The 60,948-nt window shown below is 41.6% G+C and overlaps 1 protein-coding gene across 5 annotated transcripts; it reads right to left on the bottom strand.

Annotated features, from left to right (window-relative positions):
- Positions 1–24,216: 24,216 nt before the first annotated feature.
- map7d1a (MAP7 domain containing 1a) lies at positions 24,217–55,181 on the bottom strand. 5 transcript variants are annotated; one of them, XM_028426181.1, is made up of 19 exons: positions 54,816–55,181; positions 43,099–43,299; positions 40,367–40,435; positions 39,764–39,784; positions 36,682–36,845; positions 36,302–36,413; positions 34,840–34,944; positions 33,703–33,825; positions 33,472–33,617; positions 33,051–33,181; positions 32,152–32,390; positions 31,397–31,679; positions 30,640–30,820; positions 29,795–29,899; positions 28,417–28,467; positions 28,257–28,317; positions 27,235–27,307; positions 26,665–26,900; positions 24,217–25,141 (listed from the first exon to the last, which is right to left on the bottom strand). In XM_028426181.1, the coding sequence occupies exons 1-19, from the start codon at positions 54,883–54,885 to the stop codon at positions 25,131–25,133; spliced, it is 2,382 nt and encodes a 793-aa protein (XP_028281982.1). In that variant the 5' UTR covers positions 54,886–55,181; the 3' UTR covers positions 24,217–25,130. The 5 variants fall into 5 exon arrangements, with proteins under 5 accessions (XP_028281982.1, XP_028281981.1, XP_028281983.1 ...); XM_028426180.1 differs by having other exon boundaries at positions 26,665–26,903; XM_028426182.1 differs by lacking the exon at positions 39,764–39,784 and having other exon boundaries at positions 26,665–26,903.
- Positions 55,182–60,948: the final 5,767 nt, after the last annotated feature.

Consider the following 60,948-nt stretch of genomic DNA (forward strand, 5'->3'; position numbering starts at 1 on the left):
ATCAAGTTAGCAGTAAGGAATCTGCTTTGTTTTCCTCAGTCCTGACCAGGCTCCTAGATGTCAAATACCAGGATGTGAAAAATATGTTTTGAACAAAGAGAACATTGTGTTTCAAAGAAACATTTAGCATTGAAAACACATGTTAGGCTCGGAATCTAAATCCAGCTACTCCCACTGGAATTTCTTTTCTATCTATTTTTTTTATAAGTAAAAAAAAATAAAGACAGCATCGTCATCACTGGCGTTACTATGAATCAGTAGAGGTGTGCCACCAGAATATTAACCACTGAGGAGTTGGACCTGTCAGGACCTGTTCAACTTTTTTGTTGAGTCACTCATGGACTTTTTTCCAACACAAAAAGTATTTTGAAATATTTCAAAATATCCTTTCTTTGATTTCTGTAACTATAACTAACTTTTGGTCTATAAGGGACACGTGTGCTGTCCACCTTACTGATAGCTTTCCCCATCAGGGTTGCTTCTTCTGCTAAGTTTGGTACTTAAGCCCCTACTAAGAGCCCTTGCCAGTATCCCGGACCTAAATAGACTACCCATATGATGCAGGACAGCAGTCTCATAAAAGAAGAACGCTCTCTGTGCATATTGCTCGAACACGCAATCCACCGGGGCAGCTGGCTCAGTTGGAGTTACAGCTAGGAGCAGTCTGCGTCAAGTGGGGGAGATTATTGGTGGGGTGGGGGGGTACTCAAGGTTTCCATGTATGAGGTTTTGATGAATCAGTTCCTAGGGGATTTGGAAAACTTGTGCTAAAAATGTAAGCCGAATACATGACCGTTACGAACTGCCAAGCTGCATGAGCAAATGGACCGAGTGGTGGTGCAGTTTTTCTCTCTAACTTGGTTCCATTTATGATGAAATTATTTGAGACTCCGCTCAGCAGGATGGGACAGCAGGTGGTAGGGCCATACAAATGGCAAGCGACGGCTAATAAATGCCTAGAAAGTGAACTAAGTAGGGGTCTAAGTTCACATGACACCTCCCGTGGCATCTCTTCTAAATCTTTACAGACTGTGGAACTGGATCCTGTTAGCCAGTCGCCGTGTGTTGCCTGTCTGGGTTCAAAGTGCTTATTATGTTGTAGGTGGGTGTAGTAGGTGACTATGGCAACACGTAGGCAAGTCTGAGATCATTTTGCCACAGAGATACCATAAAGCAGATGTTTGGGTGTGACTCAGCCCTTATAACAGCTGACACATGATATTTCCAACCAGGCTATGCTGAGAAAAAGCATCTTTTCTTTCAAACTTTTTTTCAGTTTCAAATTCAAAGAAGACACAAATGATCGGGTGACCTCCTCAAGTTGGACTGTATCTTTTCTGCCGTATCATTTAGCTTCTATCTTTACTTCTAGGAAGACCAGAATATACAGCTTATTAAGATATAACTGCACAAGGACAAATGTGTGCATGCGAGCCTTCTACACCTCCTGCATTTTGTTTGTGATTGTGAAATGCACATGGGGGTTCAAGAGGAAAAACACTCAAGCTTCCGTCACAGCTGCCCTTTCTCAAACCCAAAGGAGGAGTCCCCCAGGGCAGCCACATGCCCGGAGGATGGTGGATTAGAGCAGCTGAGGCTGCCACTCTCCACTGAGCCATCCAACTTTATGGCTTAGTCCCACCGAGGGGCAGATTGTGATGTTGTTACCTCAATAAAAAACATTACAAGCTCTCCTCTCCCCTGCTGCAGTCAGCAGGGCTGTTTATGTTTGAGGACTTGACCTGCTTTTACATCCTTGCACTGACACTTCTTTCACAAAGATGCTAGCGTGCGGTCCCGTGCTGCATATCCTAAATTAGTGCCTGTACTAATCCACCCATCCTTTAGTCCCCCATCTTCCTAAGCTGTCACTCAGTATTACTGGCTGTCAACGGTTTCGCTTACAGTTAGCGTTCCAATAGATCACTGGTAACCTGAGACGATAACCAGGAGATGGGCGGCGCAGATGGAGTCTACAGATTCCACTATAAAACCTGCGTATGACCTCCAGACACCTGAGAGGCTTAACAGCTTCTTCCCCACTTTTTTCACCCTGTGCTGGCCTTAATGTTATACAGTATGATTAGCTTCTATTTTTGAAAAAAATGCATGTGTATAGTAAAACCACGCGAAGCAGTGTAATCTTAAACATGGGCTTATGTGACCTCAGAGTTCAAATGCAGTTCAAATCCTATGATTTATTTGGAGTTAGTCTACAACGAGGAAGAGTGAAACATATACAGGGCAGTTGACATCATATAAATTACATCTATTTGTTGATCTTTTCCTGGTGGCATTTATAGTGCTGCATATTCTTTATTTGAAAGGTCATCTGCTTAGATGTAATTTAATCATAGCAATAGCAGGTTTTAGTGCCCTGGACAGAGACCCCCTTTGGGCTTACAGCCAGACCCTTAAGGTCACTGTGGCAATGGTGAGTTAGAACATCAATGCTGAATCACAGCTTACTTTGATTACCTCTCACAGCATGTCCAAGCAAACACGTGTAACTGTTTGTAGTTCTTCAAGACTTTAGATCATATAATTCAAGGCCAGAGAACTTTATCTGCTTTGTTTTGAGCATTGCACAATACACTGTTTGAGAGCCACTAAATGTCACTAAGTAAAGGCAGATGCCTACAGCAGGGTTTCACATCAACTTACTACCAAGACATAGTAAAGCAAGTTGATAGCAAACAGTTTGTTCCCGATGGAAATCAGGAACAAGCAGTGCAATTATAGTAAAACCTATTGCAAACAAAAACAATAAATTCCACCTGATTTAATAAATATAAAAAACCATTCAGATGCTTTTAACTATGTCCAAATAAAGGCATTTGAGAAACAGAGGGCAACAGAGGAATGCTTTGGAAGACCACAATGAGTCACTTTTGGTAAAAACAAAACTCCCTGCCAAAGCTACATAAAAAAATGTGTGTGTGGCACACATCTTCTCCACTGGCAGATGCTTTAAAACATATTTCTGCACCAAAAAGCACACAATATGATACTTTGCTGTGTGGACTAAACAAACTCCCACATGCTGGCTGCTATCGTCCATCCGCGTGGATCCATTTTGGCCTGCGGCCGAAAAGGTCGTAATAGTTGTGGCCAGAACACGATGACTTTTCAAAAGCTTGAGAGGGACACAAGATGCCTCTCGTTGCCCCCGCGGCTACGCTGTTAGGATGGTGAACTGTGAGCTTTCGCAGCCTGCTGACAAGGCCTGCATTTTGCCCACTCATCATGAAATGGGTGGATGAAAGAAGGTCAGAATGAAAGCCTCAGCACGCACTCATTCATGATTGTGCCAGCTCCTGCTAAGCAAAGTCTCACTTTAAGAAGCCTTTAAACTACTCAGCTAGCAGATACCTTGTTTGTGTATGAGACTGAACTGCTTATTCATAAGAAGTGCATGAAAGAGTGCGTGGTAAAATATTTAAGGGGTGATTTCACACATAGAGCAGAACACTCTATTATCTCACTTACCTCAATCCATATTATGCTCTCATTAAAATGACTAAACACAATAGTGACTATTGGGTTGAATTATTTGCCATGGATTCAAGAATAGAATAGAACTAATTTATTCATCCCAAGCTAATAAACAGACACTCAGCATATTAAACATACCTCTAATGGTAAAAATAAACATTATTTACAGGTTGGTGGTTAGATTCGACTCTAACCAGCACAAAAGGGCAGAGAAACATTACAGCAAAGGGGAGGTTTTGTTTTAGTAAACAGCATTTTCTTTCATATTTATTTCAGAAAACTTAAAACTGCTTTTATTGGCCTTTATGTAAGAAGGTATTTAAGTGAAATTAAAAAAATAAAAGTGCTGTTTACGGAGTGGTGTTTAGAGTTACCAGGAAATGACACACTGATGCTATGAGCAACACAAACACAATTCCATCACTAATGTGGCACCCCGTATGTCAGAATCTGGGCAGGTAATACTGCACACTAGTGTGTAAATCCACCTTTCACATTAAACTTGAAGAAAATTGCCAGGGATTTTGCAGAAAGGTGCTTTTTCTGCACAGTGTGAGCATTAGAGGCTTTAGACATTTTCCACTCTCATTAACAGTCTCTGCTGTTGTTGTTCCATTTTCTTTGGCTTTGTGAATGTTGCATGTGGCTTCTCAGCAGGGGCAACGTAGCACAGGCTTCACCGGTGTGAAATCCAAATATTTAAGGCATGAATGCATGTGCCACCTTCAAGATACATAAGTTTAGATGCATATTTAGGCATGTCCTCCTTAAATATACACTAAGATGCAGCCATATTAAAGGAACTGTCCAACCACCACAGCCTGCTTCCTGCAGCCCTGTAAAGCTCCTTTCTTTAAGGCATGTCGAGACATGTCAACAGTAGCTGGTGAAGAAACGGAAAATGTTCACATCTTTTGCAGCCAGTTTGAAGATTAAATCCAGTTACTCACTGGTCACAGGCCCACTTTCTCTAACCCAGAAGCCCTAATGGGATGCTGGGCGATGTGCAGGAATATGCCTGAGCACGGACTTCCAAATGCGGCCGCAGAGACATTAGTTTCAGCTGACTGAATTCATACACTGTCACTCCAAGTAGTACATTTACACAATGCTCCGTAAACACTACGTTAGATCTGCCAGACCTCTGTCACAGACCATAATGCTGTGAGAATAGGTTGTGATTTTCTGCTGTTACTGGAAAAATATGTAACTCTTTCATATATACCTCAGTTTGAGTGACTTGGTGTAAAATTCTGCACTTCCTTTATTGACAATAAAGGATGAAGACTGACACAAAGTAAACAAAAAGTATTATTGCACAAAGAATCCATTCAGTCAGCAAAGGAAATCTGGGATGAATAATCTCTTTGGAAGCAGTGGATACACAAGTGGAGCTCATGCTATGAGAAAATGGCTAGGACTCCTGTGTTGATTTGTACTGAAGCATATGATACACTTCTGTCTACTCTGTTTTTCTTCTTCCTACTGTAATTCCTCTCATCCTTGAATGACCTTGTATTCGCTGTTGATGACAGAAGTTACTAACAAGACACTGACTGTGGTTTGTTAAAACAGAAGGAAAAGCAGTGACTTTAATTATTGTCACATGGCATTGGGTGTAGTGGAGGAGAGGAGCTGGCGGTGTGTATCTGTGCCTGGGTGAATGGGTTTGCCTCCCAGATGATTTGGGATGATAATGTGCCTGCACCAATATGGTCTTTAAGCCAGTTTGAAAACTTTACTTGTACTTGAGTACAATGAGGTCATTTAAGTTGTGTTGTTGCCAACATCTAGCAGCAGACATGTTACCATGATTAGTAATTGTTTTTGCCATGTGTTAAAGCCCCTTGAGGAGATACAATGCTCTGGGCTAACATTCAATTTGTGGACTCTGCAGGGAAATCATTGTACCTTGGAAATACACAATCACACTCACAAACACACCAACAACAGCTACATAGAGAAGTCTTTGTATTGGTGAATTGATGTTATTAACCTGGCTGTAGCCTCTTATGTTGAGCAAGTCTTCTTTTCTTCTGGAAGAACGTCTGCACTCTATAAAGTGGGATTATAGAAGCTGGCATGTCGGACCTGCAGAAAATGGTCCACAGCAGTGATGCCATTATCATCATCAATCAGGTCAAAATGGTAACCACTGACCTGCTTCTTCATCCGTCTCAGGAAATGTCACCCTCTGACAGTATAAATAAAACAATAAAGTTAATCCATCGTCAGCACTTCCTTTGCATCCCAAAAGACGCCATAGTGTGGCTTTTCTTGGCAGCTGCAGACTCTGGATGTTTCCAGAGTCTGTTGACTGTTCTTCATCCCTTGTTGGAATTGGTGAAGCAAAGTTTTCTCCATGATTAGAAATGATTGGAGAAGTCTTCATGGTAATTTGGATTTTATTATGGAAAACTGCACGGACACATTTCTTGGAGACATACAGCTGTGTGCCACTGTGCTGTTGTGTTGCTTCCTGCACCATGTCATGGATCTTGTCAGTTGTCTCAAGTTTTGTCATGTGGACTATGGCTTTTTAGGACAGAGGAAATCTTTCAGGCTCTCTGGACCACATTAGAATGCAGCATTTAATCCTGCTGTATGAAGCAGCATGAAAACTGCAAATGCATGTAACTAATAGGCCACAATCTGGCACATATCTATATTACTGCTCTAGTATTTCCCTGCATAGTAAATATGCAGGAAAAATCCTCTGTGTGTTTGTTAATACATCAAGGAAAAGAAGTAGGCCTATTGTTTATTAGTGAGCCTTCTAAAATAATTGAATACCCAGACATAATATATAAATATCTTAACTGAGTCCAATGGCACAAGATAAAATGGTTTTCAAAAATGTATCTTCAAAAGATGCCCAGATTCTTTAGAGATTATGAAATGGAATAGTTTTTCAAAATGCCAAGAACTGTTGTTCAACTATGAAGTTAAAATTTATCTGAAAAAAAAAAACATTTAAAGCAAAGTAAAGCAGGAGGTATTGACTCACAGCGTCCTCAGTTTAAACATGTTCACATTCTCAATAGTCATAACAACAAAACCAGTTCTTTAACTTGACAGACTGCTCTGATGGAAGCTATTTTTAATTGAGAGCAGCAGGCAGATCATTTTGAGAGATGCACAGAAAGAAGTATTCAGTTTGGGGATCAGTTCTTTTCCTGGATTTGCTCCCGTCCACTATAATGTGCCAGATTCCCATCTGGGGTTGATTCCCTCTCACACTGTTACTTAGCTGAAGATAATTGTTTCTAAGAGACCTTCATGCAAAGTACATACAAATGACAGGGAAAAAAAGTATTTATGACAGGCTGTGAAGTATAAAAAAAGAGTGAAGACTGATTAACACCTAATTTTATTGCTAAAGTTAGAACACAATGATCCCGACCTAATTTCTTGGCATGTTTGGACATTTATATATAGATGGGATAATAAGTCGATAGCCTCTTTCACACACAGAAGGTCTCCTCTTTAGCATCTAGTCTGCCATAAGTTCAACATGAGACAAAAAAAGAAGTAATGCTGCTCACTGAGTTAATTTTCTGTGGTCTATAATTTTAACATCATGTTTTCCAGACTGATAGTCAATGAATGAAACATGACTGGAGAATCTCTTGTTAAAAGAACAATTAAAAAAATAAAAAACAAACAGGGTGAACTAGACAGCCATGCATTTATGGTTTTTAGCCCAATACAGTGATGTCAATGCATCCCCTCCAGTGCTGTTATCCAGCATGTCTGAATATTCCTCATCATTAGTCAACACCTCCATGCAGCTCTGTTCAGCTCTAGGAGAATTAAGTCACTTGACCTTCTGTAAAAATGTCAGTTGTTAACTGTCTTTCCAGAAACTCAAACAAGTCCAGGTGTTTTGTTTTTAAGCTCTTGGTGCAGGTAGGGTGTTGGATGATTTCCATGCTGTAGCAGTGTCTAGTGATGGTGGACAGGAACACACACATACAAGTGTAATGAAAACTTGTAGAAAGACTACTTAATTCAGTTGTTTGTGCCAGTTCTTTTGTTATAACATTTAATGTTGAACAGACGCACACAAGCACGGAAGCTACCACATAGTTTTAGCATCAAATACTATTTGCAAGCTGTGTCTAATTAATTCTCCTTTCTGTTTAAATCTTATAGTTTTTTTTAACTGTTCTAAAAGCTTTTGTTTTTGTTTTTAGTGTTTTTTTTTCCTGTACCCTCTAACCTTAGGGAAATGTACGTCTCTTGCTATGCTGATGACATTATCGTGTATTCCTGTTCCTCACATCATAAAGTTTTCTTTATGTCTTTGAGTCTATGGACCTCCCTCAGCTGCTCCTCTACAGGATGTGGAACGCAGCAGATCTTAGTGGTGGAGAAATGATCCATAAGTTCTATATTTTGGATGATTATATCATCACTTGCATGACAGGCCTAAGCAACAATGCTTTTTATAGCACGATGTGTTGATTGAAAGTTCGACTGCTGAAATGTGTTTAAATAGAGACATTAAATTCTTGACTCCTTGCCATGGATATTGTAGAGAACTTTATTTAGGTTGTTCACTTAACATCGTGTGTCATAACGTGCCACAATCCCGTGTGACTGAATGTGCACTATGTACTGTGGATGTGTTTATAGTTGTAATTATACGTTGTATGTGGTTTCTCCCTCCACCCACTTATCTGTGTTTGTTATTTATTGCAAGCATTTCTGAGCTGTATTTTAACTCTTTGATTTACATTTGATTCTATTTTCTTCAAGCACATTAACATGAGCTTGAACACCTGGAAGGCAGTGTGACTAAGATCAGTGAGTATGTGAAGGCTGTGATGAGCCAGCCCACCTGTTTTCTCTCATGGGGTCAGTTTAATCAGGAAAATGTGTCTGTACCTCCGTGGTTGTTTTTCTTCTGTCCCTGTTTACAAGTTCAAGCTTCTTTTGTTTTTTTTTGTTCTAAACTTTTTAGTGACAGCCATCAAGCTGCAAAGGAATTTAAGAATTTTACTCTTCTGCTCTCAGTTAGGTGAGGAAAACATTACCAGTCCCCTTCACCTCCTAGAAGAACCAACCCCACCAGGAAAATGTGACGCTGCATCACACTCAACCCAAACAATATTTTTCCCCTTTCATAGTTATACGATGAAAATCCTTATTGCATTAACTATATACTATAAGACACAGCAGCTGTTGTGGAAATTGGAAAAAATGCTTTCTCTTCTGTTTTCACATTTTTTTTCCTGACATTTCTGTGATTGCAAAAAAAAAGAGTGATCTCATGTTATACTCATTCAAGCTGGTGCCAGAGGAAAAAATGGTTTGGTTTGAATAGGAGCACTGTTCTGTTGAGCTCTGTTCTGTCCTGCTAGACGTCTCTACAGGGCTGAGGGATGCTGGATTCGGAGCTACTTTTGTGGCTTTTGGTTCCAGTCCAGTGTTCAGCTGAGCGGTATTTCCCCCCTTTTCCCTCTGTCTCTGTCTGATGTGTGCTGCAGACACATGCACAGCCTGTCCTTACACACTCTTTTACACATAATGCAAACGCCAGCCACGTTGTTGCACACGCGTTCCATCACTCTCTCGCACTCATGTTGACACACACGCAGCGTCTTCCATCTCACAAACAGCACAACAGAGGCTTTCACAGTTTCCTTTCTGCTTCAGCTGAGAGGAGTGGCTGCTGAGGGACACAGAGAGAGAGAGCAAGCTGTCTGTCAGCATTATATCCAAGGCTATGGAGCTCAGAAAGTTTATGACTTTCAGGAATAGCAATAGCAACATACTACACCTTTGTAAACTCGCAAGGCACTCTGAAATTGTTCCTCTCATAAACAACTTAAAGCTTTGAATGATGAAATCAACAGGTTCGCTGGAAGGGCACAGACTTTACCTCCTCTTAAATTGTCTCACCCCTGCACCTTTTAAATACTTTTCCCCCTCAGAGGTTCAGTCAACTGTTGCTCAGCTTTTTATAGGAACTATGTCTAATAGTTCTATAGCAATATTTGATTTTTATTGTATTATGTAACAAGTGTTTGTGAAATCACATTTTGATCAAGAGCAGCCAAAACATGCATCTGTCCTGTGCAGCTTTTCTATTCAGTCACTTTGAGACAATGCGAGGAGATCTCAGCTGTAACTGGTTTTCCTCCAGTTATGATCCCTCGGTCCTCTTGATGTTACACACTTTATGCATCTCTTTGTCCATTATGCATTATCATCCTTTTGTGCATTATGCATTAAAATCACTTTTTATGGCCACCGAGTGCAAAGATGTTTGCTCGGCTTTGTAAGGGTAATACTATATAATAAAGAAGTTCCCTGGCTTTGGACCTCCAGATCTCAATTTCCGTCCAACTGTTCTCATCGAGTTTTTTCATCTTCCCACAGCTCCCACAGCCTACTGAGATTGTCCTCTTTTTTTCTTTTTTGATTTAGTGCCTTTTTCACACCAGATGAAGAACATATGTAGAGGACTGTCGGTTCTGGTGATTCCCCTTCTATGTTTTTTTTGGAAAAACAACTCTCTTTTGTGCAAAATAGGGGGGGGGGGGGGGGGATTCGTCATCCATTTTTAACAGAATGCACATAAACATCAATAAAGTTTTTTGGACTAAATCCTAACAAATAAAAGGTCTGAGTCACATAGGCATCATGAATCAAAGGCAGAAGGCCCTGTGTTTCATGATGCCATTCAAGTGTGTCATTTAGTAGTGGTTGGCCTGGCTTAAAATAAGCAATATTCTTCATGCTTCCACACATTATCTCTGCACTGAAAGCAGTATGGTGAAATGCTACAAGCTTGAATAACCTACAGTAAGCATCCTGTAAGTCATTTGGTGAATGACATACACATGGGTACATCTTTGTGACCCACTGTAATGTGCATCATCAACATAAAAAAATTGTTGACATGCATTTTGCACACGTTGCTCCAACACAATCACAAGCAGAAACAGCTTTTCTTGAAGAATGCACCCAGCGTTCAGTGTCACCCCACAGTGACTGTATGTGAAGACATATCTGCATGTGTGCCTGTGTGTTCCAAAGGTTCTCTGCGCTGTCTATCTTGGCTGCACTCTTTGTTTTTTTCAGATTATGCAACTTTGAGAACTTAGGTCCGCAGCCAGTTTAACCAGGACCAGCTTACTCTCCTCCTATGCCAACCCCAAGGCTTTAATGCCGCCAACCTCTGGTAACTGTTTCCTTGTTTGGCAATATCAGAGGGAAGACAAAACCTTCTGCAAGACTCCTTAAACATGTGCAATCCAAAATCACTTGGAGGGATTATGCAATTTGCAACCTGACACTAATTACAATACAAAGTGGCGTCTGATGGCTTGAACATAGAGCAGCAGGAAGGACGGACCTCTGTAGACTCTGGGTCAGCTGCCACATTGCTGAACAAACAGTCCCAAAATGAGAATCTGACAGAGGCAAAAAGAAAATAGATGACTGCAGGTCAAAACCCTGCTGAGGGGATACTTGTGATGTTTATTCAAAATACATACCTGACGGCTCTTTTATCCCCCTTCATCATGCCTGAAGGTGATCTTGTGACCTTGTGGGTGTCTTAAATTTCCCTCGGGAGCAAGAAAGTATCTATGTGTTTACTTTTAATTAGTGCTGTTCTGACAGGATTTAGAAGAAAAAGAACCCACAGTTTAACTCTTTGTCAGCCTAATATTTGATTGACATTGACAGTCCCCAGAGGATGACTCCTGCTGATTTTAGTGATTTTTGCTACATTTTCTTAGTTACCATGGTGATGATTTCCTTCCAGCCACACTAGCATTCATGCAACATTTTATGGGCTATCATACATGCTAGCCCACTTGGCCTATGCGTAGCAATCATGTGTGATGGTGGGGCATATAGCACCAAACCAGGTACTTTGTAACTTATGTTTGAAGTTTTTTTTTTTCTTGCCTGCACTTTTCAGTTTCCAAGAATGACTTTCCAGATGTTTGTGTTTAACAAACCATCTGGCTGGGTCAGGTTAGCCACTCTGGCTGCTCAAATCAGACTACAAATGGTCTTCTGCATCACTCACAGCATGACACAGAGTGGGTGACGTCAAATCGAGAGTGAAGGAAGAGCTTCAGCGGAATCCATGCTGCTGCTAACGCTACCGAGGACCTGAGTCTAGACGCCAAAACAAATTGTCTGCTGGCGCTTTTGGGAAAAGGCTTCTGTGCAGGCAAAGCTGGGAAGAAACTGACAGCATCTAGTTACTGACATCTATGTTGTCACTGCAGGAACTAGTGCAGATCAGATGTCTGCTCACATTTCAATAACAGTCCAGTTTGTCCCAGAGGTCTGATTTGAGAAGTAAATATGATTTGCTTTTTTTAATTCTAGTTGGATTTCCTCTTTTTTAATCTGTTTTAAATCAAATGTAAAGTCCTTTTGTTTATGTAATAATATCTGAGACACATTATCAAGACACACTGTCCCTATAAGTTCAGTGAAAGGACACTGTAGATCCTTGGCAGACACATTACATCCGCCATCCATCGTCTGCACCGAGACTTACGGTATTTGCAAAAAAGTCGCAGCCACGTCACACCCAGCAGTCCAAAACCGAGACTCAGACAGTCGATAGCGCTGGCTATTTCTCATATGTGAGAGAAAAACAGTGAAAAAAAGGGATGAGCACAATGATGCGTAAAGTGGGACTTTCCACTGCTCAGAGTGAGAACCAGCTGGGTCTGATGTCCCCACTGGGGAAATGTGGAGAAAATACTCAGAACACTGATTGTTTCCTCATTGCTCAGATTCATATATTTCTTTTATTTCTTTATTTTTTTTAAAAAAATGTTTTGCTTTTGTTATTGTCAGGTAGAATGCCACAGTACTCTATTATCTCATCTATAAAGATGTATGCATAGAAGCAGGAACAAACATGTGATGCTGTGACTGTGGCTGCAACTGAAATGTACATGTGGGTACACACACTCCTACATATTAGTCACACAGCAACACAGCTGGTAGGGGTTTCCTGTATTTAGCAGAATTGAATGGAAATACCATTGACTTCCTCTATACCTTTGAGGTACCCTCACCCTCTTCACTTCGTCTCTACATCATGGTACAGATCTCAGATCAGAATAACAGTGGATGCTGTGGCTTATGTTTATGACATTTTCTTAATATTTTATTGACCTTTCATAGATAAAGAAGACCAATTTATTAGCCCTCCATATGAGAATGTTTCATTTCATTTTAGGAAGCTTAGCTTATTTAACTTTTTACACAGGGACAAAATTGTTTCTCAAAACATAACAATTTCAAGGTCAAAACTATGAGGCCCTCCCAATGCTGATAGTCAATTGTGAATCCCTTTCATTTAATAATAGCCTGTAGTTGTGTGTATTGTAGTGTATTTCTCAGCAAGTCATTCTTCTTTGGTGAATCTCTCAAGCTCCTCCAGATTTGATGGTCACCTGGCATGGACCCTGTTCTTTAGCACACTTTGCTCTCCTTGAGTAGTAGTAGTTCAGTTCAGTTAAAATCAATTTTGTTTGCATATCACCTTTAATATTCAGAATTGTCTCAAGGCGCTTCACAGAAACCCCCTTAAAAGAAATAGTGGTAAGGAAAAACTCCCTTTTGACAGGAAGAAACATTGAACAGGACCCGGCTGATAAGGGAGAACCTTCCTGCTGACAGTAGACAGACAGACAGACAGAAGAGGTAGACAGGACAGAGAAGATGAAGGAGAGAGAGAAGAACAAACATCATACATTACAGGACAAATATGGCAGGTTTTTGTTGTTGTCCAGCAAGCTGAGACTATTGTGTTTATATTATAGTGGATGTATCATGAGTTAATTATGTTAGTAACAGAGGCTGGTGCAGGCAGTAAGCATTGGTTTGGTAAGGAGTCGGACTGCAGGTCAGCATGCAGGTCTGGAGGCAGAGAGAACCTAATCAATGCGTGGAAATGTTCTTACTCTGCGCACAAAACAAGTGCGTATGCAAAATAAGTGAGGGATTCATGAAACCTGAGCAATTTTTTTCTCACCACCTTGCGTATGTGTGTGAACCTGAAGGCGCAGGGAGGCGACCCTCTCACATACTGGGGAAAACTCCAACACATGGCAGCTAAGCTGTGGGGCTATATGCAAGCCCACACAAGCCCGCCGCCTCTCACCATGGGCAACTCCAGAATAAAAGAGAGTCCAACCCCTCTCAAGGAGTTGGGTTCCAGAGCCCCAGCTGTGCGTGGAGGCAAGCCCAACTATATGTAGTTGGTAACGTTCAGCCTCCCGCACCAGCTCAGCCCCCTGGGAGCCAGCACAGAGGCTAACATCATCAAGACTGGATCCCAACGATAGAACCTCGTCATCTCCTGGCAGCCTCCGGGCTGGGATCTTCGTCGACTTGGCTGGTCTTGTTGACTTGGCTCTTGTTCATGAATTGGCTGTTGTTGTCATGGCCGTTTTTTGTTTTTTTTTTGGAAAATGAAGACTAGATGAAAAAGTCTAATACGATAGACTTTTTCATGGCTCTGTGCTTCATGTCTAGAGCCTCAAACTAGACATGAAGTTGGTCAGCTCTAGTAACACTGAAGTACTGCTGACTTGGCTGTTCTTGTTGTCATGGCCGTTTTTCTTGACTTGGCTGTTGTCTTGTCACTGTGTGAAAAATCCTTTGGACTTCTCATGGACCGGACGATGCCTCTGATGATGGGTTTGCTTTGTGTCATTCGCAGAGAAAAGCTGAAAAAAGAAACATTTCAAATAGAGGATGAGCTCAAAAAGACACCTGAGGAACAAAAACATGTCTGCTAACAATTAGTAACTTTAATATCATAACTGAAGCTGATATTCAAAAATAAAAGTTGTTTTTTCTTGTCAATAATTAGTCTTGCTACTTGCAAAGTAACTGTTAACTTTAAAAAAAAAATACAATTATTAATATAAAACTACTGATTGCTCTATTGTTATAGAATCCCCTTGATGCCAATGGATGTACCTGGGGAATATATTATTTTATTTTTTAATATAATAATAATTTTAATATAATATATCTGGGTGTCCCTGCTTAGACTGCTGCCCCCGTGACCCGGCCCTGGATAAGTGGTAGAAGATGGAGGGATGGATAATGTTAACATAATTTTTTAAATACAATGATTAATTTAAAACTACTTATTGCTATATCTTTATGACATCAACACATGACATCTTATGACATCATCAAAGGCAGAATGCTGTGATGTCATTTTGATGTTATACTAAGGGTATAACTGGAACGACAAAGGAAGTAAACCCATTAAATCGCATTTCTAAGTCGCAGCAAGGATGTCTCATTTACTTCAAAGACACACTTCAGCAATACGCAACAGGCAGGCCTCCAGGTTGTGGGCATGCCGTAAAATTGCCAGGTACAAGGTACTTGCCCACTATAGGAGAATGCCTGATTTCATTCCTGTCTTACAGCAGCGCTGGAATCTGGATATACTTACACAAAAGCTAGATGTATACAGGCAATATGTGTATAAAACAGCCAACCACAGACTGAGGCAGGAGCTGTATTTTGTAAAAGAGAAGTTCAATGCGACAGTCAGTAAACTCAAGTATGAGAACATGTCACTGAAGGAACAACTTTATGCAAAAGAGGGCTCTTGCTATTACCTGGAAGAAGAGGTAAGAATTCTTAGACAGGAGCTTAGCGAGTGCAGTAGGTGAGACCAAGAGGGACTTATCTTTGATTCCTTAAAACCCACACATTGCTATATGTGGGTCTAATTCCTACACCATGTTTACTGTAATACTCTGGGTAATGCGTTTACATGCACAACTACAAAAAAATAATAAAAAATAAAATAAATTGAGTGAGAGGAGTGCATGTCAGTGTAGAACATGGCACTTCCTGTCTCCACCACAAGGGAGCGCCATGAGTGGCACAGATCATGATCACACACATGTTCAGGGCGGGGCTCTGACCACGTGCAGAAAGTTTGAAGTCGTTTGGAGCAAGTATGTAGGAGAGAGAGCTGTTCCTGTATGAAAGTGACGCCGCAGAGGCCACGCCCTTTAACTTAGAGAAAAGCCTTTAATAACTTTTGATCAGCACGATCGTTAGATGACATCCACCTGATATGAAGTCAATTGGGTGAAATCCCTAGGAGGAGTTTGTCTGCGTACCAAAGGTGGAAAACGCTGAAATTTGACCGCTAAAATCAAAATGGCTGACTTCCTGTGTGGTCTAGATCAATGGTGCAAGAGACTTTTATATGCGTCTGGACGTGTTCTGAGTGTGTGCTGATTTTTGTCTTCCTACTTCCTACTACAAAAAAAACCTATGGAGAGGGGTATTTAAACATTTCAAGGGGGTGCCATTGAGCCATTTTGCCCCGCCTACTTACGAGACCCCCATCAGTTGCTAGGACACGCCCCCGGGAACGTGTGTATGAATTTTCAGTAGCAGTCTTCAAACTTTATGAGCACGAGGGCTCCGCCGTGAACGCCTACATATGTTGGAATCCTGCCTTACTCATGACACCCCCTGCTGGTAACAGGAAATGACCTCTTTTTACCGACATGTACTGCTCCTACATAATTCATAGCATCAACTTCATTTCTGCTCTACAACCTTCCCAACTAGTTAATGAAGCTACACTATGAAGGCCGTGAAGCTGCGTGTGGGGAATATATTATTTTATTTTTTAATATAATATAATATACATTTTAATATAGTATATAATGTTAACATAATTTTTTCAATACAATTATTAATTTCTTTATCGTTATGACATCAACATATGACATCTTATGACATCATCATCAAGAATGCTGTGATGCCATTTTGATGTCTTACTAAGAGTATAACTGGAACGACAAGGGAAGTAAACCCATTTAATCACATTTGGAAGTATTCACATTGTTTCCAGTCGCAGCAAGGATGTCTCCTTTTCTTCAAAGACACACTTTAGCGATACGCAACAGGCAGGCCTCCAGGTTGTGGGCATGTCGTAAAATTGCCAGGTACAAGGTACTTGCCCACTACAGGAGAATGCCTGATGTCATTCCTGTCTTACAGCAGCGCAGGGAGCTGGATATACTTACACAAAAGCTAGATGTATATAGGGAATATCTGTATAAAACAGGTAAAGTCAACCACAGACTGAGGCAGGAGCTGTCTTTTGTAAAAGAGAAGTTCAATGAGACTATCGGTAAACTCAAGTATGAGAACATGTCACTGAAGGAACAACTTTATGCAAAAGAGGGCTCTTGCCGGATGCTTAAAATGCAAATACATTACCTGGTAGAAGAGGTAAGAATTCTTAGACAGGAGCTTAAAGAGTGCAATCACAGCTAGGTGAGACCAAGAGGGACTTCTGTAACTACAAGGAGAAGTATGCACCACAGAACTAAGTAGTGCTTAACTCCTCCAAGGTAAAAGAAGAAAAGGAGAAGACAACCATTTTTATATATCTGTCATGGATATGTCAAAGATAAAATATTATAATATAATATATAGCCAAAATATTGAGTTTGGTGCATTATTAGTTTTTGTGTAGCAGCAGTTTTAAATGGTATTTTCCACTTAGGTCCCATTAACTCCTATTATAATACTACATTTTTTAATATAGCTATAGCTATCCCAATCAGAAACCCTGGATGAACTGTGAGGTACGCTCTATGCTACATGCACGCTTCACTGCATTCAACTCTACTGATGCTGAAGCCTACAAAAAGGCCAGATATGACCTACGTAGATCCATCAGGGAAGCAAAGAGGCAGTACTGACTGAAGCTGGAGGGATACTACAACAACTCAGACTCCCGGAGCATGTGGCAGGGCCTACGTCACATCACAGACTTCCAGCAGAGGAGCAGAATGGTCACAGACAGCCACAGAACACTACCAGATGAGCTGAATGAGTTCTACGCTCGCTTCGACACCCTCAACACCAAACAGCACATTCTACCAGCAGAGGCAGCACAGAGCACTTCACTCACTGTGACTTCAACTGAGGTGCGCAGGGCTCTGAGGAGGACAAACCCCCGAAAAGCAGCTGGCCCTGACAACATCCCTGGGCCTGTTCTTCAGAGCTGGCTGAGGTTTTTACAGACTTTTTCAATGTGTCCCTCTCTCATCTGTGCCCACATGCTTCAAGACCACCACCATAGTGCCCCTCCCCAAGAAAAACACTTCTATTGTAATGAAGTGTTTTGAGAGGATAGTCATGTCCCACATCAAAGACACCATCCCAGATTTGGATTATCCTCCAAACTCCTCAGCAACTTCTACAGATGCACAGTGGAGAGCGTCCTGACAAACTCCATCACAGTCTGGTATGGAAACTGCACCGTTCAGGACAGGAAGGCTATCCAGCATGTTATTAAAACGGCACAATTCATCTGTGGAGCAGCCTTCCCACCTCTACAGGACATCTACAATGCCCGGGTCACAAAGAGGGCCCACAACATCATCAAAGACCGCACTCACCCACAGCACACACTGTTCAAACTCCTGCCGTCAGGCAGACGCTTCAGGAGCATGAATGCAAGGACAACCAGACTAAAAAACAGTTCCTATCCACAGGCCATCAGGCTGCTGAACACTGACTGAACATTTATCATGTAACATCATTGCCACAATGCAAAAATTGCACATATTTGTTTTTGCACATAAAATTTGTAAACATATTTGCCCATTCCAAATGTCCTACCTCTGACAATAATGCATAAACAATCCTGCTCTGCACGCATCAGAGAGGTACGTGCATGATGGCCGAAGTCACAGACTGGTTGGGAGGCGTGGCTTCGGGGTGAGCTCAGACAGAAAGGGGCGTGTGTTTACTTTCAAACCCTGACTCTCACTGTTTTCAAAATCTCCTACCTTACCTTTAAGTTATGTGAAGGGAACTCGCAAAGTAAGAATTTCATTGCTCAGTGTAACTGTAAAGTGCTGTGCATATGACAATAAACTTCTTGAATCTTGAATAACAACATATGATTATGCATTTCTTGATGTAAGTGTTTCATTTGTTAAATTTGACATTTTCTACTGTTCACCACTAAAATCAGCCATTAAATTCCTCAAAATGATTTAATGTTTGGTATCCTATCCATGACAGATTTAAAAAATAATGCCTCAGCCACCTAACTTTTGTTTTATGGAAAATAACTCATTTTTTGTGTTTTCTTCATAAGAAATTACTGTGACATCAAGTAATCAAACTGGCATTTAAAGGGTTAACAAAATGATTTAATGTTTGGTAGTTTTGAGCAGGGCTGAAGTTGTTTAACATATTTATGCAGAAAAAAGCAGAATAAATATTAATCTGATAAGTTTTTATAGCAGATTTTTGGAAGTGTACGTTTTTGCCCGCAAATGACACGGGTAGTAAATTTGTTTCACCATGTGCTGGTGATGTATTTGAAAAATTTAAATTCAAATTCTAAAATGTGTCTAGAGAGAGTCTTTGAGTCATGAGTTACAAAAAGTTGTGCCATATGCAACAACACAGATAAAATGGTGGCCAGAAAATAGGAAAATAGGCAAAAATTAAATGGTTAAAATGTGGTCAAATGTATGTGCTCTATTAAATAACAGTTGGGAATTTTTTTTTTTAAATGGCGTTTTCATAGGGCGTCTAATAATTTTGATGTTTGATGTGGGATGTTTGGCTCCTTCTCAGGCAGTGACAGTAGTTACGTGAGCTAAACCAGCGAAGCCCTAAGTGACTCAGTCAGTCTACAGATCCAGTAACTAAGGGTCACTGTTGTAATTCAGTCTTTTGACAGATATATAACACCTGTTTTCTTATGAGTCAGACATCACTAGCTGCTATAACATCATGGCTTCTCTGGAGAGTGCTGAAAGAGGAGAACTCAGACCAAACACCATGTCATTGTGCTGCCTTTGGACAGTTATATAAAAAATGCTTGGCTATCCCTAACACATTATTATTGTGTAGCAGTAGGAATTTCTCATGATGACATGTGGCTAATATTTTCCAAAGCCATCATGTAGCATCTTTTCTTTTTTCTTTTTTTTGTATTTGGATGTTTGGTTACTTTTGGGAATCCTTTATTATAATCCCTATACTTGTACCTGTAACTTAGCACAGCCACAGTAGCTCCTCACTCACAGGCTGCATTATGTTACAATGCCTAATTTCAACAAATCCAGCTTTAACCAGATTTGTGCTGGTCAGATTGAGAACAAATCTAGAGCGAGGATAGCCTACAGCCCGATCCCTGCTCTAGCCGGATTGATTACACAAGTCTGAACGAGGTCATATACTCACCATCAAACAGGTCTTTGTTTAACAGAATGTGCAGGTTCATCTTACAGTTTATGTAAATACTGATACATTTTCAGTCTCTCTTTCACCCCCCCCCCCCCCCCCCCACCTTTGTGTGAGTGATCTTTAGCCCAGTGTGGCGTGAAATAGACATGTCACACCTTTTTTATTTTTTTTTTGTCTTTCTTCACGCCGCCCAAATGCTTTCACCCTGATAGCGCTGACAACTCAGGGCCACAGTTGCTGGGTCGGCCCTACTTTCAGCCCCCACTCCTCTTTACTCACTCACACTGCTCTCTGGGGTCCCGACGGCTGTTCTCATGTATCATGCAAACACACTTGCATACAACCTTTCTATAATTCTCACAGCTGGAGTCCTTCAACATGTACATGTAAATTCACATACTATACAAAGAGAATTGATGAACATACACACACACACACACACACTCCCACAGACAAACACACCTCATCAACTAAACCTCTGTAATCAAAAGAAACAGCCCTCCACCCATATATTCTTTTGCTTTATAAGACATATTGATATTTGCAAAGAATGCTTGATGTTGTTGAGCAGAAAATGTGAAATGTGCAGTTTAATTCTAAATTATGAGAAAACCCTCCAAACAATAATTTAGTGAGAAGACATACATTCCCAGCAGCAACAGGCGGGTCAGTGTGGCTTCCTGTGATGGCTCTCATGGTTGTGATGTTCCACAGTGTCACAGCAACCAAGACACAACATATTAGTGAAGTGAGAATATACCTCACAGAGACACTGGACACTCCTCATGGTGCAACAGTTTGAGAAATGGTCTATAGGGTTCCTACCTTACCGAGCCAATAATAATAATACAGGAGAGAGGCTTCACTTTCTACTTTAGACCCGTTTGGCTCTTTATGTTACTCCCCATGAGTTTTTTCCTTCAAATGGAAGGCAAACAAAGCAAACATGCTGTAAGCTGGCAGCGAGTACGCAACAGGGATTAATTCTCAGTTATCCTGTGAACTGAAAATAACCGAGCCTGCAAGCTGGCAAAATTGAAGCTGTGTGCTGATTGGCAGCGATGCTGTAAAAGTGTCAGCTCCAAGATGAAGAGATAACAGATCTTTGAAATTAAGCCTGTGTCGCTGTCTAAAAGTGAAGCCTCTGGGGTGTAGTTCATGAAATAGCCAAGTGCTTTTTAGCCACATTAGCAGCCCAGCTCCAGAGATGGAAGTGTCGCCTGTGTCTACTACTGCGACAACCGGAGAGATAGCCCTGACATTTCGTGCAGACATTCGGAGGACGAAGCCTGCAGGCGGAGCCTCTGAAAATTGTCACGGTGTATTTGAAAAGATGTTAGTGTGCAGACTTCTCTGCAAGCAGTTTGGAAGTGCTGAGTAAAATGTGTGCTATGGACTCAGCACCCTGACATATTAGTTTTCTCTCTATTTTGTATGTTTTGGTTGGCTATTAAAAGTACCAGTGTGAACACATACAGTGGAGGACTACATTTAAAGTCCCTGCTCTGGTCTGGAGCAATAGGGCACAGACTCAAAGAAACTACTGAATGGGTTGCTTTCACATGTAAGCTTTTATGTCTCCTGCAGACAGAACATGTATCTAACTATGTAACTTGTGCATGGTAATATTATCATTGTGAGCCTTTAGAACAGTAATATCTGAATGTACCTATCACAGTTTAGCTTTTGATCTGCAAGCTAAAACTTTAAGCCTTAACATAGCTGAAACAAGTGAGATATAAAAATAAAAAGAGATCTTTTTTTTGTATCTGACTGTATACATTTCTGCTGCAGGTGATTTTATAGTAGAGGGTGCGTGGGGACTGACTCACTTTTAGAGCCACCCTCAAGTGGCCACTTGAAGACCTGCAGTGTTTGGCGATTCTGTGTTCTCATTTCTGAGCCTTTGAGATTGAAGCTTCAACCATGTCATTATGAAGGATTTTATAAGAGGAGGTGAGCACTTATCAAAGTAGTACACTGACTGTGTATTTGTTCTGACACAGTTCTGGAGCAGCAAAAGCTCCATTAGTTAGCAAGACAGTTATTTAGACCTACGTGTTGTTATTAGCTGTTAACAAAAGAATCCTGGGACAAGCTGACTGCCAGAGCAGATGCACATCATAAAGCGAATGCCTACTTGTCCAGTAAATCTGTTCCCACTTAATCTGAGCATGCTTTTGTACGCATGTAGCCAAAGGAAACATTGCCTGGCCCCCCGCCGCTTGCAATAATGTGGAAGCAAATAAGTGCAGCACAGAGGTCAGACCCCTGTAAATACTTGAGGTTTGATGAAACATCAGATGCCGAGGAAGGACCTCATCAAAGCACATCCATATCTGACCAGTTGTGACAATGATCTAACAGCTGCCCGTTTAGACCCAGCTGGTCTGTCTGTCTGTCCCCAGTGACACCATGTGAAACCTCGGGGAGCAGTTCACTCCTAAATCTTACCATCTCTTGTCAGAATAGCAGAGAGGTTGCCTTGGCGGAGAAACAGGCTATCTGTGAGTGCCGGCCGTTCTGTGGCCTTCCATTAATGCACTGCCATCGGAGAGCAGCTGAGCTGTGAGCCTGTTGCTGAGCAGATAAAGGCAGGGGTGTGCATAAACACTAAACAGAAGTTGGTCTCGTGGGCTTTGATGGTTGTGATGTGGACACATATCTGTAGCGGTGGTGGTCTTATCTGGAGTGGGACATGGCAGTGTGACCCAGTCCTGACCTCTCTCCCCTCCTATCTTGATTTAAAGCGAGAACAGTTGCCATTCTGAAACATTTGCAACATTCATTTCAGTCTCCAGGTGTGGAGATTTATGATGGAAACAACAGCGAGCGTGTGTCTCTGTCTACACAGAGCAGCTTTAACACAAAGGTTTGGCAACATGCCTGGATGCAGTTGATTCCTTTTTTTTAATAATATCATTAAGAAGATTTTATTCAGCCACTTTGGACGAGAGGGTAAGAATAGAATCAGCTGTGGCTCCTACACCTCAGCACCCTTCAGGCTGGGGAGATAATGCAGCAGTTAAAGTGGCACAAACAGAGTAGTCTGGAGAGTCTGACTGACCTCTACCAGGCTAAAGTCACATAAAGCTCCTTTACTCATCCACCATTTGTCGCTATTGTATCATCGTTCACATCCCCGACTTCAGCTCCTTTATTTTTTGTCACTCCTTATTCTGTGAGAATTTATTTTGAAACTTGGCTCTACGACTTTGTAACCGTGCACTGCCTTGCTGACACCTCCCTAAAAATAGTGCCCACTAATCCTCAAGTCCCCTCTGAGAAGTACTACGCATTACCAGGGATTGACAAGCAAGTCGACTAAAAAAAAATAAAAAAAAATAAAAAATAATTAATTTGAAAGAAAAAGAAGAAAAAAAACATTTTATTGCGTTTCTGATTGTTTCCACTTTGCAGTAATAAAACCCTACGGCCAGGATCCAGAGAAATCTAATACGTTCCATCACCTCCAAGCTGCGGTGCTGCACCCTCTTGTGGGGTTGATGAATACAGCCTTTAACAGCAGAGTGGACAACTGCAGCAGTAACATATCGAATCAATGAGATCGTGTTAACCTCATGTGAAACTCCCACTGATGCAGGCAGGGGTTTACATCTTGCTTAAGGAAGCCTGAAAGGCAGAGTTTATATGAGCTATGTGAGGTGTTACCATTGGTCACACTGCTGCCCCTGCAATGTTTTATGTTGCAAAAGAGAGAAGAAAAGTGATGCAACAGGAAAATAAATTAGCCGAGTCAGTTGCCATAATTTGTTGAAGTAACAGTCATTGTAAGAGGAGCTGTGTTTTTAATAAAAACTGCCGTATTTAATATATTTACTGTAAATTTCGTTTTGTTGCTACCTAAATGATGGTTATACCTGAGTGTTCATGCAGAGCTAGGAGATTTCCAAATCAGCCCACTGGAAAGACAGAAGAGTTTTTGCAGGAGACATTTTAGGACACCTAAATCACACGTTGGTGCGTGGCATGTCTTCACGTAGGGTACGAGAGAAGACAAATTGTGTTTGCAACACACTTCAGCTGCCTAAAGCAGCATGCCAGGTCTCCCACTGACCAGCAGAATATAGTGAACGGGGGCGACAGCAGAGAGTGGCATGTACCCCCTGTAGGGATTTTGTAAAGGGAGACCCTGAAATGGACAGCTGAGCCAACTCGCATGCCTTGGACATCAACTGTCTGAAGGGCCACCTCTACGTTTTCCTGTGGATAGCATGCAAGCGGTTTCACTTAGAAAAGTCTAAACACTATTGAGCTTCAAACAAAGGAAGCTAAAGAACAAAACGTTCCCAAACCTTCATATTTATGCCTGTTTCAGATTAATAAACCTGTACGTGAGCCAGATCATCTGTTGTTAACACACATCTCACACATAATCCCTGAAAGCATCAAATCCATATTTAGTGAAGACAAAAAGATGATGACACCACAGGCTGGACTGCTCGTCTTTAATAAGACTGGAGAGACTCCCACTGACCTTACAATGCACATCAAAATATATTTATAGCATATACACGCACCAGCATTTCAAACATCTAATGAGTCCATGGAATCTCAGTGTGAGTGAGAGAAAACCGAGTCATGCTTTCATGTGTGGAGAAAACTGTTAAATAGCAGAGTGATCCCTCTGCTGCTGTCGCTGACCTGACGTGACTTCTGATTTCTTAATTATCAAGGTTGCATTATTACATCCAGTTCTGCATACAATCAATAATTAGGTATGAACAGACAGTTCGGTTTGTTTGCACACAGTAAGAAGCCATTCCTTTTGAACTAAACATTTGAAATCTTCTGATTCTTCACTTTAACTTTACAAAAGCTGTTTCAGGTAGCTTTATACAAACCAGGGTGTATCATACCTGGGCTTTTATTTAAGGTCTACTCATAGCAGAGTAGTATAAAATGACTTCCTTTCATACATCTGTAATCTCACACAGACCCCCCTCACTCCTTTGTCCAACACACATTTACATTATTCACAAAGAAGTACCCAGTATTTTATATTTCTCTTTGACTTAAATAACTAAAGAACAAAGAAATAAACAGTCCTTTCTCAGCATTACAGGATAATTACTCAAATGCACAAAGGATGTTACTGTTGAGTAACAAGGTGCATGGAGTCGATGCCACAAAGATCTTAACTTTTAACACTGTTGCACCCGCGCTGTGTGTAGCAACACCTTTCATCTGGTTTTGCTTGTGTCCTGATGCTTTGTCATCCTCTTCATTTGCAGCTTAGACGGAGGTCTTTGATTGGCACAGGTCACGGGGGCTCGGCATGCGAGCGTTGGCAGGGCTAGGAAAGGTCAGCACCCTAAAGGCGACAAACGCTCTGACACGGGAATATGTCACAGGACCTCTGTGGAGGAGGGAGAGGGCAAAGGGTTAGAGAGACCATCTGAGATTAATCAACACAAGTGTAGAGGCAAAACAGAGTTGCGCAGCAAGAGTCCTTGTTGAACTGAGTAATGTCGTGGCCTGTAAACCTCTGACCTATTGACAACACCAAATGCAGAAAATGTTGAACATGTTGAAGGGCAAGCATGCGTTAACCCTTACTGACCTGTTTACATGTCGTGAATGAAAAGGCTCATGCATGTTACGGTCAAATGAGGCCAACGTGTAAAAGGCTGAGTTATCTGACTGACAACGCCACATGTGAGACCATGGAGAACTGCACTGTTAACAAGTATGACCATTCAAATACCCTTCAGTCTGCCTCAGAATTAGGGTGACCTGTGGAGTTAAATTACATCAATGCTGCCTCGTCAAAGCTGTCTCACATATCCTGATTTAAAAGACTGAAAATGAGAAGAACGACCATTCACTTTTTATGATAAGGAGAATATTAGAGTGAAGGGTTTTGAAGGCTAGCAAAGGTAGTCATCCTGTTTGGTTTCCATAGTATTTATGACCGCTGGCTTATCTTCAGGGTAACAGGTGAAGGTGAAGATCTAGCAGGAAGGGAGACGAGTAGGGTGTTGCTGACGTTGCTGCAGGGTGCTGGGGGAGTGAGAGGATATATGGTGCGTAATTGCTCCGGAGTCCTGTTTCTAACCCCTGGCAGTAAAGCACTTGTGGATAGGGTCTCCTCATCGCCTTTGCCATTCTAGGAATTCCTCGCCGGGTTCTGGCCCAAGTCAGTGAGGCTGCTGAATAAAAGCTGTCAACAGCATGAAGATACCCTGCTTCTCCTCACTCCACCATACACTATTTCGTTCATATCCCATCTCTTTTTTTAACCGTATAAGAATATAATAATTCATGGACAGCTTTTTAACAAGATGACAAAAAGCTTCTTGCTGTAGCCCCCAGAGAAACACTTTTGCTGTTAATTGCCACACCTCTGTGTGCACACTCTGAATCAAAGGCATTTCCCCTAAAATGATTGCTTGAATTCCAAAGACTCTGGCTTCAGGCTACTGAAGCAGCAACAGGGTCAGGAAAAGATAACTGTGCATGCAGCCAACTGTGCAATCTTTCTGAGCAATTGAGAAGCCTTGCTCTTTATCTTATATGAGAGTATTAGAACACACACAGTCATTACTCTGTTTAAATCATATTCATCTAAAATGCTGCTGCTATGGTTTGCTCTGCTTCTGCCTGATAGACAGGACCATTACTGCTTCTTACTGACTTGACGTTAGCTTTAGTGGAGGTGGGAGTTTGTATTATTACTGCCATGGCAATACAATGCAACATCCATGAATTAGGGGGTATAAATCTGAAGAGAGTGGTGTGTGTTTTTGAGCTCAGGCATAGTGTTCTTCATCTTTAAATACAAAGCTATTCACAGCCACTGCTCCATATTGTTTTTCTGCTTATAGTGAATTTCAGCCTAATCATTTGTTGTTTGTTTTGAAGCGGAGTTAAACTCTGTACCTGCTACATGCTGAGGCGTCATGGGGCCTGCTTTTTTCATAAACGACTCCTCGGTTTCAAAGGACAGGATGGGCTCGGTGGTCATGCTGTTCTCAGACTTGTCCCTGGCTCCATTAGTGGTATTGCCGTGATTTGTGAGGTGGATGATATCATCAAAGTGTGCAGCGTCTCCTTTAGTGGACAGGCCATTCTCGTGTCTGGTAGGCTGGACCCCATTAACCACTTGGACTGAGAGGCTGCTTGACAGGGAGACACACAAAGGGGGATGTGGTAAGAATGACTCAGTCATACCGCCTCTGTCTAATTACAGGAGGCCTTTGTAAATCGACCCCAAGAAGCGTGTTCAAATACAAAAAGTAAACATTTTAAGAAACTAAATATTCTCCCACTGTTACAACTGTTTACTATGGGCCTGAACTGTGTGGCTCCTTGTGTTTTCCGCTGAGGTTTACAGTAATGCAATCCTTCTGCAGACTTGATTGGTAGTCCTCTCTTGGTTTTCTGGCACATACAATTTATACTGTTCATGGTGGTCTCACATCAGTGAAAGCACAGTAAAGAAGTTTTTACCTTTCCTTGACATCAGCCTGTCCATTTTCTGTCTTGTTGTTGACTTCCGTCTTTGGCTGATAGTCAGCAGATGCTAAAGGAAAAAAAATAAAGAGTCATTGCATGTCCCACGCACACCAATGTCACCCCATAAGTTCCACATTCTACTTTACCATGCACCCACAGGGTCACATACAGGATCATAAGTAAGCTGTGTCAGGGGAACATTAACAAGAGGGACAACTGCCATATTTTGGATGCATTAGGATGCATAATCCTGATTGCCCTTACTCAGCTTAACTGTGGTTAAAAGAGCTCTGAGCAGTCTTGCCAGGAGCTCTGACCACATCAGTGGCTTGCAGTTAATTTCTTCCTGCACAGAGGAACTTCGAAACAAACAGGAATTCTCTAAGACTACATTAATCCCCCTCCTCTCATACACCTAGCATGTATTGTGTAGAAGAGAGGCTTCATTAGCATACTTATATTAAGGTGGAAATGATTGTTTAAAACCGAGGTGAATACCACATCACGTGTATTCATCATGCTGCAGGCTATTGTCATGAGCTCTCTCTTCCTCCCCAGCCTCTCAGTCCCAGGGACTGGACAACAAGTAAGCACACATGGATCCTATTGTGCAGACAAGAACAACCCCAACTGCAGCTGTACAGGATATGAGGCAGATATATAATCTAATAACCTTTTTTTCCTACAAAATGCTTCATTGTGAATCAGACTCACATGGTAGACTAGAACAGTTATCTGTGCTTCTTTGTTTTATTTAACACATGGAAGAGGTGAACAAATCAGAAGCACATTTATGTGTCATCAGATAAGTGGAAATGATGAATTAAACTAGTTCATCTGCCATAATAGAAGTCTCTGAGTAAAGGCTGCTGTGTAGCTTAGTCTCTAAATGGATGTTGAAACCTAGCTGAACACAAAGCATGCACATCCCCTGTTTTATATCTCATAACATTATCACACATTAATGGAAAGTGCTTCCGTCTGATCAAAGGCATACAGGGAGTAATGATGTCTACCTTTGCTGCTTTCTGCTGGTTTGTCGTTGACATGTGAGAGTGGAGAGGACTTTGTCTCTTTCTGTGAAGATGAGAAATTGGTTTAGTCAGTCTTTTGTTGTGTGGAAAATTAGGTTTTGGCATACTGTTTTATTACAAAAAAAATGGAGAGCACATGTACCTTGTCACCTCCATCTGTCTTGCGTGTCCTCTTCATGATCTCTTCCAGACGCTGAGAAAGAAAGAAAGAAAGAAATAATTAAAACCCTTAAAAAGGCCACAACGAACCAAATTCCATTGGGACTTTTTATTTTTCATAGAATGGACGTTAACGCATCAAAGGATCAGGGTAGTCGCACCCATAATAACTGGGTATGTTGCCTGGGCCCACACACCTTGTTTGAATCTGGGGTTTCTCATTTCACTGGTCATTACTTCTATTCACTGGTGAAAATGGGGTTCCCTGTCTTTGGTGTCTCTTGTTTTAAAAGGACTATTATGCTTAATGTAAACTGAGCCAATGTCAATATGCGCCACTTGTGTATTCAGCTGGAATAACAGCATACAGTGGATGCACAGTGAACAGCAGTGTGCAAACCACTCTGCAGGCCTAATTTGTATGCACAAAAGTTCGATACAAGATGCGACCTTCAGTTGAGGACACAGTGAGACCATTGCTGCAGCTGCCACTCATAAAAGGGAGGAATATTTAAGATCCAAGATCATTCATGGACAGCTCACAAATTAATGTCTTTGGCATCTAGTTTGGCTGCAAAATGTCTGTTTTGAGATGAAAGATTTTTGTTCATCTAACAAGTTTGATATTCAGCTTCTAAGCAGCGACTCTCTGGGGCAGAGGACATGCTGTTCTTGTGGGATAACCCCTGCATAGAAGCAGTGTTCAGCTGGCTGAGCTAGGATTTGGCACCCCCAGATAAGAACCTCCCATGCATGGAGAGAAGACGAGGAGAGGGGAGAAAAAAAGGCTTAACTGGCACACAGACATGTGAGCTTATGTGGGTGGTATATTTGGGCAGACGGTCAGTGAACGCACACATATCAGCGCACATGTACAACGATCTGCACAGATCCACACAGAAATGACTGGCACAGCTAGCTTGCTATCATTAGTGTTTATATATAGCTTCGCACTCACACACATTTTAAGCCCTATTAAATCATGGCATTCAGACAGCCGATCCGGGATAAGCCAAAAACATCATTCATCTTAGTTTCAGGGACTCAACTTTCAAGTCTGCTTTTGTCATGTCAAAAGGCAGACCACAGAATAAATGTAGCAGAATATAATACTGCCACTGAGGGGAAGGAGCTTTAGTAAACTGGCTGCAGAACTGATCTTGTGTTACTCTGAGTTGCATGCTGTGGGATCATAGCTGGCACCTTTCCTTCTTTTCACATCAGCCAGTGTTTTCAAGCTTTTTTCCCCATCACAGTTATCTAAATTTGATTTTTTTAGATTACCGGTCTAGTCCCATTATTCATAAATGTACTACTGTGTGACTGTAAAATCTGGCTGAAAGAACAGATGTATGCCCTACCCTTTTCCTCTCCAGCCTCTCCTGCTCCTCCTTCTGGAAGTGTTTCTCCCTCTCCAGGCGCTGCTTCTCCGCCTCCTCCCGGGCTCTAGCTTCAGATTCTTCTTTCTGAAACACACAGGCGAGATTCCAACCACAGTTTTAATGCTGGCAGAAGGAGGAAAACAAACTCCAGCCAACACAACATGCTTTTACGTAACAAGGGTGTGGTTGGTCTTTGGAATGATTGTTTACAACCACAAAGGGGATATTTTTCCAGTATGTTTGAGCCAAAAAGATCTATTTTCAACATTTACAGCCTCATGAGCTCCATTCAAAGGGAAATACAATACTTAAGCCTTTGCACAATTCTACTGGATCATGTTTAACCACAAATGCCACTTCTGTGAGAGACCACCAGGGGGTGGCAGAGCATAAAGGCTGATAACAATGTGTAATAGGCTGAGCTGCAGGTTATCATGTTACATCATGTTCAGCATAAACAAATACTGTTATGAAGAGCAGCATTTTCCTCAGCAGCATACACAAACACAGGAAGTGTCAATATTGAAACAAGAGGTAGAGGATATATACAAGGGGATGTGGTCAGAGTAATTTATGAAAAGAAAGACTGAAATTTCATACAGTTTGTGCCTGTTTGTGATGGAGCATATTTATACTGATGGACGTTTTAAACCAAAATATAATAGTTTTACTGTTTTCTGAATGTAGAAGACCAGATGTGTGTATGCTGCAGATGTGTAAGCCTTGTTCCCTCAAAAGCCAGTGTGCTTCACTCTTACCTGACTAAAATGCATAATGCAGTTCTTGTCAGGGCAGGAAATTGAAGTTGCCAGTCAGTGTTTTACCTGTTTCTGCTGGCGCAGGTTCTCCTCCTGCTCAGCTTTGGCTCTCTCCTGAGCCTCCTTCTCTTCCTGCAGCCGCTGTGCTTCATCCCTCTTCCGCTGCTCCTCAGCCATGGCTCGGGCCTCTTCCTCCCTGCGTTGTCTCTCTTCTGCCTCCCTCGCTACTCGCTCCTCTCTCAGGATTCTAAAGAGTTTGAGCATTAAAATTTAACCCACAAAGATTTGGGCCAAATACTGAGAACGTGGTCTTTAGTTTATACATTTCTCTGGTGAGTTGAAATGCAGCCACCCAAACAATCAGGTTTAAGGTTGCCAAAAACAGAACACATCAGTTCCCAATTGTTTCATTGTGGTCAGAATAGGCTAAACAGCCTCTAGGGCTTCTGCTCTTACATCACAGTCAGTGATGAGTGAAGGATCGTTAAAACTTGCATGTGCTGGAGCCTTCCCAATTAGTCTTTTTTCAGCTTCGGCAGAATATTCGATGCAGGCCATCTCTCTGTGATGTTACCAAAATAGTTCCTTATGAAAAGCTTCACCCTTTGACACTGCAATTGTGCATTTAAATAATATTCCCTCCTAAAAACCTTCACTACAGTACTTGACATTTGCAGACAGGAAATAGAATGCTATGTGGGAGTGCAGCTTGGGAATTACTGTCATCCACTGATGTGTTAAAATCCCCTGACAGGTCTTTGACGCTGCAAGCTCAGCACTGTGCTGGTGCTCTCTTGTTGAAGCATTTTAAAACTGGACTGACCTCTCTTTCTCCTCCTGTTCACGGCGTTCCTGCTCCTCCCTTTCTCTCTGCTCTCGGGCCTGCCGCCGTTTCTCTGCCAGGATGCGTGCCGCCTCCTCTGGGTTGTTGGTGCCCGCCATTGGTTTGGCTGCTGGAGAGGGTGCAGGTGAAACCGTGCGGACAGGTGCAGCTAAAAGGACTGGCTCAGGTGAAGGAGACGTGGTACTGGTTGTGATGGGCGTATTTGATGTATGAGCAGTTACAGCGGCTGATGAAACAACAACAGCAGGAACCACAGGGGAGCCTAAAACAAAAGAAGAATCAACATACATTCACTTTAACTATTAGTGTTCCTTCCGAAAAGGTGGGGCCTGTTCATCATTACTAATAGGGCTTTCAAAGGCACGCTTTCATTGATGTTAACAGCCATAGCTCCAGTCTAAGAACTTGAATTACATATTTAATGGCTGATTAGTGCAGTCTCACTGTGTGTGAGAAGATCATGGAACTGTGTGTGGCTCACTGAGTGCACTCCCTTTGTTTTCACGGCTAATTACATCTGATGGTAATCTTTGCATACTGCCTCTTTAAAGAAAGACAGATTCTTCCAGAAGCTCATTCACTTTTTCCATTAGGTCTATTATTCTGGTCAGTCCCAGAAGACACTGAGACAGAGAAGAACTGTTTGGAAATATGAGAAAATTATAAAAATACTCTGTGACTCAGCCTCAGAGGGAAGCTACCAGATGCCATGTATCTTTTATTTTTGTACTCACTCTTTCTCTCCTCTGGCGTGGCTGGTCTTCGTGGCTCTCTCACCCTCTCAAGGGGAGCTGGGGAGGAGGTTCGGTGGTCTATCCTGGCTGGAGTTCTGGCTCTCTTAGGTCGGGCCTTGGGGGTTGACGGGCTTCCACGTGTTAAAGGAGGCTTAGGGGAGGCAGCAGGGCTGGGAGAGGCAGTTCGACCCTTGGGTGTGGCAGGGGATGCCGGCCGTTGTCTTGATAAAGGACTGGGGCTGAATGCAAGAAAAGAAAGCAAAATGAGATTTGGCTTTCAACCAAGATAGAAAATGTCCTGAAGAAACCTCACTTCAGCAAACAGGTTTCACAGCAGCCAAAGCACAAGGGAACTGCAGTATCCCTTATAGTGCATTATCAGTCAGCATTACTACAACACTTGGAGGGGAAACATCCATTATGTTGGATATGTTTTTTTTTCCTATGAGGCTTTCAGCACAGACAGCTCTTCCAGGCTCTGTGTTGCCTTTTTGTAGAGTAAAAAGAACCTTTTTCTTCTATTTCATCCTTTCTGACTAATGTCATTTATTCTGCCTGGGATTTGAGAATTTATCTGTCTGCCTGTGTGTCTGCCTGGGTAACCCAGTCATTGCCCATGGTAAAAGCAGTGGGTCAAGGAAATCTAAGATCAACCTGTTTTATAAACAGTTTTAAAGGCCAATGGGTCTTTCACAGGATTTCACACAAGCCTGGTATTTATTAAATCTGTTAAATGTTCAATTGATTATTTTCTTTAATGGCTGTGTCCAAATTTACTGTGATACAAGATTATAACTTAGAGTCACTTTCCTTGCATATATGTTATTTTGTTATGTGCATACATTGCAAAACAGCTGAATATTTAAAAACTGAATTAAAAAGAAGAGAAACTCTTTTACCTTGGATCAGGCCTGTGTCTCATACTGGGGAGTGACTGTCTCTTCTTCAGCACCTTTTCTTTAGTGATGGCACTTTTTTCCTTCTCGTTCTCTCGTTCTTTGTCTTTCTTTTCTTTCTTGTTTTTATCCATCTGTACAAAAGCAGAAAGTGATTTCTCATCATTGCTAATAGATTTATACAGCACATGAAATCTTGTCTGGGATTATGATTCAATCTGTTGGCAGGAACAGTTCAACAATCTCATAATTAGATTTTTACTCAGGGTCGGCTACTAAATTCACACATAAGCAGAATCAGCTGTTGTAGATTTTACAGCTTCTTAGCTACGCTCTAATTCTGGAGGCTTTTGATAATGTCTGGTCCCTTTCTGAGCTTAGTGTAACTCTGGCAGTGGTGACTATGCTTTTATGCAGAGCTTACGGGTGTGGAGCTACGCCTGTGCTGGCGCTGGGTGATGTCTGGTGTGCTGGAAGTCACCCTCCAGCGGTCAGAGCAGCGGTGGTGAGGCTGGTGGGCACACAGGGTGAGGGGACTGGCTGAGGCTGAACGAGGACAGAGAGGAGAGTCTGAAGAAGAGAGAGACAAGTATTTACAGCTTGTCATTTATCCATCAGCAATTAAATCAGTACATAAAAAAATTAATTAACTTACGACCATCTTTGCCATTGGTTAGGACACTGGCAGCACTGCGGCTCCGGGCGAGAAAAGACAGTGTCGGAGTCATCAGTCGGTCGACTATGCTGCTCTCCAATGGACTCAGTGCAAGGTTACGGGCTGCAGGTAGGTCAAATATTTATCAGTAAGTCAGTTAGGTCCAAAGATAGGTGTCAAGTGGATGTTGACAACTAGAGTTCAAGAACTCAAAGCTCTGAATGAATGCAAGAATCCACAAAATAAATACACAAAGCCGTTAAGACACCTCTGTACAACCCAAAGTGATAAAAGGGAGAGAAGGGCCCAGTAAATAAGTCTGATATAACCTTGGGCTGTATCCACCCGAGAGTGTCTAGACAGCAAGCTGGTTATTTATAACCAGAGAGGAAGACTGGAAACCCATCAGAATTTATTTGCAGAAGAAACATTCCTTACAGCCAGTAAGGTGTCGGAAAAGAAAGATGTTATGCTGAGTGTTTGCAGTGCGCCGTCATGTTGGGCTAGATAGGAGAGAGCCAAGAATGAAAGTTACCTATCTATTTTTTTTCAGCAGCACTGAGGAACACTACCTGCTCCAGGGAGTTTTCAGAATACATTATCTCCTAAAAATGCTGACTCACTCACTAACTCACTGCTTTTTCAAACGCAAAAGTTTCTCTTCTTTTGCAGGAGTACACCGTGACCTGGTTATCTGTAGACCCATAAAAAGCAGCATTCATCCACCAAGACTTAAATATCATTGACCAAGAAGACATTCCAGACAACAGAAAGACATTCTTTACAGTGTGTTGTGATGAAAATGAGCACAAACGGACCGTTTTGACAAACACATCAGGAATGAGATGACCATTACCACAAAATGAATCAACCAAAGGATAGCAAGACACTCCCATATTAAAATATGAGCATGCAGAGCATGTCAAACAAAATCCCATCCCAAATCAGGAGAGTAAAAAAAAACTGGTTTTGGAAGATGGAAATAGGTCAGCCGTCAACCATCAAGCACAGGACAGGGACTGAAGTCAGAAAGGGGAAGAGGTAACTGAAAAATAATAATGATGGACGGGTTTGGAGGTTTGGGCAAAGTGATGGACACATTTACACAGGAGCGGGGCATTCCAGATGTGGCCTTACTTCTGCTGGGGGAGTTCCAGAGCGTGGCGGAGGACTTGGAGAGTCGCTTGTTTATAACAGAGTCCACATGTTTGGGCAGGTTGACCGTTGAAAGAGAGCATCTGCCTAAGAAGCCAAGAGAGCGCCACACAGATGTTCACACAGGTCACATGACTGAGAGGACAATGGGGAGAACGTCTGTGGCGCCGCGTATACTGATGATGCTTTTGCAAACACTTATTGAAACACTGTGAGCAACTCCTATAGAAGTCAACTCATGTGTGCTGCCTACTGTATAGAACAGCACTGACTGATTTACCGTGCAACATCTGTTCACCTCAGCTAGCCTCCAGGCAGCTATCCATGGCACGGAACGTGTTATTACAGTTCTTCATTACTCACTGTAAAGGGCAACTTCGCCTAACTAACAAAAGCACTGTGATAGTGTTTCAGAGAATTTTGATTGTTTTATCCAGGTTCTGATATACAGCCCAGCTTTGGAATACTATATGAAATGTAAACAAAAAAACTAATTTCAGTTATCTGCAAATGATTTGAACCGTACACATAAATGCAGACTAACCCATACACAGTTAATTGAGTACACTGCAGACCACATATTCAAATGATAAGAAGCCTCACAAGCTGGACCAACAGAAGTCCCGTGGAATTACAATAATTAACCTAAGAAAGTGTATTTTAAAGCTTATCATTAGGTGCTTCAAAAATGAGTGTATATCCCTTTAATACACTCTTCAACTTAAAACACTTTCCCTGAATGGCATGAATCACTGCAGCAGAGGAGGTATTAAAGCAGGTCAAGCATGAATGTCTCACAAAGCTCTTTCGAATGAGGCCAAGATGGAAGCTTTTCCTAAATAACATCCTGTGCTATCGACTATTCTGTTGCAGTCTGTTTACATTTGTTCACTGTCATCCTGTGACAGACAGCAGGCTGGTGAGGGACGAAGGGGAGATTGATTTGAGTGTCAATAATTCCCCTGGCAGATGGCAGAGGCGATTACGTGACACAAGATGGGACTCAGGACACTTCATATTTAGACCTAAACTCAAAGGGAAGGATTTATCACAGTGTACGGTTGAGAAGTCATTTCTATGCTATCACTAAGCTTCTGCAGCTGCTCACACTCAGATCTAATGGGCTGTCAGGACATTTGTTCATTCAAATAAAACATTCATAGAAAACAAATTAAATTGCGTTGCCAGTCGATACAACACCGCTTACTGCAACTGTTGCAGTAAAAGCAGCAGAATATATTTTCAAGTTGTGTAATCAATACAGTCTGGTTATGATAATGGGGTGATAATTACCCTAAAAGTAATGCTCAGCATGCACAGAGCTGCAGTGGGAGGAGGAGGTGGTGTGTCATGAAGCAGACTAGGCTGTACTGTAATCTTTTTTATGCCAAACAGTTGTTTGATGTTTCCTTAAACTCAATTTTATGTGCTTTCAGGTACTCACTTTCTTTCCGGCTTGAGTTCTGGCTCAGTGCGCCGGCCCATGACCACCTCTGCTGTCGGATTTCTGCCCACGTCTTCTTGGCTGACCTGTGGATGGCTGCATCATAGCGTTCCTGGAAAAAAATACAGCAGCCATCCATTGAGTCAATGTGCAGGGGTGTGACTTTCAGCTGAAAAAGCCTAGAACCAAACATTCTTCAAATGTCCCCATGTATAACCCTAAATACCTCCATCTGCAAGTGGCAGATGTTCACCCATTCCAGTCATGAAGGGTACTGACATTTCACTGCTAGGTTATAAATATTCAAATAATTTCATCTTTTACTGTAAAAGCATACAAAGCATAGATACAGTAAGACTTGAGTTCGCATCCAACCATACTTTGTTCTTCTCCAGTTTCTGTTTCTGTCTCTCTTCCAAGGCTGCTCGGCGTCGCTCTGCCTTGACCCGCTGCTCCTCCAGCTTCCTGCGGCGCTCCTCCAGCTGCTGCTCCCTCAGCTGCCGGGCCTTCTCCTCCTTCTCCATCCACTGGGTCTTTTTGGCAGCTGAGATTGGGCAAAGGACATGGTCAGAAGATAAAATTCTTCCAAAAAAAGCTCTGGACAAAAAAGACTGTAGAGTTATAGTGTGAAGCTAGAAGAAAATATAACTCAAAGCAGTCTGATTTATTTCATCTACTGCTGTCTTTAAAAAAAAAAGTTGCCCTTCTCCCTAATCCCCTTTTGAGTTTGGAAAAATAAATTCAATTATTTGACTTTTCTACTGAATACCACATAATACCATGACATACTTCTGAAGTGACATTTTTATGTCACACTAATCGCATAAGGCTCGCACACCAGCCTGAATAAACCACACACTTTGATATGGAAATCATCCCTTTGTCCCCGAGCCATCCAAAGAGGGTGTAACGAAGCCTTCTGCAGCTGCCTCTCTTGTGTGCAGAACACACTACAGTTCTTTAAACTACAAAGTAAAACTTCCATGAAGAATCAGCCTCTTCAGTGAGGATGATTTGGCGCTTAAAGCAACAAAATCAACTGGTTGTGAGATTTCATATTATAGTGATGGATAATCTCACAAGTGCTGGAGGAAAGGAGGAGTAAAAATGTATTGGTAGGTACACAGTTTGGCTTTTATCTGCGGGTGGAACAAAAAGCTGAGTTATAAGGGAGCGCTGCCTGCCAGCACCTTGCAGCAAAAGAAATTAACTGGTGCAGTCTGCGTCGCAGCTTGATGGCCTCGATGTGAAAGAGACGCCTTCGCCCTACCTTTCACAGTGATGCAAAGCTTTAGGGGACAGAACTCTATAAATAAAGTGTAATGGAAACAGTTTCATAATAAATTGGTATTGTGCCATGATGACAAGCTGAGGCTGCCCTCTGTTGTGGTTAATCACTTTTCTGTGTCTGCAGCATTTCCTGCCTTCGCACAGGGAAACCTTTTAGCCACATGCATTTTGTAACAAATTCGATCTCACTCTTAGAGTCTGTGATGGACAGTGTGTGGCAACCATCAGCAGCAGTAGTGTGTTGTAATGGTTTTCCAGAATATAGCTGCTGGTTGCAGGATGAAATGTGCTGGAAATTTGGCCGGGGTCTTAGTGGGAGTTAGTCTGATGACTGTCAGCTCATAATTCAAGAGTGGCATTTATCATGAGTCATTTATGTTTCTATTTTAGAGCTTTAAATCGTAAACAGATGTCCAAACCTGAAGCTTTTCTAAGCCCTCTGCAAAATGCATCCTGCATGGTCTCCTGACTGTGATCAGTGCTGACAAGCAGCATCCAGACTTACTACAGTAAGGTCATTAAATAGTCATTACCATAGCGCTGCTCTAACCCCCACTATATGAAGTATTTATACATTCCCACCAAAGACAGACAAGGCGGGAGAGAAGCTTCTGTGTGTCCCACATGTGACTTTACCAGCTCTAATAAGAGACGAGCTACAGCATGTAGGCCCTTTCTACTACACTACTACATCTTGTAACATGGCAAGATTTCTTTTAAGCCGATATTGTAAACACAACATTTGGCAGGATCTCATCTTTTATCCTAGTCTGACTGAGAGTATTAGATCAGTCCCGTACCATCTGGCATGCCCTAGTGATCACCCAATTAGACTGATCCGCAGTGTGAAGCGTGTCCAACACAAACATGGGAAAGACTACACAACAAGGCATTACTAAACGTAAGTATGATAACTACTAGTTAAAAAATCTTTGTTGTGTGAAGATTATGCGTTTAAACAGGGAAAGTAGACAGCTCTGGGTCTCATCTAGCAAACAAACAAACAAATGTGAATTCTTTTCTTACTGAGAAAAAATTCAGTGGTTTTTCAGTTTGGTCCCAAAAACGTGTAATCAAGATTTCACAGCCAAGTTAAATTTGGCTGTACTCGTTTCTGAACACCTTCAATTTCTCCTGTAAGTTAGTAATTAAAGTCATTCTGTGGCATGTGGTTCAAACATGTTATCTCTAAATTCAAAATCCAGAGAGTTTTCTGGTGCCTGCAGCTTGAAATGTAAATGAACAGAGTTCAAACTCAGGGCAGGCTCACGCCACTAGTGCCCTAGTAATTAACATCAGCTTCACATACAAATGTGGTTGAAGATGATTCCAGTATTTTTGAACCTGGGTCCTATATTCCCATGCTTTTTTGGGTCAAAATGATTAAACAGAGACAAAAACGTCAGTGAAATGCACACAGGGCAAAGTCTACCAGGCCAACAAAATAACAAATAACATAAACCGATCACCACTTTGCCCACAGTAGGTCTCTTTACTCCAATGTTAATGTTTAAATCGGTAAGCTACACTTTGTATACTTTAAATGATCTCAGACAGGGACTGATTTCCCATGTTAGACACACATTTAGCTCTGTGTGTTTAGACCTTGGCCAAAACATGTCTTTTTAACAGACTGTGGTGTGCATTTCAGTTTTCACATTCATCCATTAAGACCCAAAAGTATAGGAAAATAGAACAGTGGTTTAAAAATATTGGACTTATACTTGATGTGATCAGTCTTTAGGAGTTGCATGACTTTTGTAAAAGACATGTTGACAAAACTTGGATAGTGCTACAGTTAGTTGAAAGTTGTTATAGCAAAACGAAAAGACACCTTTAAAAAGAAAAGAAATAAATATTATGAACACTAAATAAATGAAATAGCTCTACATGGCTGGGCAATATGACCAAAGCCTTATATTCTTATGTTGTATATATTTTAATATAACTGAATAAAGTTTTACTGCACTCATTCTTTTGCATTCTGCTCTGTTTAATGGAAAGATATAAAGGAAAGATAGATCTGAAGACTTTGGTATATTGCCCAACAATTCTACAAAAACATAAAATACTGAATCCAAAGTTGATACATCCATATAAAACAGAAAGATTACAAAAAGTTCTCCACCACCACCACCACCACCACCACATAAATACAGGTGAGTGGCTTACCTTGCAACTTGCTGAGCTCTTCTGCAGGAAGAAAAGGTGAGAGAGAAGACAGAAGCAGCTGTCAATCATGCAAAGCAGTGCACGGTCTGCGTGCAGCCAAGTCATAAAGTGACGGCCATGTGTTGAACAAAATATGAATAACTCAGAGACACATCAAGTAGAGCTGTGTCAGTGCTGCAAACAGTGTCAGAAGTTGGATTAAATAATAGAAGTGGTTTTGTGCTTTCAGAACAAATGTTAAGCTTTATTTTGGTCAACAGGTAAAATATCTGTTTCACATTTTGTGCACAGGTGAGCAACAGCATGATGAGCCGAACTACATGCAATACCAAAATGACTATTTCAGCATGCATGCAGAAAATGGATGCTTATTTGCCTCTGTCAAAATGGTTGCCTGGCATTTGCATGTTTTCATTTTTCTGCAGAAGCCACCCTGCCCTTTTATCTTGTCCAAGTGTCTGCTCGACATGTGCGAGCCATTTGCAGCTGCCCAGTAGCAAAACAAACTACTAACAACCTCTTCCACCCCAACACCAGGGGGAGCTCTCTTCCTATGTAACAGGCATGTCCTCCCACCAACCCCTTCCCCTTGAGTCCACTTACCGAGATATTTGGCTTTCTCCTCCCGGCGCTCTTTTGCAAGCTTCTGCCTCTCGTCTGACTTCATGATGTCTGAGATGAAGTTGGGAGAAAGAGGCAGAGAATATGTGAGTACACACTTCTCAGATACATTTGCATTTATTAAAAATAACAATGTATTATCTAGCAGGTGAAGACAAATGTGCAACCACTGCAAAACCAAGAAAAAATACTGAGATCGAGGAGTAGGCAGAATGTTGAGGCATTCATGACAGCATAAATAAACAATTATGATTAAAAAGCTCTTACTAAGAAGTCAATTAATGCTGGTTAGTCAACCCCACCTTAGCTACAAGACACTTGTTATGCTTAATACATAATTATGTATGCTTAATAAATGATTTTTCCACTATGTCTACTGTCTTATTATTTTGTAAATAGTGCATTTTCACCCTCCATCAGCTGTCCTGAGGCAACCATGATGCACCTGCCTTTTGACAGATAAAAATGTGAGTAAATATTTTCTTCACTGCAACCAAGTCATAAGGCTTTTTAAACTGTATCCACAAAGACATGCATGTAAAGCAATGTGACAATGTCAACACATCCCCGACTGAGACCCGAAGCTAATGTTCTAGATTTAGGAAAAAACACAAATGTTTGAAGAAAATTATCCGGGCAGGCCAATCTCTTTACAGTAACGGCTGTCACATGTGGTAGGCACTTTAATGTGGGTGTACGTTTGACTCAGATATGTTATGACTAGAGGGGGTCACTAAAATATACAGTATCTCTTCACTGCATGGCATCTCAGATGTGTGCTCACACATAACGTTGCATCCAAATACCTCAGAGGAACCACTCCGTGAAAGGAAGCAGAGAGGAGCAGCAGTACAAGCTGCTGAAATGCCATGCCATTTCAAGAATTTAGACTACATCCTTTGATGATAAGTGGTGCTACTTCCTCTGAAGAACTGAATTTTTATTTTGCCTTTATCATCCTTAGAATATCTGGATAAACATTATTATCAGAGATCACTGTGATATAACATTGTTATCTACAAATACACCAGTCAGCGTAAGATTGACATTTTTCGTGTGGCTAATGATGCAAGAACAGGTTAATTAGCAAATTTATACACTAAAGACAATTCAGCTGATGACAAAACAAAAAACTAAATTGCCAATAATCTTATAACTTATGATCTTAAAATCTCTACACATTACATGCTTATGCATGTAAAATCATATGGCATCAATACAATAGATGTGTTATGTGTGTTACCATAAATAACTTGTTCCCCACTAGGAACTACCGACAATCTTTCTCGAAGCCTTTACACTGCATCATATCCTCAATCTCAACAGACCAGATGTTCAACATCAAACACAAAGGAACTCATGCTTTGTCTAATAGGGGGAGGCATGAATCATAAACAGCAAAACAATCTGCCACGCAGCACTCCTGACCCACTTTGATATTTATAGGACGATGGAAAGGTCGTGTGCGTGTCTTGGTCAATGCGATGTGCTGCAGTTTGTAATGGTAAAATCACATGCACTGAGACAGACACAGACTGCTAGGTGTCTGCACTCCAGACTGTGCACACATACACTTCTCAAAATGTCAGCTTTGATATTTATTTGTGTCTAAATTAGGGTACAAAAGGAGCAGTGAAGAGCAAACTGTAGTGTGATGGAGGACAACTCTGAGCGCACCGAAGAGACAGGAAATAACATCAAGACTATGGCTTCTGACACAGGCTATATTACAGTGTAAACGACCAATACAAGCAGGGCTGTCATGGAAAAATATCTGAGATGTGACAAAATACAATTAAACATGCCTTAAGAAGCAGCTCCCAGCTGACCTCAAAGCCTTAAACGTTTCATTTCACTAATTAAGGAGCCACAGAGTGCTTTTACTCTTCATCATACACTTTGCATGGTGCAACTTTCACAAGTAATGAGCTTCAGAGAGCCAGAGGAAAAGGAACTCGAAGGACAAAAGGGACGTGTGAGTCATTTTTGGAATTTTTGGAGACAACCACTCTTTTGCCACTGAATGAAAAAAATAGAGCAAAGGCTATATGGAGCTATCCAACCTGGTAGCAGTGTTTAGTTTCAGGAGCAATTCAGATCTTTAAAGGTTTATCCCCATCACCTCATGCTAAGGGAATAAAGACCATGGCCACAGTGAATGGATTAAAGGATAAAGAATAAAGAGGAGAGAGAGAAAAGAGGCTTACACTCCAAAAACCCTCAAACATGCTCCTTAGAGTTTGCCAGTGACTGCAAGGAGTTCAATTGATGGCATTGTGGAAACAATTGCGGTGCCACTGCTGGGTCAAACTGAAAGCCTTCATGGCGTCACTTTAAAATGGAATTTCCATTCAGGTTCCCTCAGCCCACCTTTAATTAGGGACCAGCACATGGCCGTAATTAGCCATCTTCTTTTTAAACAAATCTCATCCGCCCCTATTTAACAGACATACATTCGTTACTAACTTGATTCTGCCTCAATTCTTTTCACATAAAGCTCCAATGTTCTCACCTAACATATTCAGTAAAGATAAACTGCAGCCACTCTATTGGATTTTTACCCTGTGTCTGAAAGCATGTGGTCATTATTATTCCAATACTGCCTCAAGAGACATTATCGGAGCATTACATCAAGTCAGGCCCATTATAGGTTTTTCACTCTAAACATCTATCCAAGTAACATGGACACTTCAAAAGCTTTAGTTCTTGTTTACCTCTTTTTGATCTTGGGGCCGGTGATGCCGGTGAACCAGGTGATCGAGATATGATGTCAGACTTCGTGGGTGTAGCCAGTAGTCGGTCTGTGTCTTTTTTAGCCGGAGACTCCATCCTCTGGACGCTGTCCATCTTCGAGGGGCTGCTTTCCCCCTCTGGGTCAGGCCTCACAGGGTTTGTGTTTAGAACTGAGCAGGGAGCTGGACCGACACACAAAATAAAAACAAATGAGTTACAAAGAGGTAAAAGGTAAGAAAAGTACAGAACCAGTTTGTCTTCATTCCATTCTTGTCTGAGCCTATAAAGTTGTTTGGTGGGGGTGACGTAAAATTCCTTAAATGGCAGGTGGAGTCAACGCTTGTGAGGGGAAGAAGAACTGTCAACACTGTGAAAGATAGTGTAAGAAACAGCTCTTGAAATCTTGATATCTCAGTTACTGCATAATGTTTCTCTTGTTGTTGAGCAGCATTATCTGCTGCAGAGATAATGGCATTTGCTCAGAAGCCAATGGTCTAGTCTAGAGCCTCCTCCAACTCCACAGCTAATACCATTTCTGTTCTCTGAGACTGATTTATCGACAGAATGGCCTGAGCAAAATAGCCTGAATCTCTGGCAGAATGAAACCCAGTAATTGCTTTCTGGCATCCAGATAATTCTATTGAGGTGAATGAAGAGCTTAGGAAAACAGAATCAGAGTATTCACCTACTGAGTTTAAATAGTTAAATGTAGTTTCATATGGTTCTTTATGCTCACCAGTGTGTCATCTGTGCTCTCTTGAGTTATTTGATCAAATAGCCGAGCTGTTCTTCACTCACAGCACCATGACTCACATTTTGGCAAGCTGCTGAACTTGATTCTTCTACCTGAACATTAGTTTACCCAGGCTCTGACAGCCAAACAAAGACCCTCATGGGAGGGACACTTGGCTTTGTCCACTCAGCACTGTATCCCTGTGGAACCATGTCGGGGCACAATTTCTTCTGCATAGTCTCTGAAGGTAAACACTGGGGCAACATGCTGTAAATTATTCAGAGCTTGGCTAAAAACAACATAAACCACAGGGGGCTGTCACACAGAGGCAGTCACTGCACTGGAGAGTTACTATAAAAATGCTGTGCTATTCAACAGTTTGCATTAAAGAACAGCAAGACCAATTCTGTGCAACTTCAAAGAAAATTGGTTATAGTTTTCTGTGTGTTACTGTACAGGGAGCTTACCAAGTCTTAAACAGCTGGGGCCATTTTGAACTGCCCCCTTTGAAGTAAAACTTTATTTTTAAGATTATTATTGCACTATTAGATGCTTCCATAGCGTTCAGAGAGACATCAGGCCTCATAGTAAAGATTGTCTGAGTCCAGCTCAGCACACAGACAGGGCTATGTCATCAGTCTGGGAAATGGAGGCTGCTGATGACCCTGAGCTGGACAAAGCCTGATGGGCAGTTAGGAGTCTATGAAAGACTTCAGCTGGGAGACAAGACGCTGCGTTTCCCCTGTCAAAGCATGCCACTATTAAATAAGCATTCCTCAGGAAGCGATGTGGTGTGACAGAGAGAGGCCATTGTTGTGGTCTCTGCATGGCAACAGGACAGCAGCCAAAACACTGCAATGACAGCAAGAGGGGAAAGGAAGGAGGGGATGGGAGTGAGATGAACTGAGAGTAGAAGATGAACAGTGGAATCTGCTCAGAGCAAAAACATGCATTGTGGTAAAAACAAAAAGTTTAACAGCAGGAGCCAAGCGTGTGTTTAGAAGAAAATAAAAATAGAATACAACACATTTTAAGCTAAATCCAATAAAACTGACTGTTCTTGCTTTTTGTGTCCCTGTTCCCCTCCTGGATTTTTATAGGAGGAGATTTAATAATGAACGAAAGATTTAATAATGTCCCTGCAACATTTTTGCAAACAAATAACGTTAAACAGAATCTCAGGACATTGTGACTTCTTCAGTGCTGAATCATACCACCCTCATCTGCGATTCACCATCCTACAATATAGAGAGACCCTCAGAGACCCCTGAGGGCAGAAATGACAGCTCGGGGACCAAAGGTGATAGGAGCAAGTGCTGCTCTGACAGAGGAGTATTGTGTTGACTCATATCTTGCGATCACTTTTCTGCACACCTGGGATCTGAAGCTGAAAAGAATTGACTGGGCTGACAGGACTGCATGTGGCTGGTCAGACAATTACTGTGATCTATACTCTCAATGATGAAGAGAATGAGAATGTAACATACTCTGTGGAATGTAGGTGGCAGTGACAATGAATACCAATGAAACCTGAAGCTGTCTGGTGGAAAATGGATGAGAGCTGAGGGAGAGGACTGCTGCTGCGTAGCAAGAGACTCAGACAAGGGCTGATTGATGCAGCGCTCGGCCTGAGCTAACAGATAACTGAGAGGACAGAGTATAGAAAAGAAGACCGAGAGTTTAAGTGAATGAAAGTTATAGAACATGAGAAAAACTTTAAACTTTCAGAGCACATTACAATTGCAAATGCAATTCTCTAAAATTCATTGAGAGAATAGTTTTGAACAGTGCTGAGAGTGATACATGTACCTGGCTGTTGTTTGAATGTTCTGTAAGCTTGTTTAATTCAAAATGTTTTACCAAAATAGCAGCTAGGACATAGTGACGAAGAGTCATCTATAAAATATTTACTGAAGTTTGCATGCTACGTTGTGTTGTCCTGTACATCAAGTGAGATTGTATGTCTTATCCAGCAGCAGCTCATGCGATGCAGGTTGGTACTTAGATGACCTGCTGTACTCATGCCATGGCTTTGGTAGATTACTCTGATATCCATGTACCATTAAATTAAATTGATGACTGACAGTTGATTATTCAATCAATTGACTGGGTTATAAATTATACAACCAATAATTTAATCAACCTTGCTATGAGCTTCTATATTTAGCCATGTGCTAACTAACAATAAAGATAAATGCTTTTATCAAAAATGTGTCATTTATTCATATATTCACTGCAATGTAAAAAAAATAAAGGATAGTTACGAAATACAAAAGCACCAGCTAGGATACAATGAAGGCTGTAGAGAGAACATCTTCACATATTTTCTAACAAACTGTACCTTTAACACTGTGTTTACAAAAAGCCACCACAGGGCACATTTACCATAAAAAACAACAATGAATTCTGCTCTATTGTAGTATAGCAGTTTAATTACTAATTTAGAGACAGTTTTCTGTCCTTGGCTGACATTCTGTTTCGAAAACCCTCCAAGCAGTGACCTCACACAGCAAACAAACCCTCAGGCGGTCCCTTTAAGTTTAATGTTTAAATAATTGCAGCACAGACGGACTGAATTACAAAATCTCTGTCACTGATCCAACTCGACCATCTATGAACTTCATGTTCTGGCTGAAAAACGAAAACACGACCTGAGCAAACCTAATTAAATCATCCAGTTGTTATAAAACAGAATGTTCTCATTAAGTGTGAAATCACTGCTCAAACAGAAATACCAGGCTAATTCTATTATGTCTCACGAACAACAGAGAAAGTATGTCACAGGAGGTTGCTTGCATCACCTCAGTAACTGCATCCTCTTTGCCATATTTACACTCCAGCTTCCCCTGAGGAAATGCACCCAGGGGAGGATACAGCCAAAAGCCATTAGACTGCCCGCTTGTGACATCATTTACATTATTCATATTCATAAATCACTGGAGTCTACATCAAGCATTAACATGGGAAAACACTTTAGTTAGCAGCATTATTGGAAGGAATACACAGCACTGCTGGGTCACTATTTCACATGCCTGATGAAACCTCACACTGAGAGGCTACAGATTTCAGCATGTGTCATACTGATTTCACAGATTAGTCTGTAACACTGAGGCTTCTAAAATGAAAAGACACATAAAAAACCTAAATTTAATTTAAAAAAATTTTTAATTTAAATTTAAAATGCCGTGTGACGTCCTAGTTTCTTTGTCTTGCTCCCTTCCTGCATATCAAATGACAACCCAGAGACCCTTACAAAGCGGGTCAGAGGAGGTTGAGGAATCTGTGGCATGCTGTGGGTGATCATTGTTTGAACATCACACATCACACCGTCACTCTCCAAACCACCTATGGGGCCTCTCTGCAGCAGGTGTCGCACAATGCCTGGGGCACTCAGCTAAACCCATTTACATGCAAAAAAAGTGATACAATTGAATTAAGATATCTTTAAAAGTCAGCAGAAATGGTAAAGGAACCCCTGCAGAAGTAGGTGTATGCATGCATGCATGCATGAGCACACTGTGGGAGCAGAACGGCAGGTTGAGGAGCAGCAGCAGGTAATTAGCACAGACTCAGTGCCTTTCCCCACTGAGAAGCTTGTCGGTTTGGACCAAATACACAGTACAGTATTGGGAAACAAATGCTGATTTCAAAATAGAGCACAGTTTCTGAAAAAGGTTTTTGTCACACAGGAATTAAGAGCTTTACAGTTTGGCTGATGACATTGTGGGTCAAGTTAAAACTGGGACAACTGGTAATACTGCAACACAAAATGTGATTTAGCAGAAATCCAATTTCACAGCATATTACTTTGTGGTCTATAAACACACAGCCAGTTTCTTCATAGATTGCCAAAAACACTAAATAAATTACCTCTTCAAGCTGCAGGACCCTGTACAAGAGCCCTTATTGTTTCATTATTTTAATAATGACAGTATAAATGTGTTTGTCTAAACAATAAGCATTCCATAATGAGGGAAACTGAAGCAGAGGCTAGAGAGGCTGCAGTATGTCCTTGGAACAACATGTGTGCACATGACTACAGAAACTCTTTCATCACAACAAGTATATAGGCTGCAGTGTCTGCACCGTGCATAGCTGTTCAGACAATAACCCACACTGCTGTTTTTCTACCTGTTCATCGACCTCACTGTGCAACAAAAGCTTCTGTGCTCTGTAAAGCACAGCAAAACACACGATCCACTGCATGACAGAATCAGCAAACTATGACAGCTCAGGGAAGAAATGTTAAAGCAGTAAATACATAGAAGTGTGACAGAAAACCACTCTCCCAAAGTGGACTATATAAGATTACGCTTGTAAAAATAAATTCAGCTTACAATTGCTGTACAACATCCTGAGCTTTGACAAAGTCTTGCCAAGAGGCAGGGTAAAAATATAGGGCAAGACATGAAATATTTATAAAGCCAAGAGCTTCCTTCCTAAGCACACCACTACCAGACAGACAAGAAAAAATGACCTCACTGTCACAGAACTAGCAAAATGCACTAAAGGCTTCTAATACCGAGATTTAGAAAATCTGAATACACCTAATCTTATAAAAAAAACTAAAACAAACTGGCAAACAGGATGGAAATATATCACATTCACAGAGGATATGTAAATAAGCCAAAAAGAGGTAAGGAAACTGTATTGAGAGTGGAATCAAAAGACTAGAAAGGGAAAAGGGCAGCAACAAAAAAAGAAAAGAGGAACTCCGAGAACACACAGACAATGGATCCGCATCTCATTTGGGATGAACCAGGGGGACTAATGAACTACCTCACTGCTTACCCCTCTAACCCATCACCCATCACCCCGCTGTGTCTCTCTGGCACCGAATAGGGTGATGTAAGAGGGCAAGGGGGCCCAGACACACAGGAAGCACAGTGTAAACAACAAGTAGTGACTCCATGCCAGACCAGACTCTGTGTGTGGGTGAGAGTATTTAAAGACTAAAGTTTCCATACAACTGGACCCTGCAGTTTTTTATAGAAAGAAAATTACCTTTAGTCAGACTAAATATGCTGAAGCAGCATATTCTCACATTTTAGAAGCTGAAAGAAGGAAATCTTGTTTTTTTGACCAACAGACTACAACCAACCCATCACTTTCAAAACACAAGTATTCCAAGTAAAAGATTATTAATCATCTTTCTTTGGGGGAAAAAGGGGGAATAATTATGATTTAATCGACCAAAATGAAAAACACATCAGATGCAAACTGACCCACTAACCAGATATTAGCTGCCTATTACAGACAAAAAGAGGTTCCACACACCAACCGACAAAACTGAAGACCCATCAAAAGACAGCATACCCTCACTGCATGTCAACTGACCAATGAATGCTAATGTGTGTCAGTGACTGCAGCAGCTTTCATGCCATCACCTGGCCCAGACAATGCCAGGCATTTAGCTACTTCACTCCCCTTTCACCAGTGTTATGTGCCAATGCCACTGCGTTGATGAAAGACACTGCTTATCTGAACTAGCAGCGGCTCCCTGGAGACCCTGCATCTGCTGCTGCCACCAGCAGGCCCCAGCATAAATGGATAAGCAACCCAGAGCCTAGACCGGTCTGACAAGAAGTGCACGAATGTGTCAAGCACCACCAAACTCAAGCCGCTCTGAATTACATCAGATGACAAGGGACGGATTTTGGACCGCGCACGCTGCTTTTTATAAATGGAAGCAGTTTACAGGCATGCCAGTCTGTCACTCCTGGCAACCAGCTTTAGGCTCCTTTTGGGGGTTGGGAAAATGACTATGTTTCTCCTTGCCTGTTAACACAGTCCAAGAGCAGACCTACCTAAAAATGGTTCACAGCTCATAATACTTTTGGATTAAAAGAACACCTCTAAGACACAGATTTCTGGCTTTGGTCTGCAATGCAAAAGGGTACAATCAGCATTCACATCCAGGTCATGTGACTCTGCACAGTGTTCATTGGCTCCAGCATCAATCAGCAGCCAGGACACATTAATTTTAGTCCCCTTTTTCTTGTCCTGTCAGTAAACACAACATGTCTTTTCCATCTTAGCCACAGATCTCAGCTCTCTGCTCAAGCAACACTCAAGAATAAAAAAAGATGACATGATTACTACTGTAAGTCAAGACTTTAAAACTTTAGACCTCATTATATCAAAAGCCTCCTGACTATGTTTATGGCTGTTGCAACACCATAAACTTACAGGTCGAGTTTGGTCCTTTCCTGCATCTGAATCATATTTGGGAACATTCATTCAGTTGAGTTGCTGTAGCTGAATGTGTCTTTTTCAAACATAGTTCACAGAGCTGTTTGTCATTTTTTTCAATATAGTTATTTTCAAAACAATACCTAAAGCGAAGATTTACCCAAAGCAGTAATCTAAAGGTTCTTCAACGTACAATTATACCCAACAGTTATCATTAACTGGATTTTTGTCTCCATGCATAAAAACCCTGAACTAGTTTGCTGCCAACAGGGTCCACTCACAGGTTTCATAATAACAGCCAAGAGGAGGCGATCTTCCAGTCCCACTGGGTTGAAATGCTTTTATCCACAAAAACAGAAACCTGCAATATACTGAAACTGGGTCAAATGTTAGTTTAGGATGACATATGGAGCACCTGCTGAGGAACAGAGAGATCAAGGTGTGTGTTTACACTGTAAGAAGTATGCCCTTTAACAGAGCAGGGACTGCTCTAATATTAGCATGTAGGTCTGGTGACTGGAACTTTTAGATGACCAGAGAGCAAGCAGTCAAGTCTGAGATATTTTCAGACCTGATGGAGGTGGTAGTAGGAACAACTGACACAATCCAAATCAAGACTTCCCGCCTGCTTGTCCTTCCTCTGGTGTCCCAGGGAGAAGGGAGGTACCGCTGACTGACAATAAATTTCGACTCCTGCACTGCAGCATCAATGAACCCCACAGTCCAGACTCAGACAGTAAGGGCTTAGGAAAAGCAGATGACTTTCAAGTAGCACATGTGTGTGCTGCTTTGGCTTCGTCTGCTTTTAATTAGTGGTAACATGAACCCATTCTCTACCCAGCTGCGAAATCTGCACAGTAACTTTTTGTCATTGATGTGATTTAATGCATAATATAAGGCACTTTTAATTGCCTTTGTCTACTGACTGCTTTGCACTGTTGTCTTTGATTCATCATTTCTCTGGGGCACTAATCAAATATCATTGAAAAAATGCAATTTCTAAGTCTCCCATATTTGTGTATTTGAACTCTCCATCTCTATCACACGGTCTAGCCAAACTGGAGTGTACCCTGTGCACTAATAAAAAAAAAATACTACCTGCACCTCAAAAGTAATCACAGGTGGTCCCTGAGTCATATCTGTCTGAAACATCAGCTCTATTATATATCAAAGGGTCTTGTTATAAGGAAAAGAACAAAGGGAGCTGAAGAGGTGAAGACAGTCTTAAAAAGCATTCCTAAAGTTAGACATATGCCAGTAACAACAACCATCTCATTTCAGAGGCTAATCTGTTCAAACTGTAGCCCCCAGTCGTTTCTATGTGTGACTAATAACATGCATAATGGGGCAGAGTAAATTGAGTGAATTACTTATTAGAGATGGTTCAAGGGCAGACAACTTAGCCAAACATAGCGTCTGACATGAGGGTCTATCATGGAGGACAAACATGAACCATGTGGGTGTACAGACGCTGATTGTTACATTCAACAGCTAATGTGTGTCGGGCTGAGAGTTTACACACTTTGAGTGCTGCCTGATGTGAAGTGCTCTCATTACTTGCCATTCCAGAGTGCTGTGCTAGAGATCCAGCTCTATTCCCTTATGAGAGTTCATTGTCAGGGTGGTGTGGTGTTTACATCATCTGGATGCTATAGCATGGACCAACAATGACGTGATGCAACCTTTTTTGTGGGGAGCTGAACTCTTAAATTTCCTTTCTTAAATCTATGCATGGCATGAATACAATTTCCCCTTAGGCATTATTACAGTGACATTGTTTTTAGCTGGAAGCAAAACAAAACAGCAACTGTGCAGTTTAAGTGCCAACTTTCAATTTGGATTTTAGAGTATTGACAGTATACTTGATGTCTCATTGTAATTCTAGCTTCACCACTGCAAAGCAATATGATGTGAACACCTTTGCAACCTGGGCTTTTAAACCTTATCAATGTCTCAATTTGCATCCAGTATGACTGAGAGCACAAAGGAGCCCGAACAACAGTCTACTGCACTGCAGCTTCAAGAGCAGACCTCAGTGCCACAGTTCTGGCATGACTTCAGTCAGTTTTCTGTGACTCAGATGTTTCTGTTCTCTCTCTCTTCTTTCACTTAAATGTGCTCATCGTAAGCTCCGAACACATCTGAACATGTGGGAACCCTGCTTATAGTTACAGGAACAATTGGTGAACCTACACACCAAAGGAAAAAGTACTATCTTCCGACAGTTATCCGTTTTACTTTTTAATCCATTCTGCCATGCATGCAGTTTGCCTTATTAAAAAGGTTATAGAGATTAAACTGCTTGGGTAAGAAAAAGAGACATTTGATTGACAACATAATCTGTGATTGCAGCTTCATATGCTGAATTAAATGGATTAAGCAAGGTGGCGCCCACTCATAGATTGGTCCTCTTTGCGTGCCAAACCCACTACTGTAAAAATGAGATTAAAAGCAGAATGTAATGTGCTACATTTTATTTGCTGCCTCTGATCAATTATTAATTTTACAAAAGAAACTGCTTTAAACTTTAAATTGTCAAGCACCAAGGGGGAGTTTTAATGATTATGAATGAATACAGTACAGCAAATCCTGCTCAAAGTTCATATCTATGTAGTGTTGAAGCATGTTTATGTTTACTGGGGTGATTTTACATGTGTGATATCATCTGGAGAACATGAAAACATCTTCTTATGACACACATGCCAACAGTTAATCCTGCACAAAAACAAAGACTCCCCCTCTCTGGATCCATTATTAGGAGGTGCATCTCGGGAGATGCTGCTGCCCTCTGCTAATTTACAAAGACGCTAACAGCAGCTTGGAAACTGGGACGCAGTCGTACGTATTCCCCTGATTACATAACAACTGCTGTGGCTGAAAATGTGGCTCTGTTCATTACAGGCTTGACAGCCAAAGCTTGTGTATTCTCCTTTATTACACAATAGACCTAAAGGACTACACTATAATCTGTATCCCTGTCAGTGAACTGAGGCCTGATTGTGACTGTGGTAAAACCGCTTCACCATACTCCTAGTGCATCTCAATCCTCCTTTAAGATAGGAACAATTTAATCCTTCTGGCATGAGGTACAAATTGTAAATCTTAAAGGCAAAATAAATAGCTTCTTCTCAAGTGGCCACATAAAAGAGGATGACCAGACAGAGCAGCAGCAGAGCAAAGAGCTCAGGAAGAGAAACTTAAACTGAAAGGAAGGATTAGAAGCTCTTCAAAAGTCCTGACTGCAGATTTTCACAATGCCAGATGAAGCTTTCAGCAGTTCCAAGCTGAACCGATCAAGTGAGCTTCCTCTAGTGGTTCAAAAAGGAAAGAAAGGTTGTTCCAACTGCTCAAGTGCTTTCAGGTGTTGTTGGTCACAGATGTTTTCTGACATTCTCTCAGAAGGCAAGAAAGTGTGCCTGCACCCTCTCTTCCCCATCAATAGAATCCTGACCTGACTGACTGACACTTGTACTATTAAAGACATCTATCTCCTGTCGTATGGCCAGGCAGCAACTTCCAGGGCTGAGAAATGACGACATTGCAGCTGCAGTTCTGACAAATAACTGTGACCACTGCAGAGAAGTTTTACATGCAGATCGTGCCGTTTCTCACTAAAAGTAAAACCCAGATGTTTGTGGATTTTTGTGCCACTGTCCAACAATTGATAACTATTGCATGTGCAAAAGGTCATAACTTTCTACCTCCAACCCATCTGGCTCTCTTACTCATCAGACAGCTGAAAAATGCCAATACCATAACAATCTGGCTTACAGACTGTAAATCACATGAAGCATGAGTGAGACGTGATGTCAGACTTTGGCTGTGAGTCAGAACACATATGATGATGATGACGATGCCTCTTCAGTCATAACACATTGTTATTTACTCCAGCCTACTGGTTAAGATTCCCACAAAGAGGGTGGAGCATGCATCTCCTTCTGCTTGATGCCGAGCCAAAACAAGCTGACCTCCCTCCATGAAGCCCCCAGTCAGCAGGAAGGAAGTTTTTTTTTTGTTCTGAGGAAGAGGAGGTCGCATTGTGTGTCCCCTTCTATTTCCAGAAACAGGCAGATGCATAGACATTCAAACATTGTCCCAAAGAAAAGTATCTTGCACACTGGCAGATGACCAACTTGGGTATTCTCTTTCTTTTGTTAGGGGTTAATGGGAATACATTGGCCTTGAACTGTATGATCATGAGATCACTTAAGTTTGTAATTGCACATATAAATCTGTAAGTCGGATCTGGCTGGAGTGTGATGCAGACTCTTCATCCTGCACTTTGGTCCTGAGCTGATCCAATTAAATGTCCCAGATTTCAGGATGCACCAGCAGAAAATGACCACTGCACCTGTGCACAAGCTGAATTTGGAGACACATCCTCTGGTAGAGCAGAACCAGCGAGGGATGCCTGACCGCCTGTGACTGCATCATGTTAGAGAGAGCTAAAGATAACATAAGGAGGGGGATGGGATGGGACTAGTGAGATTACCTCATCTAGCGCAAATTGTGTTATTATAACCCTCATGGCCGAGGCTCTCTGCGATGGATGGGACATTAATCTGAAGAGGCAGCTATCAGCAGTCAGCTGACGGTCAGACCGGCGTTTTGTTTATATCATGAAACTGATAAATCACCTCTACAGCGAGCCACACAGGAAGGTTGGCTCCACGATCAATGGACAGACTCTATCTGCAAACTGTGCTGCAAATCATTCAGACACAACGTGACGAAGCCGTCGTGAAACAATTCAAACATCTCGCAGACACTTACATGTTGCTGCTGGCAGAGTGTTTTCCTCCATTCCGGCGGCGCTTCGCTCGCTTTCTGTTCTTTTGTTCATTCAAACAGGCGAGTTTCGGCTCTTCCTCTCGCTCTCATTCCTCAGGCAGGATTTACGGGGGAAACTTGGTCGAGTCACTCCAGCTGCCTGAAAACTAAACCAAGTGGTCAGAAGATCCTGCGGCGACCGTGCACATAAAACTAAAGTATAAAAAAAACACCACCGGCAGCAGCGCTGTAGACCGGCCGCAGCGGCTGCTCGGATAAGTTAAATTACAAAGAAGTGTCCCGGGGAATTTGGGAGACGGAACTCCAGCAGCAGCAGCGACAGGAGGAGGAGGGAGAGAAGTTTCTCACTCCGCGACCACAGCTGATGCTCTGCTCGTGCGGACGATCCCCCCACTGGCCTCCCAGTCGGACTGTACCATTACAAAAACGGGGTGCAGCAAGAACTCGTGGTGCTTTTTCATAAACATAGCCTAAATTCAATGTTGTGTGAGTCATCTGACGTTTCTAATAACATCAAAGTTTTCCATATTTATTGCTTTATAGCAAAGCCACCGATTCATTTTGTATGGGAAAAAAACTGCATCTCCCCCGGTGCGGTGGTTTGTTCTTACACCCACAAAACTACAAGCAGGTTCACAGTTCAACCTAAACCTTCTCCTGGGAAAACATACGTGTAGTGAACATGTGTGGTGTGCTGTGTGATGTATCACTCAACAAATAGTTAAAGCACTTTTCATTTCATTTATATATGTTATAATATAATAATCTGAATTAAACCACTTATTTTAATCAACATGATACACACAGTCTGCAGGAAATGTTTAGCATATATATCCCATGCATCCACAATAAGAAGGTGAAGAATTTAGGATTTTAATCCAACAAATTATTAGCTTCACACATATCCACAGTGAGTGTAAAGAAATTACGCTGCATCACCTAAATATCATAAAACGCAACATATAATGGATCTTTGATAACAGGACAGCGGCGTGCCTTCTCGTCTACCACCTGTGGATCCATCAGAGCATCTGCCGAGGAGGTGGTGGTTTGGTGGGGTGAGCTTGGGCCAGGGGGGTGACCGGCACGCTTGAGAGGGGACACCCTGTCAAAAGGGAACTTAGTGGGGTTCTTTTGTGCAGCTGTTGAGTTGTGTTCACCCAAACCCCCAAGAGCCACCTGTCACTGCAACTGGAAAGCGGGGGGATGTTGAAGTAAGCAGGGGGTTGGGTGTGCAGTGGTGTGTGTGGCTGAATTTGCAGAACTTTAGTCAAAGTAAGAGAGTGTTAAATATGTGTGTTGACTTCCATCAAGTAAAGGAAACATAAATGAAAAATCAATGATTTCTTTACAAAATGCTTTGTTTAGCCATAAATGTATCGTATTCTCTTGAAAGTATCATAAAGGATGGTTTCTTGTTATGAATTTCAGCCCTTTGAATATTGAAGCATATGAAATAAAATGCTTCACATGCGTCACAAACATTCACTGCTCTGCAGACAGACCTTTTGTGCTCCCTCATTAGTCAACATATTGACACTCTCCTGCCTTTTTTATTCTTTCATTCTTGTTTCTATGCCAAGCTCTTGAGCCAACATGTCTGCACACACTTTCACTGTAACATGTACACACAACCAAATAATATATTTGGGGGGATAAAATGCACATAAAGGTCATGTATCAACATCTGGAAATGGTTTTAAGCTTTAACATTAAAAAAGATGACTGCACCTTAAAAATATTGGGCGGGGTCACAAAGAGAAACTCAGCACACTAGAGGTACTTGAGCAGTCTGATGGGATGATTAAAGTGCTGGGGATAAAAGCACTATGTTTACCACACGTCTGCATACCTCACTGTGTTAATGAGCCATTCACAGTAAGATGGATGCAAATCAGGGAAAAGAAATAGCACCATTAACTGTTGCTTGATGTGTTGAAATGTTGCTTGACTTCAGATAGTTCTGCAGACTAACACAATAAGTAATGGAAACTGCTTTAATTCATAGCAGCCTTTGTCAGTAACTCATAAGCCTGTATTATCTCCATTACTGAGCCACTTCTACACACAGGAAGTGGAGAAGTCCCCTCCTCTTCTGTCCATCCTTCAGGACTCAAGAAAGGACTTGATTTTGAGAGCTGCAGCTGTGCTCCTTGTTAACAATCCTCATACCACAACACACACACACAGATCTCATTAAACTGCCTTTGATTGCTGTAAACAGTTCATGCATTGAATGAAGGCACTTAGAGAAGAACACTGAAAACAAAATCATTACAGACAGAACATGATTGCATCAGTAAGCACACATCACAAAAAGAGAGGCAGTAATGCAGAGAAAAGATGAAAGGGGGAAGGGGATTCAGTAACAGATCATATGGGACCTTATCTGAGTTTATCTGTAAAGTATTTGAAAAACCTGTTGTGACATTTCCTTCGCACCTCTTTTACTATCTGTGGATTTCCTTGGAGTAACTATGGCATGAATTCTGGAGAGAGACATTGCTTTTGTGGCTTTAATTGTATTTTAAAACCAACTTAGGACCATCCATGAAACAGTTGCTGAAAAATCTGCATATAAACTGAACAGCTTTCAAACATACTTCAAGGCTCAGAATGAACTCTTCACACTTTCTGTTCCAAGGAGGATGGTCGCCATCGCCATTATGTCTAGAGGTCATCTTACTGTGAATGGCAAGGGTAACCCTCATCCTGGTAATGAAATGACAATAGCAGGAATGTTTAGAATCTCCCCAGAGAGCGCTGACCCAGCCCATGGTATAGACTACTGAATAATACACAGAGCAGCATTAAGGAACAGTGGATATTATTAACTATGATTGATTTACGGCAGAAATGTGTTTGTTTGCACTAATGTATTGTGACGTTTATAACACTTGAGTGATGTCACTAGAGTTGGGTTTGCTTGGTTTCTGTCAGGTTTCAGAAAGTGTCACCGTTCCTGTTACCACACCATTATCTGGAGTTAGCAGGGCAAAAGGTCACCAGCACCTGCAGGGAGGCCTGAAAGTTCAAATAACTTACAGCCATGTTGTCTTTTGTTTCCTCTAGTGTGATTTAATCATGTTCTACATCACATGTCACACTTGGTAAAAATGTGCGCAGAGGTGCGGGCAGAGATGGAGTGTGGGAGAGTTGCCTCTTTCTTTGTGTTTCTCTCTGGGGTGCTGGGAAAAGGAGTACTGTTCGGTCTGAATCATCTCAATTTAATCTGCTTCTTATTGTGGCCTGGATGGTCTGACTGGAGCTGGGAGGTCTCGTTCCATTGTGAGCATCAAATACAGCATGTTTTGAACCTACAGCTACATTGTATTGAGATGGAGCAAAGCTTCATTTCAAAACACACTTCTGGTCTCAGCAGGCTTCACATTAAGCACGGTCTTAGCTTGATTTGGAAGATGTTATATAAATAAATAAATATATCCTTAGTTGTGGGGCGGCAGCGGGACAGACAGCTGCTCGGACTCAGGGCTATGGCAAATTTGGAATCACAAGTAAACATGCATCTGTTCAGACCGTGGGTCTTTTAGTGTTTGATAAACGTCACTAGGGATACATTAGATTTGATTTTTGCTAAAGTCCAAAAGACACCTACATGCACACATATGTTCCACCTAACTGCATAGAACATATTAGTCTTTCCCCTATTGTAGATCATTCTAAAGCTGATATCAGCTGATTCAGAGAACATGCTAACACCACTGTGCATCTATTCATGTATAAATAATTTATGTAGCTTCGATCTCTCTGCCAGTCTCTACAGCCTGAGTCTGAAATAACACATTATTCATAAAACAAACAGTGAGTGCTTGTTGTGTCAGAGGTCAACCAGCAAATAACAAAATAGCCCTCAAGTCTGTTTTTAAATAACTTAAAGTGTTCTCCATATGTCTTAACTACCATAAAGACAGCAGTTAACACAGCCCACCACCGCTCATAAACACCTTTTGCACTGCAGCCTCAGACCTCTCCAACAACAGGTGGCCTTTTTTCAGTCTTCCATGAAGGATGAGATTCCACAGCAGCATGTCTCACACAGCAGAGAGCCTCACAGACCATGATGTAATGGTCTAAAACGTGCCATCAGTTAGAAACAGGGCCAAAACACGTGGAGTTGGCTCTCCCCTCCGCTCAGCCCCCAGGGGCCCCTTTCTGTTCTCTCCTTTTCCCTGTTGCTCCCTTCCTCCCTCACCCCCCACCTCCCCCACCACCACCTCCCTTCTGCTCCACCGCACTCTCTGTTTATGAGTGCATGAATTGCTCCATTTCACTATACTCGACTCCCTGCCCACTACCAATCCCACAACTGCTTCAATAATAGAATCCCCCCGTCCTCCTCCTCTGTGCGCTTTCATTTCCATGACAACCCACAATGAGGAGAGGGAGAGAGAGAGAGAGAGGAAAATAGCAGAGGTAGGAAAAAAAACGTGAATGAGAGGGTGGGAGTGCCTTTCCTTGACCTCTGGTTCTGTTTGTAAGGAGGAAAACCTTTGCTACAGCAGCCTGAGGTTAAACTGACCAGTCATGAGCACCAGCAGCAGCAATGTGCAGTAAAATAGCACAAGTCTGCTAACTTTAACCCAAATCAGAGTGCTAACATGCATGACAATTGTGTTGAGAATGGTAACATTCATTTGATAAATAATAAACAGCACTATACAACAGTAGAGCTGAAAATTACGTTGTTTTGTATGTTATAAATAAAGTATTATTTGGTGGCCAAGAGAGCCGGACAGAATGCTTAAAAAATGCATTAAAATGAACAAAGAATAAGCAAATTACAGTACGAGAACAAACAACACTGCAAGTACTCACAGCACCAGCATATATTAACAATCTGTAACATGATGGCAAGTTGCACAAACAACAACAAAAATGTGTCCACGGCACCTAAAAAGGGATTCAATCAGATTATTTGGCCGCAATTACCAACATTTAGCTAAGAAATGGCAACTAGGATGTTAAGACTGAACCAAACAATATTCCAAAAGTCACAAGAAGAACGTATCAGAAAGGCATCAGATGTCAGAGCACCAACAATATTACAGCATCAGCTAACAACAGAGAAATGTTCCAAAACACTAAAATACAAATACCCTTTTATTGCTTAAACATAGCAAAGCCTACACCTTTAACAAATGAATTGTCTTTGTCATCTTTGGATTGTCTCATAATAAATACATGTTACTAGATCATTCTCCTGTGCTGGAAATCATTGATTCTGTGTCACATGAACGCGTGGCTCAAGCACATCAGAGATAAACAAAGGGTTAAAGGTCTTCAGGTCAAGCCCCAAACACACACACACACACACACACACACACACACACACACACACACACACACACACACACACACACACACACACACACACACACACACACACACACACACACACACACACACACACACACACACACACACACACACACACACACACACACACACACACACACACACACACACACACACACACACGCTCCTGCACACATACATAGGATTAGTATTTTTAATTCTAGTCTTTAGATTACAGACAGGATTAATTACTCCTCAGCACTAGGGAGGGAATATTTCTGTCCCACTGTAAGTACCATAGCTGCCCATCCATTGTGTGTCAGGGTTGTGTATGCCATAATCTAATACGCTTTCTTTCAAATGAATGGAAGCAGAGATAACACACTTGGCTTCAAGTTAATTGTTTGTAAGATAAAGCCTTGCTCCTACCGAGGGTCATAAAGATAAGAAAAGTCCCATCAGATTTTCCTGTGGCAAACAGAAACGTATAAAAACATACTCACATAGATAACAGTCAAAGTTCCAGCACAGCAAAGTGTCATGAACCCTCACCCAGAAAATGATTTTATGTGATCATACTTCTGCAAAGAAAATACTGTACATGCGAGTGTGTAAACACCTGCAGGCATGAGGCATGAGGGCACACTTTTAGAAATGCTGCACTCGGCTTGTTAGCACACTGTGCTGTAAATGATAAAAGCGAATTATGAATTTTTAACATGCTCTGGAAATAGCGCTGCACGACTTACTTTCCTGAAGTCTGACTCATACTGCGTTGCTTAATTTTTAATTCCAGCAA

Source organism: Parambassis ranga, chromosome 16 (assembly GCF_900634625.1).
Source record: "Parambassis ranga chromosome 16, fParRan2.1, whole genome shotgun sequence".
NCBI lineage: Eukaryota > Metazoa > Chordata > Actinopteri > Ambassidae > Parambassis > Parambassis ranga.

Excerpts from the sequence above, each read along its gene's own strand:
- map7d1a (XM_028426180.1), bottom strand. The coding sequence starts at position 54,885 with ATGAACAAAAGAACAGAAAGCGAGCGAAGCGCCGCCGGAATGGAGGAA. Across the intron at positions 31,680-32,151 it reads CACGCCAGAGGAGAGAAAGA|GCTCCCCTGTGGTTCCTGCT; the intron begins GTGAGTACAAAA and ends CTTTTGTTTTAG. Across the intron at positions 30,821-31,396 it reads GAACAGGAGGAGAAAGAGAG|AATCCTGAGAGAGGAGCGAG; the intron begins GTCAGTCCAGTT and ends CAAACTCTTTAG.